This window comes from Amborella trichopoda, chromosome 6, assembly GCF_054954075.1.
Source record: "Amborella trichopoda isolate Santa Cruz 75 chromosome 6, AtrichopodaSantaCruz75HAP2 v2.0, whole genome shotgun sequence".
In the NCBI taxonomy this organism is placed as follows: domain Eukaryota; kingdom Viridiplantae; phylum Streptophyta; class Magnoliopsida; order Amborellales; family Amborellaceae; genus Amborella; species Amborella trichopoda.
The window spans coordinates 19,691,457-19,763,545 of NC_142341.1; the positions used below are offsets into that span (position 1 = coordinate 19,691,457).

Genomic DNA, 72,089 nt, shown 5'->3' on the forward strand with positions numbered 1-72,089 from the left:
CATCTTTCATTAAAGGAAAAAGTTTCTATAGAGTCAAATTAGAGCCTACATCCAAAATTTCACTAGAATAGGTTGTTTTGATGCCCAGATATCTTTGAATTGATCAACTTGACATCTAGATGTATGGATATGAAAAAAAAATTGGATTTCAAGTTTTGGAAATAGTGCATCTTGTAACGCATTTTTGGAACGTCGATTTCCAAGTTTTTATAGATTTGCTCGATCTACACAATTTTTGAAGTTTTAAATTTTATAATTAAAGATGAAAATGTATTCTAAGCGCTATCACAACAATTTACAGTATTGAAACATTTCTCGATACTATTTAAAGATGAGCTTTACTTTCATTGTTTAGAGCCTAGGCTCTATACACATCGCACAATTCATTACATGCTTTCTAGGTCATGTTACTGATTTTGAATTAGGTTTGGTTATTGTATATAATAAATAAGAGCCTACATTGTAAGAAAGGTGTAATTGAACTAATAGTAATAATTAACATAGAAGTTGATCTTACCTGCCATTGGGTACATATCCCTCGCCACCAAATTTTACTTAAAAGCTCAAATTTTAATTCTTTTTTTTTTTTCTTTTAAAACAGACTTTACACATAAATTCCTAGATTTTACATCATAAACTGCATAGCTTGTTCTGAAGGGAGTATACTTTTACATCTTTACTCCACGTGTCATGTTGGGGAGATCGTGTATCGATAGTGAATGCTCGTAATACATGCATGCAAAGAAAAGTACTATAAAAGCTAATTATTGTTTTTCAAAATAACCAATATTTTTATTGTAAAATACCATGTTATCCTGATCTTTAATAATAAACAAGTACATAATATTTTTTTAAAGGTGCAGTTTGTATAGAACCAAAGCTCCAAACAATCAAATTAGAGCCCACCTTCAAATAGTATCAAGAAATATGATTTCAATACTGGAAAGTTTTGTGATTGCCTTAAATTATATTTTCATCTTTAGTAATAAAATTTTAAAGCTTCAAAAATAATGTAGATCGAGCAGATCTATGAAAACTTGAAAATCTTTAAAATTGACGTTTGAAAAATGCATTACAAGATGCACTATTTTCAAAACTTGAAATTCATTTTTTTATCATGTTCATGCATCTTGATGTCGAGATGATCAATTTGATGATATTTGGACATCAAACAACCTCTTCTAGTGAAAGTTTTGAGGTAGGCTCTAATTTGATTGTTTAGAGCCTAGGCTCTATATGAACTTTTCCCTTTTTTAATATGCATTTTAATGTTATTACCAAATTGATTTGTTAATGATTTTTATATAATAATGAAAATAATCAATATAACATGAAATGGTAAATTTTATGAAATAAAATTTAACAGGTTATTATATTAATTATTTTTAAAATTTAAAATTTCACTTAAAGCCAAAATTAAAAGTTATAATTTGGTATTAGTGAAAATTATTTTAAATTTCACAAAAAACATCATGTTCAATTAAAATAAATTTCACATTCATGTCATAAATTTTATGGACATTAATTTACAAAAAAATTAATAACAATATAACCCTTTATATGCAGTATATTCATGTACTAACTCCTATGTTACACTATAATATATTAAACTCATATAATCTTTTATGGGAAAGCTTTCTTTGTTACCCTTATAATACAGAAGTTCTATGTTCCCCTCATCCAACCGTTCATTTTTTAATAGAGGACTAAGATTGCCCCAATCACAATATCACGTTTCTATACTATTTTATTTTTAAATTTTTTTCTATAAACTGTTTTGACACCAAATTTTAGACGTCCATTCCTATATTAAACTTGCACTAACGAAAAATATAAAAACAATATTTTAGATAAAATAAAATAACCAAAATACCCCTAAAATTTTTAAGGGGTATTTTCGTTATTATTTTTATCAAAAAATTATTGTTAATATTTTTTATAGGTGCACCCCAATGAGAAGATGGCTGGTACCAAATTTCATGTTAAAAATAATTGTATTAAAAAAAATTAAAAATAAACTACTTTGAGACATCGGATCTAAGATCAAACGATGAGTGGCTCTCTTGATAAAAAATGGATGGCTGGATGGTAGGGGGAACATAGAACTTCTATATTGCAAGGGGAATATAGAAAGCTTTCCCATACTTTATTAACATACAAAGTGTGTGATCGTTCAATTAAAACTTCTATTTATAATTTTTAAAGCTAAAACTTAATTTTTTTTATTTTTAAGTACTCATATAGTTACATAAACCAAAATTTTAGATTTATAAAATGTTATATCAACTTCTCAATTGATTTATAAGATTTTATTATTAGTATCACATATAAATGACTTAAAAGACTAAACTTTAAAGAGTTGACACATAGACTTATGACACAAGTTAAATAGGTAGCACAACATAGTACCGCTACAAAGATAACATGTTGCAATGCTCGAAGTAGTAGTTTTCTTAAGATTACAATAAAAATCTTCTAATCTCTTGAAAGGATTCAAATGACGTACAAGGTATGTGTTCCTAATAATTAAATGTTAACCTTGAATCTTATTCAACTATTTATTAATTGATAAGTATAATATCGAATTATCAAATTATAAGATTTTAGTTTCTAGGTTTCATTTGGTCGGATAAGTCAATTAGGTTATTCTTACATGTTCTTACAATTGGGAGATTTTCACTATTAACTTTCCCTAGGTATCTCTAAAGCCATTAGAAGTTGATGCTTCAACACGTGACACAAGTTTAGTGGGCAACACAACATATTAACATCATAAACTGAGCAAATGTCAGTACTCAAAGTAGTAATTTATTTAAGATTTAATATTATTATCATCATCAGAGCCTTTTTCTAACTATTGGGGATCGTATACATGAATCTCAATCCACCACTTTGCTCTATTAAGGGTCATACCCTCAACGAGGCCATGAGTCTTGATATATTTTCTCTCTACTTTTAACTATGTCCTTTTGAGTCTATCCCTTACTCTTTTTTCAGTCTTCCCGTTGAACTAACTCACATCTCCTAACACGTTTTGTATTAGGTCTGTGTTGTATATGGCCATCCCACCTAAGTCTATTTTCTCTGATTTTATCATCTATTGGAGCTACATTATGTTCTTTCAAATGTATTTATTTCAAATTATATTCATTCTTATATTGTCATTCATCCATCACAACATTCTCATCTCAACTACACTCAAGTATATTGTTTCTTGACCGTCCAACGTTCTGCCCCATAAAATAAAGCAAGTCTCATAATTGTCCTATAGAACTTCCCTTTCAGCTTCATTGGTTTACAATAATCACATAAAATTCAGATTGCTCATCTCTACTTCACCCACCCAGCTCTATTTCTATGTGCGACAGCTTCTCTAATCTCTCAATTTTTCTAGATTATCGACCCAAAATATTGAAAGTATGCTTGTTTTAGTATTTATTGGGTATCGACGTTAACTACTTCCTCATCTCTACTCCTATTTATACTAAACTTGCATTTCATATACTTAGTCTTAGTCTGGCAAATTTTAAAAGCTTTAGATTCTAAAGCATTCCTCTAAAGTTCAAGTTTTTGAGAAGTTTTACTTTAGCTTCCTATATAACTCATTTTACCTCTTTTAGTTGGGCTTGAGATGGATTAAGGGAAATTTTAACATTCTCGCCATTCTTGGATCATCACGTAATATTAATATAAAAGCCATATTATATTATAAATCTTTCGATTTCTCTTAAAAGTATTCACATCTCATGCAGAGCTTGTAATAAATTTCACATAAGTTGAGTGGGTAGCACTAAAAAGTGACACATTGAACTACTTTAAGATTAATTAAAAGCAAACATACAATATAGTTTAGTAAGACCACAGTAAATAACTTCCATTTTGCAACTTCTAGGCAATCCAACACAATATGCTCGTCCAAACTTATAATAAAACAATATGTCCAGGTTAAATAAATTCTACATTCATGTTAACTTCTTTAAAATAAATTTCACACAAGTTGAGTGAGTAACTCAACATAGTGCAACCAGAAAACCGACAAATTGCATGGCTCTAAGTAAAAGTTTACTTGAGATTAATACTTCTTTAAAAATAAGTTAAACACAAGTTAAGTGGGTACCACAACATATTGCCCCCACAAAAATAACAATTTTCATTATTCTAAGAAATAATTTGCTTAGAATTAATATAAAAAGACCACATTTGATAAAAATTATAGCAAGTAGATTACTTGTACACAGTTGGGTAACTACTTTATAGATGTAAGATAGTCACAAGTTACTTTAAAGAATCTAAGATTACTTTCATGCATAAAAATAATTTTTTAATAACATGTCTAGTCCATAAAATTCTATTAATTTATTGTGAAGGATAATACAAAGCATGGTTAAAGATAGAAAACATGTATTTAAAAAGACAAAATGAGATAGAGTAATAATGCACGGAGAGAGGAGTTAAAGAGAGAAAGGCACGGTTAGAGATAAAGGACTTCAATAAATCACATGGTCAGGATATCATTAGAGAGAGAAAATGCATGGTTAGAGAATTAACCAACGTAGATTGGATTCAAATCACGTGAGATGACCTAATAGCTAACAATATAAATATCAATTTATGTTTGGGAAAAGTTTATAGAAGGTATGTAGAATCACAGATGCACCTAAAAAATCTATCCAAAATGTTGTTTTAATGTTGAAAAAGCCTTCTAGTCAATCATCTCGATATTAAGATGGATGAATATGAAAAAAAAAAGGGCTTTGAGTCCCGAAAATAGTACATCTTGCAACACATTATCTAGAACGTTCATTTTCAAGATTTTCATATATTTATAGATCTACTTGATTTTAACTATTTTTGGATTTAAAATTTTCTAATTAGGTATGAAAATAGATTTTAAGATAATACTAAAAATTTTTTATAACAAAATTACAGATAAAATTTTAAGGTGCGCCAGATTGGAGTAGTTAAAGTTGTATCCTTATAGGAACCGCACCCTTTATGTTTTGTAAAACGTACATCCATATTGTATTGTAGCAAATGTAGGATTCTAGCTCCCGTATTCGTCTAATGAAAAAAAAAAGTTCCTACGATGTGAGGCTTTCACTTAAAGTCTTGACGTTCTAAAATCTAACAAGTCGACTCTTAAAACACAATGGGCTAACAATTATCTAATCAAACCACAAAATTATCTAATCTAACCACATTTCTAATGGGTTTTTTGGATTCAGCTTTCTCGAATAATATCAAACGGCGGCCCTACAAAAACCCTATCCCTTCAAACAAATTCTTGTACTCTTCACAAATCTCCCCCCAAATATTAAAAAAAGCAGCGAAGGACTTCAACATAATTCAAATCCATAAACCTTAAAAAATTTATAAACTAAAATGATAAAATATCTTTTATATATAAACATGAGCATGATTAAGAACAAGTGTTGATTGAAATTGTTTTCAAGATTAGGAGCTTGGTTCGGATAAACATTTATATTTATCATTTACGTAGTTGTTATAACATATACAGTAAAGTATCATATTGCCTTAGGTAGTAGGTTTACATAAACTATTTGTATTTCCTTGGGAATATTTCATTTTGATTGAAAAATAGGTATATAATTTTAAAAAGAATACAAAAATTAATTTTTTTAACTTAAAATATTTATTTATGATTAAAAATAAACTTAAAAATATTAAATCTAAAAATATTTATCACTCGTGATAGAATAATAATACAATATAACACGTTATGTAGTTCAAATTTCCAAAACCGAAAGACTAGCATTTAATACAGTATAAGAGCGGCATGTAATTCAAATTTGGAAAACCGAAAGACTAGCATTTATTGGCTCATGACGTGGCAAAAGCAACAATAATTACTTTCATCTTTTTTTACAAAATGACCAATATCATTAAATATAAAGACAATTGAGTTCTTGGGTATCTAATAAAAATTATGGTTGAAGTTCCTTTAAGGCCTAGATTTATAAAAACAAAATAAAGCCTCACCTCTAATCTTTATTTGAAAAAGACTTCCAAGCATCGAATTTGATGGCTCTAAAATTAATTTCGACATCAACAATAAATTTTGAAACTAAAAAAATGCTACAGATCTAACGGATATATGAACACTTATTTTTAGGGTAAAATGGACAGCCTAAATGATTTATTGCAATATACACTATTTTTAGAATTTAAAATCCTAATTTTTTCACAACCATAATATTGAAGTTGACATAAACGATTTAAAGGTTTTCCAATGCTTGAATTGTAATTTTTGATTAATTATAAATTGAGAGGTTACTTATTTTGATAGGACTGCAGCCCTGTCAAACCATTATATTATAAAATAAAAAATCACATCTAATTTAGTCAATTTATATTTATGGCATTTCTTTAAAAAGGTACAGTTATATAAATAAGATAAAATTTATTAATTATCATTATTTGAAAGAAAAGATAATAAATTTTTTGAAAAGATAATAAAATTTTTAATTATTTGAATCAAAGTATTTCACCGATTTATAATTTCTTAAGTTAAAATTATCTAAAACAAAATTCATTTTTATATAAGTGATTTTAATATCCAGATTACTTCTATGCTATAAGTTAAATTATGAATACCTAATATAAAATAATTTAAATTTATGAGTAATTTTAGAATATCAAAACTTAAAATTTTAATTTATAAACAAAGATGTATAATTTTACAGTATGATGAATTGGGGATGCTCAGGTAGGGTTGGTTGCTTATTTTTTAATTATTATTGTTTATTTGTAAATACAAGAAGTCTTTATAATTTTGAAAAACATTTTTTACCTACTTATAATTTTCTAAGGGAACTTCTCTAAAACAAATATGGGTTTTATAATAAATTTCGATCTATACTAAATAAACTATATCTTTTATTAATTTTAAATATTTATTTTAAAGATTATAAATTTCATATCACATTGATTTCAAAGTAATCAATAAATGATTTAAAGCTATGAATATATATTAAATTTCATAATTGGTCAATGTCATAATTAATAAACAAAATTAAACTTAAATAATATTTTATAAATAAATTTATTTTTTATAAAAAGTATACAAACGATCACACGTTTTCTAATATTTACTTGGCACTTTAGCAATCAAATAAATAGGTGTATATATCTATGTCTAAGACTAAAGAAGCCTAGGACATAAAAACCTTGTGTACAATTTTTATAAAAACTAAAATTTCAATTCTTTTCTTTAAAATATCCATCGGATGATATACCTTGGGTCAGTAATCTAGGAAAATGGAGAGATTAAGGAAGATATGACACACATAATTAGAGCTGGGTACGCAAAGTGGAGATGTGCAACTGAAATTTTATGTGATCGTCGCATATTAATAAAACTGAAGGGTAGTTCTATAAGATAGTTGTGAGACCAATTTTGCTTTTCTTGAGCAGAATGTTGGGCGGACTAAAAAATAATAAACCCATAAAATTAGTATAGCCGGAGATGAGGATGTTGAGATGGATTCCTTTTGAATTCTATCCATTTTGGTCTTACCATTACATAAATGACACATTGTACTAATGTAAAAGACTCACCACCAATTTTTGGTGAGTATCCAAACTACTGTAAAATAAAATCCTTTTAAAACAATAGAATATATATTTCCTTATAAAATTATTGTATTGTATATTATATTCCTATACGGTTATTAATTTATCATTTTTCATATATTGCAGTTGAATATATCTATGACACAAAAATATTTAAAATTTCATTGATATGTTATAAATTACAACTTATAGCTGTATAACTAAAAAAATACATAAGTTATAAATATATTTTTGTAAATTATAAGTAATAACTTACAAATATTTAAATTATTCTTTATAAAATAATAAATTATTAATTTTAATTAGAACAAACTCCTAAAAAAGTTGATTAAAAAAAATTATTCTTTATAAAATAATAAATTATAAATTTTAATTAGAACAAACTCCTAAAAAAGTTGATTAAAAATTTAAATGGCTTAAAAAATAAAACATTAATTACCGATAGACGTACAATATAATATGCAAAGACCACAATAAGAAACTTCTGATCTTATGCGCAATTAAAGCATAAAGGCCCATACTTCAGGGTGTGAAATGTACAAATCTCTTTAAAATCTATAATGAAATAATATGTTTATTTTAAATGAATTCTATATTCATATTGACTGCTTTAAAGTAAATTTCACATAAGTCGAGTGCATAGCACAACAGAGTGCCAACACAAAAATGACATATTACACTGCTATAAGATTAATTCAAAGCTTAATATGGATAACATAAAAGTCAGATCGGCTTCTACATTTAAAATTTATAATGAAATAATATGTACAATTTAAATAAATTCTACATTTATGTTAATTCCTTTTAAAAGTTATGGGTAGTACAAAATAATGGCGCCATAAAAAAGATGCATTTAACAGCTCTAGGCAATAATTTATTTAAGATTAATATTTTTTTAAAATAATTTTGCACAAGTTGAGCGCATGGTACAACATGGTGTCACTAAGAAAAAAACACACGTTCCACTATTCTAAATAATAGTTTACTTTAGATTAATATTAGTTGAATGTCAATTTATTAGCCAAATTGTATAATTTTAGTTTTTAAGTTTCACTTGTTCTAATTCAATATAAGTTAAAAAAAATTATACAATGAGACAATTTATCTTTAGTACAAAGTGGTCGCAATTAATTTTGATAATTGGATGTGAAATTAAATGTAAATTTATTCCATTGACCAAACTCAAACTTTAAAAGAAATTTTTGCCAATTTTGTAACGCATCCAAGATATCATATTTCAAATTGTAAGTAACACTGACTTCCTTGTATCAAAGATAAATAGTCTCATTGTATACACTGATTTATTCTTATACATTTTTACAATTGAAAAATTTTACTATTACTTTTCACTAGGTATCTCTAGAACCATTTAGCCTTGACATCTAAACTTATCACACAAGTTAAGCTAGCAATACAACATATCACTACGACAAACATATCTAAAACATTCTATGATTTTTTATGCTAAAATTACATCTTATAACAAAAATTTGATGGTGCACCTTATTTCTTTGAATCGCAACTTTATAGATACCACACACTTATAAAAGATATTCTAATTGAGAAATGATCCTATAAGACCTTCCTCTATACATATGCGTAGGACCTCAAATGATCATTAATAAATTTGCCTTGGATCTATAAAAAAGTTAAGTCCCACACCCAAATAATAACTTTTTGAAAGATCTGTATCAACTTTAATAGTAATATTTTGAAGTCCTACACACATGGGTGGGGAAAGGTCCTATAAGATCATTACTCTTTCTAATGATCACCATTAAAGTTTGTATGGATCTATAGAAAAGTCAAATCCCACATCCATGTGAAGTACATAGGTTCTACTTGTAAAAGAATTCAAATATAATACAGAACACGTGGATTCTACTAGTAAACAATAGACTATAGAGTAAATGAGGAGCTTACTAATAGCCGGTCGTTACATTTATAAACCGTAGATGTAAGCGATTCTCTAAACGTCAAAAAGTCCCCGCCAGAACCATCTCGACCGTTCGTTCTCTCTCTAATTTTAGCACTAAAAGAAGGCCAAATAAAATGCCTCTCTCTCTCTATAAAAAATAAAGAGTAAAATATCCCCTCTCTCTCTCTCTCTCTCTCTAAACGAAAAGGAAAATACCCCATGATTCTCTCTCACGGAACTCTCTAGAAACCGATTCGCGACTCCCATATAAATACCCTTCAAACCCCCACCTCATCTTCGCAGTACTGCATCTGCAGCCGCTCCTTTCACTCCGCCTGCTCTTTTCTCGATCAATTCCACCTGTTTTTAACTGGTTTTTCGACTTCTCTGATTAAAGCCAGCAATTGCGTTTGCTTGTAGGTGGGTTCGCTCTACCCCACTTTTTGAGTGGTGTGCTCTTATTGATCTTGCTATTTTTTTCGATTGATGGATTAAAGGGTAATGTGGGTTTTGTTTTCTGTTGCATTTGCAGGTAGGATTTGAAGGTTTTTTTTTATTTGCTGTGATTGTTTTAGAGGGTGTGTAAAGGGATTTGCTAGAGAGATGGACAAGGATTTTGATATTCCTGATGCTAGAGAGATGGATAAGGATTTTGGTATTCCTGATGCTGGAGAGATGAATGAGGACTTTGATCTTTCTGATGATTCCCCTGCTTTGAAAGTGGGTGAGGAGAAGGAGATTGGGAAAGAGGGTCTCAAGAAGAAGCTTGTCAATGAAGGTTCAGGATGGGAGACTCCTGAGAATGGGGATGAAGTTGAAGGTATTGCTATAGAGGATCCATGTTTCCACTGGTTTATCTTTCTCTCTCTCTCTCTCTCTCTCGTTGAGTCTAAGGGTTTTTTTTGTTGTTGTTGTTCAGTGCATTATACTGGCACACTCTTGGATGGAACCCAATTCGATTCAAGCCGTGACAGAGGGGCGCCATTCAAGTTCAAGCTCGGCCAAGGTGAGCATTTGTTTTTGCTCTATTACATTTCCCCTCGGCAGTAAGCTCTTCAATGGATTTAGCTATAGTGAAATATGCATTTAATGGGTTGGCCTTCCATCCAGAAGAGGCAGTTTTGCATTTTAATCTGCATTTTTTTTTCTGCCCTTACATTGTTCTTTTATTTGTTTTTATAAGTGAAGATTATATACCTGCATTTATGTGGGTTAACTGTTGGTCCGTATGTATGTTTGGTTTGTGGTTCTATGGATTTAACAGGACCTCGCTCTTCTGTTTAGTGTTGATTTTGTTTGAACTACTTGGTTATGGAACTTTGGTATCAGGATTAGAATTCAATTAGTTTCTTGTATGAAGTAGAACATCACAACGTTATGTATGCACCCATTAGGAAATTGTTGTTAAGCTAAACATGCTCACTAGATGGTTATTTTTAAGCGGACCCCAAATCATTGGGATAAGGCTTGGATGATGATGCTCACAAGATGGTTGTGGGTATGATGTCACTGTGAAGGAATTTACATTGCATAGAAACGAAGGCTCTTGCTTGATTGAACCCAACAAATGGGGGATTATTAAGTTGGTTTTGAGTTTTGATTGATAAAGATAAAGTGTTCATATTTGGTTTGATTGGTAGCTCTCTATGACATAGATAGATGTCGTTTGGAAATCTTTTTTATGCTTATAGTGACCTAGTTTCAAGCATATCCAAATACTTTTAATCCTCCAGCTTTAAGGAGATCCAATCCCCTGTGATCATTCTTGTAGTTCTGTTTTTGTTGATATTTTGTGGTCCCAAGTAAAATCTGTGCATGGTATTTGAAAGAGAATTGGGAGGCAAAGGAATTGTGGAGTTGGTACCTCGGTCAGCGATTGTGTTCTTGAATTTCTTAACCTTTTTATTGCTCTCTGTGTATCTGCTAGTTTGGATGAATATTAAGTGTTTGATGCAAGGAAAAACAATAAATCATACAAAAATAAAAATAAAAATAAAAGTCTTTCTCTGGGTTTGCAAAGGAGTCTACCCTAAGATCTAAATCTTTCTTTATTCTTTAGGGCCAGTTTGGATGTAAAATAAAAAGAAATTGTTATCCAATAAAAATATAGTTTTTCAAATACCAATTGCAAAAAATGCCAAGCCTTTTTTCATTTTTTATAAAGCCGTTTGGGTGTTAAAGTCTATTTTCCTCTCTGCGATTCTCTCCCTCAACAAGAAGGGGATAACTACGCAATTAATGCTCTTTCTCTTTCACCTTGTTGTGTGTTTTTCCCTCTAACCTTGATGCAACCGCAAATCCATGAATTGAAGAATAGAGCAAACCGTAATGGTGAATTAAAGATCTCCTTGTTTCCCTCTTCTCTTCTCCTCTTTAACAAGAGACTTAAGCTAGCAAACCCTAATAGTGAATTAAAGATCTCTTTGCTTCCCTCTTCTCTTCTCCTCTCTGACAAGAGACCCAAGCTCTTGTTATTGTTCTTCTTCTTCTCTCATCTTCTCTGCCTTATTTGAGTTTTGTCTTGTACCTCTGTTTTGGAGGTATGATGAGAGTTTGCCCCTGGTTTTAGAAAAGAGAGAGAGAGAGAGAGAGAGAGAGAGGGAGAGAGAGAGAGAGAGAGAGAGAGGGGAAGAGCTTGGTTATTCTTGAGAGAGATTTAGAGAGAGTAGATTTGGGGTTTATGAGGTAGAGAGAGAGAAAGTAAACATAAACTCGAGCCTGCTATGGAACTTTTGTGAGCAAACAGAAACTCGAGTGGCTGTTTCCTTCATAATTTCTTTGTGACAATTGATTTTCCTTTGAAGATTTCGAGTTGAAGTAGTTTAAAGAGAGTATAGATTTGAGGTTTATGAGGTCAAGAGCAGTGTATCAAAAAGCGCTAGGCGGTTCCTAGGCGGCCTAGGGGGTCCAGGCCTCCCAGCGCTTAGGCGGCCCGTCAAGAACCTGGGCAGCTGCCCAATTGAAAAAAACATACCAATATATTATATATCATATTCCAAGTTGAAAAAAGAAAAGATAGACGTTGAGAAGAGAATTTTGATAATCCATATTGTTAAAGCAGTAAACTGTAAAACCATACAAGTATAGGATATAAAAGTCAACACTCAACACAACAAAAATATACAGAATTTAGAAAATATACAGTCTATCAAAAGTCAACACTCATGACTGAACACAATAGTCAGCATTCAACATTCAGCACCAAGAGGTAAGAGTCTTCAGTCGTCGTCATCATCATCATCATCAGAAGGAATATCAATAGGGCAAGCCTCATCATATGCATCAGAGTCAAGGCCATCATTAGAGTAATCTCCTTCTTCAATATAACGCTCGTCTTCCTCTGTTTCTTCTAAATTTGTCTCTTTCTCCTCCTCCTCCTCCTCTTCTTCTACCTTCCTCTTACTAGTATGTGCAATCTGTGCTGATGAGGCCCTAGGAGTCTTGGCTGTCTGCCCTTTTCTTTGTGTTTCTGTGTACTCAAATATTGTATAATTTCCTCCTTGGTAGTCTCAGGAACATTTTTACATGGGGCAACATCTCCCTTAAAACCGGCAAGGTATTTTTTAAATCGGTAAATGCTCCCATTAGTATCATTTTCACAATAATTACATTTAATACAATATTTATCACTTGGATTCGGGTTATAACCATACTTCCAACCTGGATCACCACTCCGACAAGAACCTGGAGAAGATACTTCAATAGAACAAGGCTTATTTTCAACCTTTTATGGTTCTTCTAAATTCAGAAGAAGTCTAATCTCATCCCGCACTGGTTTAAGAACCTTTGTACAAGAAGAAACATTATCTCTAACACCAACAAGGTGTTTTTTGAATCGGCTAATAACCCCATTGGTATCTTTTTCACAAACATTACACTTTATACAATTTTTATCATTTGGTTTTGGGTTGTACCCATACTTCCAACCCGGATCACTTCTTTTAGTAGTGGCAGAAATAGATCTATGACAAGGATTTTGTTTTTGTTTTTGTTTTGGTTTTGCATAACTTATATATTGCTTAATCTCCTCTCTGATAGCTTCAGGAACATTTTTACAAGGGGCAACATCCCCCTTAATACCGGCAAGATGTTTCTTAAACCGGTTTATGCCTCCTTTTGTAACTTTTTCACTAAAATTGCATCTAATGCAATTTTTTTCATTTAAATTCGGGCTGTATCCATATTTCCAACCTGGATTTCCACTCCGACTAACTTATGAAAAAGACATCTCAAAATAAAACAATCAATCTAAAAAATAAAGTTTTGCACTTATTTTGATTGCTCGAACTCCAAACTTTGAGACACTTCGATCCAATGAAATGTAGTTTTTTGGATGTTTCTTTTTCTCTAAAAGGGGTTCTTGTGGGAATGAACTTAAAACCCTTCATTTTAACATTTTATATCTTTAAAAAAAATCAAAACAAAAAACAAAAAAAATCATTTTTGCCTCTGGGCGGGGCGCAGGCCCTGGGCGGCCGCATAGGCGGGTTCCATACCGCCCAAGGACCACCGCTCAGTTTGGCCGCCTAGGCCTAAGCAATGCGCCCAGGCCTTCTGAACCGCCTAGGTGCTGGGCGGCCCACTTTTTTGAACAATGGTCGAGAGAGAGAAGTTTTGGGGTTTCTGAGGTAGAGAGAGAGTAGATTTGGGGTTTCTGAGGTAGAGAAAGAGAGTAGATTTGGGGTTTATGAGGGAGAGAGAGAGTAGGTTTGGGGTTTTTGAGGTAGAGAAAGAGTGGGAGTAGATTTGGGGTTTATGAGGTTTTACGGTGTGGGTTGTTGGGTCACAAGGTGGGGTTTGCATGGGGTGAGAGAGTAGATTTGGGGTTTATGAGGGAGAAAGAGATTAGATTTGGGGTTTCTGAGGTAGAGAAAGAGAGAGTAGATTTGAGGTTTATGAGGTTTCACGGTGTGGGTTGTTGGGTCATAAGGTGGGGTTTGCGTTGGGTGAGAGAGCCGCACTTTCATAAAAAAAATTCAAGTTTGATACTACAGAACTTTTTGTTTCAATCTAAAAATCTAATAAAATCTTGTGGTTGTCCAAACGTTTTAAATCTACTTCACAAGATTTTTGGCTTGCAATACGGAAATATTGCAATTTTGGGTACATGCAAACTAGCACGTAATCACGCCCTACAAAGAATGGACCTCTTCCTTTTAAGTACAAACCAAAAGGAATGATACGTAAAAATAAAATAAAAATAGAAAACTAAACTCTATCTCTCCCTTCTCTTAAAAACATGTCTTAACATATCCTACCCAACCCAACTATGCTAATCCTTATCTATATCCATCTTTTTAAAAAATAAAAAACTAAACTTCCAATTTTATCCCTTAAATCTCTACAACTATATCCATCTTTTTTTTAAAAAAAAAAAAAAAAAAAAAAAAAAAACAAACTTCCAATTCTACCCATTAAATCTCTACAACTAAAAAGATAAGAATAACCTAAAGAAAACTGAAAATCCAGATAATATATTTTCGAAGTCCTAGAAAAATATAAAAATTTGAAAAATTAAATTTTATTTGCATCATTCTCTCGAGGTTGGGAGAAGCTCGACTTCGAGCTTACATTTCTTAAAGGCCAATGGTGTAATTGGTGATGTAGTCCGATCATTCTTGTCGGTACTGTGTCTTCAATAAATCAATTCATCAAATACTTTGTATTTAAGTTGATGTCGAGCTTAATCTTGATTTCTTTTTCAAGTTCCTCATAAAACTCAGGATGATCAAGCTGAATACCAAGATCATGTAGATGTTCTTCAGATAGTGGTTCTTGCATCACGATACGCTTGTTACATATAGGATTGGGATTTAGAATTGATTTTGGTGGTAGTTTTGTCTATAAGGTAAAAGTTGGCGCTAGATCTATGTGATTGTGAGGACCATCTTCTCCAAGAATAGTGGTCTCTAATCGTTGCAACCGTTGCTTCATTTCATGAACGTCGCTTTGAACATCTTTTATGACTTTGGTTAGATTTTCTAAAATGTCCCATGCGATTATCCATAATAGGATTAGTTTCGGTGGCGTTGTGATGGTTGGATATGCTTTGCTTTGTTACCAATTGATGCAGGTAAAAATAATGAACCAGAAAAAAATAAGAAATAAAAATAAAGGTTTGAGAGATTCTACCCTCTCAGGGTTTACAAGGGAGTACACCCTAAGTTCTTTTCTCATTTTGTTTATTCCCCGATCGCTCTCTACAAAGAATTGACCTCTTCCCTTTAAATACAAACAACAATAAAAGAAAAAAAAAAAAAAAAAAAAAAAAAAAAAAAAAACTAAACTCCATCTCTCTTTTATCTCTTAAAAACAAGTGTAACATAGCCTAACCAATCCAACCATGCTAAACATTATCTATATCTATCTTTTTTCTTTTTATAAAAAGTGCTACCCATTAAATCTCTTCAACTAAAAAAGATGAGAATAACGCTAAAGAAAACTGAAAATCCAGATAACATATTTCGTAAGCCCTAGAAAAATATAAAAATTAAAGAAATCATTTTTTATTGCATCAGTTTTAGACTCCAAGGTTATAAAGTGTGGCATATTAAGTACTCTGAAGGTCATTATAACGTAATGGCCACAGTCAGAAGCAATGTGTTATATGTAGATATGAAGGTAGTTGTCTAGAGCAGATTATTCACTTATCGATGTGTATCAATTGTGGGCAGATTGTGAGTGCCAATTTCTTAATCTTGATTTTTTATCTTCATTATGTGAGATATATTGACTGGCCAGAGTGTAAGTGCTGTTGTCTAAACCTTGATTATGTGTGTTCATATGGATCACCATGTCTTTCACATTTATCATGGTAATTGTTGAAGGAGTGATCACAGCTTTTTGCATCTGAATGTTTGGTATTTAGTATGGAAAGATTCCTCTTGGTTTCTTTGGTGCCAAACCTTATGGGATGAGATTGGTTGTGTACCTTTTACGAGGAGAGAGGACCTTGTATTGTGTTCAATTTTTTTGGGTAATTGTAGTTAATAATTATAGTAACAGTGAATTTTCCTACTCTTGAGGTATCCTACTATTGTTTATTTGAATTCCTGTGTTGAAAGTGTTTTGATAGTTAAGGACTTGTAATTTATTTGTTATTAGTTTTATATATGTGTTTATTTTAATTCGTGTTTTCCCTTTTCTCCTTGCATACTCCTGATGAAATTATGTTTGGTTGGCATTATTTTAAAGAGGATTATTTAGGAAATATTCTGGATTTCAAGTACAACCAGTAGTTTGTATTTGATACCTGTGATGTTCTGATGTTTCTGAGCAGCGCTACTTCTTTTCGGTATATTGTCGTAAAACTAACTGTGAACTTGTTTTGCCAGGGCAAGTAATCAAAGGATGGGACCAAGGGATCAAAACCATGAAGAAGGGGGAGAAAGCCATCTTCACCATCCCCCCTGAACTTGCCTATGGTGCCTCTGGTTCTGAACCTACAATACCACCCAATGCCACCCTCCAGTTTGATGTGGAGCTTCTCTCTTGGTCGAGTGTGAAGGATATTTGCAAGGATGGTGGCATATTTAAGAAGATCCTTGCTGAAGGAGAGAAATGGGAGAACCCCAAGGACTTAGATGAGGTTTTAGGTATGCATCACTTTCTCAACCTGGAACGGTTGCATTAATACTAAGATTGAAAATTTGAATGTGGTTCTATTTTACCGAATTTTAATATTTGTGCAGTGAAATACGAAGTGAGACTTGAGGAGGATGGTACAATTGTTTCAAAATCAGAGGGGGTGGAGTTTACAGTGAAGGAGGGTGAGTAGAGAGAAGAATGGAATGCTTTACCTGTCAAGAGACGAAAAAAGTGCGACAGTACACTCTAGGGAGTGTCCACAGTTGATTGTATATTTCGTCTCTCATTCTTTATGATTGGAATGCAGGGTATTTCTGTCCTGCTCTGTCGAAGGCTGTAAAAACCATGAAGAAGGGAGAGAAAGTACTGTTGACTGTGAAGCCTCAGTGTAAGTCATATTTTGATGATTACATTATGTGCATGAATATGGTGATTAATGTGTTGTTACAAAACTTGATAATTTGTAGTTACAAGAGTGACTGATGTTTTTTCTTTTGGGGTGCAGATGGTTTTGGTGAGAAGGGAGGGGAAGCTTGTGGGGAAGAAGGGGCTGCTGTTCCATCCAATGCCACCCTCCATGTTACTCTTGAGCTGGTGTCTTGGAAGACAGTCTCTGAGGTGACTGATGACAAGAAGGTGCTCAAGAAGGTACTCAAGGAAGGAGAGCGCTATGAGAAACCCAATGATGGTGCAGTTGTGAAAGGTATGGAGCTCACCTTTGCCATTGTTGAATACTTCATGGAGTGGTAATTTGTTTTGCCCGTGGTTGTGTTTGCTAACACTCATAATTTTGTTGCAGTTAAGTTCACTGGGAAGCTGTTGGATGGCACGGTGTTTGTCCAGAAAGGTTCTGATGAGAAGCCATTTGAGTTCATGACTGGAGAAGGTGAGGATAGAGCCCTCCTTCCTAGTTCCTTTCTACCCAGAGACACCCTGCTCTTTACATGAGTGCTAATGTTCAATCAGGTTGACTTGTATTTGATGAATTTCTTTATGTACAGAGCAAGTGATCGAAGGGCTTGATAGGGCAGTGATGAGCATGAAGAAAGGGGAGGTAGCGTTGGTGACCATCTCCCCTGAATATGCCTTCTCATCCGTAAATACGCAACAGGACCTGGCTGTAGTGCCTGCTAATTCTACAGTGCAGTATGATTTGGAGCTTATGTCTTTTGCTAAGGTTCTTTTTTCCTCTGTGCTCCCCGAGAAGCTAGTTTCTATTTATGTTGGTTTGTTCTTTATGCAAATCCTTATTGCTAGATGATCTTCAGGAGAAGGAGTCTTGGGACATGAACACAGCAGAGAAAATTGAAGCGGCCAGTAAAAAGAAGGAAGAAGGCAATGCCCTGTTCAAAGTGGGCAAATATCTAAGAGCTTCCAAGAAATATGAGAAGGTAAGAGAGAAGAAGCCTCTCTCTCTCTCTCTCTCCCCCCCCCCCCCCCCCCGAAGCTGGCTGAAAATTTGGAAATGGGCATTTGCAGGCTGCCAAGTACATTGAATATGACACTTCATTTAGTGAGGAGGAGAAGAAACAGTCCAAGCAACTCAAGGTGACCTGCAACCTCAACAATGCTGCATGCAAACTCAAACTGAAAGACTATAAACAGGCGGAGAAGCTCTGCACCAAGGTCTGCTTTTCCTCCACTTTTTCTCTATTTACCTTTTATTTTCAAGGAATTTGATGTAGGATCATGTCATAGATTATATGCTCTCTTTCTCTCTCTGTCTCTGTAGCTTCTCTCTCTTACTGTATGTTAGCATTGACAATTTTGAAGTTATGAAATGTGAGCAGGTACTGGATCTGCAGAGCAAAAATGTGAAGGCTCTATACAGGAGGGCACAGGCCTACATTCATACAGCAGATCTGGATTTGGCAGAGCTTGACATTAAGAAAGCTCTGGAGATCGATCCTGACAATAGGTATACGCTGAGTTGTTGCTTTGTGAAGAGCGTTTCAGTTGTGAGTCTTATATAGAATGTGTTCGAGGGGCAAGAAACGATAGATGGAACTGACCAAATATCTTTTGGTTTTTTATGTATTTGGAATGAGTAGGGATGTGAAGCTAGAGTACAGGACATTGAAGGAGAAACTGAAAGAGTACAACAAAAAGGAGGCCAAGTTTTATGGCAATATGTTCAGTCGAATGAGTAAACTGGAGCAACTGGAATCTAATGTATGTAAACAACACAGTTGATAATGATCTCTCTCTCCCTCTCTCTCTCTGTACCTAACTGACAGTTTGCATATGCGTGATGAAGCAGAAGGCTAACCAGGCAAGTAGCAAGCAAGAGGAGGAACCAATGAACATTGATGGAGAGGCAGTGGCGGCAGCCTAGAGAGTGATGGTCTCGAGTCTATTTGGTTCCACTCCACGAGCACAATTGAGAAATGCAAGTGGGTGGTGTGGTTGCTAGTTCATATTAGAGTGTCTCTGAAACAGAAATGACGTGTCAAGTGTTGTTAATCGCAAGGTACATTATACATAGGTTTCATATGGAGTTATTAATCTTAACTGTCTGGTTGAGTGAGTTCTATGAGTGAGAGCTGACAAGTTACCCGCTGTAAGCACTGGGCCTTAACACTTTTTAAAATTACACGCTCTTTCTACTTGTTCAAAAAAACTTCTGGTTAATGTTACCCTTTCTGAATGTCGAATTGAGACACCAATGATCTGTAGAATCTACAATTGTTGGGGCTTTTCGAGTATGGTTCAATTTGGATCATTTACCAAGCTTGGAGCATATTAGATTGGCAGGAAAAAGTCGGTATTGTGGAGAAAATACAATTTCTTTTCCTTATTATAAATATGTGAAGATGGATGGGGGCAGGTGTTTGCAGTGGGGCGGGGTAGTGCCATGAATATAATATGGCTCTAGTTCTTGCTCTTCTTTGTTTTAAAGGATTCGTCTTTGAAAATTTCAATCTGTATAAATTAGTATCCTGCCATGACTCTTATTTTACAGCCGCGTGAAAGCACAAGTTTTAGGAGGGTACAAATTTATGAGAGTTATGAAGATCAATTTGTTTCTATGCAATGGTTTGTTCATAGTAGTGGGTTGGAACCATGGTTTAAAAATCTGGATTGGATTTTTAATTGTATCTTTAAATGTCGCGAATCACCTAATCCCTCACCTTATGGTAGACTTGTCGAGGTGAGATGTTGAGCTGATAATGCACATTGAGGTTTATGAGTAAATGTTTTTTTTCAATCTTTTTTACGACTTTTTATGTTTTTTTCTGTCATATTTTGGCCTTTTGTAGTAAATTATTGATTGAAATCATTATTAAATGGCTATAAAATTGCAATCGATTGTGTCGTTTTTTTATAGTTTCTAAATTTTTTTGCCATTTTATTGATATATCTTCAGAATATTTTTACTGCAATTTAGTACATTTGAAAGAGAATCTTTATCTAAGCCTTTACATAAATGTGTGTTGATTTATTTGTTTTACCGAAGATTCTAAGGTTGGACAAAATGTTGGTGCTGAAAAACAATGACCTTGATTTAAAATTAAAGATTCTGATCAATTAGGTCGTTTTGAATCAAATTGAGTTGTGTTTTTTTATCATTAGGATTTTATCTCTTAAATAAATGAGGTAAATTTATTTATCATTTAGTACTTTTTTTATGAATATTTTCTAGCTTGCATGGGATGAAAAGTTTAGGGTTTTGAAAATTTTGCCATTGCATCAATTTAATCTTTGATGTCGAATTATTTTTGCTAAAATTTGATGGGTTTGAAAGGGAATTGAAGCTGTTACATAATATGAGTAGTGATTTATTCGATCTACAAAAAATTGTGGTTCGATTTTTGCTCAAAACATTGCTACTGAAAAACTTGTTCCATATCTAAAATTGAAAATCCCGATTGATTTATAGCTTGTTTGCAATTAAAATAATTGTAGTTTTTATCGTTATGACTTTATCTCTCAAACAAATTAAATAAATTAAAGTATCATTAAGTAATTTTTGTTCTATGAATTTTTTCTTGGTACCATATGATGAAAAGTCTAGGATTCTAATAATATCCATCATTTTATCGATTTAATCTTTGATATCAAACAATTTTTGCTGCAATTTGATGCGTTTGAAGGATAAGTAAAGCCTTTATATAATATGTGTGTTTATTTGTTCAGTCTACAGAAGATTGTGAGTTAATTTTTGTTTAAAACGTTGCTTGATTTTTCGAACTTTTGAAAAAATTAATTTTAAAAAAAAACTTATTTTGCTAAATAAAATTAGGTCTTATGATGAATATGGGCTCTTGATACATATTGCGTGGGAATAAATATTTTCTATTTTTAATTATCTTCAGTTTTTTCTCATGATTTTGCAAATTTTAGGGGAAAAATGTTGGTTTTTTTAATTTTTATTCTTTTTTTTTCTTTTAATGTTAGATTCGTTCTTTTAATATTGTAGTTTTTTTAATCTTGTTTTTAATTATTTTTTTAGTGATATGAATGAATGATTGATAGACATCTAAACAAGAAAACGCTTACGCATTCACGTATTTTAACAAAATAATGAAAAATATATAATGCATTAGTCCCAAAACTTTTTAGAAACTCAAAAAAATTATTTTTTAGAGATTTTTAGTGATTGTTCTAATTTTTATTGGGCCGAAACCTACCTGTCCATCCGATTCTGCAATCCAGATCATTGATCCATCGATCTGACATAATTTTTGAGGTGGCTGATCGAATTACCGATCCGTTTTTTTAAACCTTGATTGGAACAATATATTCGATAATTATTATTATTATTATTTGAAACAAACATAAAAAACGAAAAAAATGGAAGGGAGACAGGAGATCAATTAGGATCTACCAAAGGACAAATCTTTTGCAAAATGAACCGGATCCTTTTGAGTGTGGTTTTGAAGAAACTTCACTCAAGCTTCTCAATTTTTTGAGTGATCACTAGATAGGCTCTGAAATTGCTGGGTTTTGTCGGCTCCTAGTTTCGTGATTTGGGGGGAATCATATGCTCTAGTTTTTAACAAATTTTAGGAGCAACAATTCTTTTATTTGGTTTGTAGTTGGTAAAAGTTTTCAGTTCATATGTTTCGATTTTGATTTTCTCACTCAGTTGTAGGGATTTTGTAAAAGTTTTTGGCAAAATCCACCAAATTGAAGATTTAATCTTAGATTTTTGAACTAAATCAAAGGATTTTCATTCACAAATTTCTACATTAGTACAGCGTCCCTTTAATGGACAAAAACTTGGATTTATATAAATCTAGCCCAAAAATCTGAGATCAAAATTGGAGCACAGTTTGGCTCCTTGAAATTTTTTCTTTTTGAAAAAAATAAAAAATTTTCGTGGATAAATTGTTCAATTATCTTAGGTTTTGTTTGGTTTCATGTTAGGAAGGATCATTCATTTGATATTTTCTTTGTTTTATATACGTATTTATTATCATGGCTATGTTTTGATTTTTTGGATAATTCCTCTCTTTTTTAGAGAAAACATAATCTATTTTGATACTACTAAAAGAAAAATTTTAGATTCTTTGTTTTATATACGTATTTATTATCATGGCTATGTTTTGATTTTTTGGATAATTCCTCTCTTTTTTAGAGAAAACATAATCTATTTTGATACTACTAAAAGAAAAATTTTAGAAGCGAGGATAGCGTCAAACCTGAGACCTGAGAGGGGGTGTGTCTTGAGGATGGTGATTGCATAATTTGAAATTTATTTCAAGAACACATTTTTAGAGAGAGAAAAGAAGCTTTTGAGAAAATGGGAGCTCAATAATTTTCGCTGTTTCATGCTCCTAAACTGCTTTATTTATAGGAAAGAGAAGGGGGCCTAATGTTCCATATCTCAATGGGTTTCTCATAAACAATCACTCAGATTTTAGGGATGCTTATTTGATGCAAATCGCATCTGAAACATTTATTTATTTTTAATTTTTTTAAAATTAATTTTTAGGGAAGTAGGTAGACTTCTTTTTATTATGTATTAGTTTTATTTTTTAAGAATCACATTATCAAGGTTAAATATTGTTTCTATTAATATTTTGGGGGTGTGATTCGAATTATATGGTCCTTTTGCTATGTAACTAAGTTAGGGAGAAAGAGTTTGGGGGACTATGGCATGATTTGAATAGGGCGAAGAGTACCTATTTTAGTGAGGGAGATAATGATTCCTTGCTTTAAAGAATTTAATAAGGTGAGGTATTGAAGATTAACTTTCCTTTTTGATGGGGTGATAAGTGAATGGGGTAACAAAGACAAAGAGGGAACTCATGTGGCATATTGGTGGTTGAAGGGAGGGTGAGAAAAAATCCTAAAAAACGGATCCAGAAAGAAAATAAGAAAGTTTGGACAGATGTTGATTTGCATGATTTATAGAGAGATTCATGAAAGGTTACATGAGAGAAATGAGTTGCAAAGAGAGACTCTTTTTTTAATTTTTTAATTTTGTATTTAAGAGGGGTGGCATCCCAATTAGAAGGATTTTGGATATTTTTGTCGAGAGTTTTTTATGAATGAAGAAAAATAGTTTCTTTTTCTCTTGACTTGATTTACAACCTCCTTTTGTCTCGTAATTGTTGAATTTTTGCTTGTTTAAGATCAACAGAATGCCAGAGTTTTTAAGATCCCTTTGCATTATTTAGTATGAGAGCACAGTTCAAAAAGGTTCGCAACTACAATGGCTAGTCATGGAGGTTGCAACCGTAGAAATGCCGAACAAGACCAAATGTACAAAAAAATCGACAACTTGATAGAGATGATTGAAAATTTGTTGCAAAAAAAAAGGTTGCAACATCACACATAGAACAAGATGATATCTATAGTTTTAGTATTGGGTGAGTGTGGCCATTAAAGACTTTATGAGTGTTTGTAATTAAATATTTTGATATAATGAAACATGAACTCAATGGGAGTATGGTCCCTCATGGACTCTACTAAGCAAATAAATGATTGCTGATATCAGACTGGGGTTGACGAGCTAGGCCAGTCGGTTGGGAGAAACCTATGCTACATAGGCATAAAAAACTATCTGATAAGGGTTCTAATAGATCATTTCTTGATGAGGTCGAAGTATGTTCAAATGAATGAGCCAAAGGCCTATGTGACCCATGTGTGTGATGATGGCCTTCAGAGACGGTAGCCAAAGCCTCATTTAAGTACCATTACATAACATGCATAATGATAGCCGTTTCGAGAAAGGGAACCACTTTTTAGGGTGAAGCTGAGGCATGTGCGAGAGATACCCTTATGTACCAAAGGAGCTGTGATAGCATTAGGTTTAGGTGACATTGGAACATCTCTAGGGGAGAGTCTGTAATCCACAAACTGAGATTACGACCCATTTGCTCATCGGGTAGACTTTGGCGACCTACGAATGAGCCCCTGCAAGGACTGTGGGTCATGAGAAACACATGGTCTGTTTGATATAGCAAGTGTTGTCTGTAGTCCGCAGTTGAAGGTAGAATGCCCCAATGTTTATTGATTTAATTCCTAGACCATATGGATCATGTTCTTATCTAATGAATTTAATTATGTTTGTTTTGTGGTATACATTATTTTAGAATTATTATTTGAATTTTTATAAATATCTGGATATTTTATTTATCAATTTTGGATTTATAAAATCAGACATATTGATTTTATGTTGATTTAAATATTTAAATAAATTCTAAATTTTTTTTATTAAATTTTAAATAGTTAAAATTGCATGGGGGCCCATTGTGCACATGGGCCCACCATGACCTAGATGGTGGGGCCCATGAAACTCTTTCATGGGTGGAACGCCCCACCCATTTCCTTTTGATGAATAAGAGACTTTGACTTGTAGTCAAAGTATTATGTGTTTTGGAAAGGAATTGGCTTGAGGAAGCTTTGAATGGATTTTTTGAAAGCATGAGAAGGTTTGTGCCTTATTTTGGAATGCATAATATTTTATTTGAAATTATTTTATTTAATTTCTATTGATGAGAACATAGTGAAGGAAAGAGAGATAAGGGTTCTAGCACCCTCCATAATGTTCATGACCCATTTATGGAATGGAGGGCTCAAATCTCTCACTCCACAAGTCACCCAAGATCAATGGTTCATGTTTAATCTCATAAACGAGGTAAGCCATGGAAAACCCTAAGAAACCCTAATTTTATTCTTGCTCTATAAATAAAAGACCTCTCCCCATAAAATCTTTACACCAAAATTTCTCTCCTCTCTCTCTCTAATATTTCTCTATCTTGGTAGCAATAGGAGGCACGCCCCAAAGCCTAGAGCTCTCTCTCTCTCTCTCTCTCTCTCTCTCTCTCTCTCTCTCTAGCCTATTCTAAAGGGCACGCCCCACCTATTGGAGTTCTCTCTCTCTCTCTCCTCTCTCTCTTTCTCATCTTGTTTTAAACCTAAGGGTTGCGTAGTATTAAGAAGATGATATCCTAGACTAGGTTTTGAAGGTTTGAACCTGAAGTCTAAAGTCTCGTGATCAAGAGTTCACAGTTGCATTGATGGGCTTGGCCTAAACTTGCTTCCCCAGTTGAGATTGAAGGCTGATCGTTGATCCCGTGCCATCGGATGATGGTGATTTGACATGGGGTGTAATAAGCCCGGTTGAAGTAATCTCTGAGATATCTTTTGCTTCTTGCGTATCTAATTATAATCTCTTTATATTCCCAAGCATATGAAGTAATGGTTATTTTCTTTGTTTAAACAAAATTGATTTAGTGGCATCAAGGTTTTAAGATCTTGACTTTACTTTTCTTTGAAGCACGAGTTATTATAATAAGACTACTTGTAAGTGATCTTTGTTAAAATAAAAACGGTGAAAAATAAGAAAATAAAAATATACATACCCTGACAAGATTACCTTAGTCTTTCTTTCATTGCTATCAGAGCATAATTACTTGTTGTCATTAGGAATCTTTTTTCTTTATTGAGTCCAGATTTTGCTTGGGAATAAAAAATATGGTTGCTTATACTTTCATCTGGGAGATTCTGAAACTGAAAGGTTTGATGAGACCAATTATGCCTCTTGGAAAAGAAAGATTGGATATGTCCTTTATGAAGAATACTTGCATGTGACGCGCTCTATGAGCGTCTTCCTCATCGTCCAATTGACAACTCATCTCAAGCAATCAAAGATGAGTATGCCACTTGGAAGAGAAGGAACTTGAGATATAAGCACATCCTTTTATGCGCCATGACCGACTAGTATGCTTTCGAGTATGAGTCAATTTACACTGCAAATGGGATTTATGAAAGGTTTGAGAGAAAGTATGCAGATCCCTCTCTCATGAAACAAGCCATGGCTATGAAAATGTATAATGAGTTAAAAATAACAGAGGGAACTAAATTCTCGAATCATGTGCACATCTTTTGCACATTAGTTCGAGAGATGGAAGACATCGACATGTAACCTACTCATGAGAAACTTTTGTGTCCCCCCTAACTCATGAATTCACTTCCTAACTCATGAGAAACCTTTGTGTCCCCCTATAGGCTAGAAAGAAGTCATTAAAGTTGGAGGAGCTCATCACGACAATCAAAGGAGAAAAAGAAAATGAAGAACTCAAAGCATGCACTGACGTCAACCCCAAGGGAGGCCGTACACATGGTCAAATTTCCATTGTCTTTTAAACCTAAGAAATGAAAAGTTAAAAACAATTTTAGAAAGAGAGGAGACTTCAAAGGGAGAGATTTTGGAAATAAAGGAGGGAAGATAGAGACTAAGACTTGCTTTATTTGCAAGAAGGTGGGCTACAGGCCAAGTATTGTCGGTCTAACCAATTTGGTAATATCAACAAGGAACTTGTTTGTGTGATCTTTGAGACGTTGCTAGCTGACCCCAAGGGAGCTTCTTGGTCTCTTGACTCGGGAGCTACGGCTCATATCACGAACACAAAACATTCTTCTGCTCTTTCACTCTCATGGGGCTGCGAGAGCAACATATCTATATGGCAGGAAACCAAGAGACCGATGTGCTTGGAGACGAGGATTTTGAGGTTAAATTGAAGAGTGAGAGCGTATTGATCCTAAAGCAACCGTTTTATGCTCTCAATATGATGAAGTGTTTGGTTTCGGTTCCCAAGATGTCTCTAGCTGGATTTATGACCACTTTCGTTGGAAAGAAAGTGGTAATCAAGAAAGGCAATAATGTTGTCATGACTAGACATCTTGTGGATGGCTTATTTACTATTGAAATGAAAGAGAACATTGCTTATGTCTTGTCCCCTAATGGATTAGATACTTACCCTATGGCATATGAGGCTAGGACACATTAACTACAAAAGAATAAAACAATTGAAAAAGGACGATATTCTTCAAAATTACAAAGGTGATTTATCGAAAGTGTGTGAGTTTTGTGTGCAATGAAAACTAACGGGGAAAAATATCACCGGGACAAAAAGAGCTGCTAACGTTTTAAAAATCATTCATAGCGATATATGCGGTCCTATGAATGTGGCTACCAAAAGCAGCAAAAGATATTTTATCACTTTTATAGATGACCACTTGCAATATGACCATGTGTATCTTATTCACAATAAAAAAATCTTGAAAATTGACGGTCCAAAAATACGTCACAAAATATATTATTTCCAAAACTTGAAATCCATTTTTTTCTCATGTCCATGCATCTTGATGTTGAAATAATCAATTTGAAGATATTTAGGCACCAAAACAACCTTTTCTAGTGAAAGTTTTGAGGTAGGCTCAATTTTAATTGTTTAGAGCCTCGACTCTATATAAACTTTTCCCTTTAATTATATAGTCTTTATATTCCCAAGCATATGAAGTAGTGGTTTATTTTCTTTGTTTAAAGAAAATTAGTTTAGTAGCACCAAGGTTTTAAGATATTGGTTTTATTTTTCTTTAACGCATGACTTATTGTAATAAGACTACTTGTAAGTGAACTTTGCCAAAATAAAATGGGGTGAAAAATAAGGAAATAAAAATATACAAACCCCAGCAAGATTACATTGGTCTTTCTTTCAATTAGATCCATATTGTGTGAGTTTTGTGAAAATCAGCATAAATCAGAGCACGAGTTTGGGAGGGAACGACTTGATGTTATGATTGATCACACTTATGGGTTCGATGCAAGACAGCATCAACGGGAGCATGAATGCTGAGAAAAAATTGAGCAACCGACAATCCCAAAGCCGATGTTATTGGCATAGGGGAGTAGACCAAAATCAGTGTAGAGACGAGCAAAGAAATAAATTTTTCTCATCCAAATCTAACTCTAGAGTAAGATCATCCCAGGCTATGAAACTGATACCTCCAACCCAAGGAGTTGCTATCTCTACAACAAACCTTGAGCATTACACAAGTAAACAGATAAATGTATGTGATTTCTTGATCAAAGAAAACCTAAATTTGTTATTAGAGAGATTGATAAATTGAAAGACAAAAAAAGTCCTAAATCTAATGAGAAAAATGTTGATGTATTTATGAAAAAGAAAAGATAATTGGGGGTATGCAACATTGTTATCGATAGTCGGATGGAGGATTCTAAATCTAACAAATGAAGAAATTCATCATTGCATCGATCACAAGGAAATGTTAACTTTTAACATTATTTCTATTGAAGATAATGTTGAATTTGCAAGTGATTCACTCCTAATGAACAAGGAAGAGAGCAACCGATAACTGTTATCAAAAGGGATTTGATATTAGATGAGAAAGCAGGGATAGTGGTTTTTGATCAAATCAAAGTGTTGATGGTTAGATATGAACTATCTTTGTTATCATTGAGTGAGGAGAGTCTACCTAAGTCTTTTAAAGAGGAGGGTATGGCTCTACTCTCAATCCGACAACGTACAGAGGAAACTGATGTTCAAGACAATGCTAGTAAGAATATTGTTTCTCAATATCTTTCTGATTTTGGGAGGCCATAGGAGATGAACAGTAAGGAACTAAAGTTGTTTGCAGCTTGATTTCTTAACAATATATTTGACACAAGTAATGTTCACCTTGAAGTTGATAATCATATTCTCAATGGTGAAAGAAAGGCTAAGTCAATGCTTTGTTATGAATGGGTGATTTCGATCTCAACTCATGTATTTTGTGCTGAAAGAAACTATGGGTTGAACATATGACTTATATTAATTCATTTCAAAATTCGTGGCCGATTTTTCTCAAGTTCCTTTGGCAATTGGTTACAATGAGATAATTGGTTTTCAATATTTCCATTCTACTTGTGCTGTTATTTTTACGTCAGAGTGGCACAATGAAATTGTGGAGTGTGTAGTAGCAACCAAGCAAATGTATGTCAAAATTTTGAAATTTGGACCTATTGGTAATGTTTGTGTTGTCATTGCAATCTCACTAATTCATTAACAAGAGGGCTAGTCTCATTCCCATAGATTCAATGTTCACTCCTACTTCTTATAAGGTTGTTTTCAATGGATATCCTCAAGATGGTATGATAAGGAATTATGTGAGAAACTTTCCTGCTATATTCTCACATGATGTTGAAACAAGCTATTCTAATCTCCATGTTATTATCAATAAGTACTTATTCTTGACCTTGAGAAATTCAATCTTTAGATTTCAAGGTCAAGAGTCTAATGGTAAGTGGGGCATAGGCTCAAATGTTTTTGTGGGGAGTTCTTTTATGTTTATCTATACTGGGCTTGATTCATTGTTGGATGGCTTCCTTTCGGAATATTATGGACCCAAGACATTATTAATTTGAGATATTTGATAACAACTTATGACTTCGACGGCCTTACAGAAATGGCTATGGGTTTTATTTGGGGGTTCCAGGCTTTAAAACTGAAACTAAATGAGCTTAAACTCGTTGGTTATATGCTAATCTCCGCAGCGTCCTGTACTTGAGAGCATTTTGGGCAAGCCTATACTCTCGCTTTAAATAAAATATCTTAGTATGCCATGAAGTATATGAAAGAGTAATCTCTTTAAGCTATGAATCAATTATCTTGGTATTGGCGACACGTGAAGGCTATGTAAGCGCGAAAGTTGTTGATGTTTGTGATGCTGCCCATAAAGTACATACTCCTTGCATTATTGTCGAAGCTTACAACCTAGACATGTTAAGAATGTTAAGCCTAATGCTTCACAAAGAACATTTGCATGGAGATGTTGGACTTTACCATCAACTAAAGAAAATCAATGATTCCGCAACAAAACCTCGAGATGAGTTTTTTTTTTTTTTTAAATCCAAGAAGTATAATGCAAATCACATCCGAAACGTTTATTTATTTTAATTTTTAAATTAATTTTCAAGGAAGTATGTATACTTCTTTCTATTATTTGTTCACTTTATTATTTAAGAATCACATTATCAAGGTTAAAAGTTGTTTCTATTAATATTTTGGATGTGGGATTCCAATTTGTATGGAGTGCTCTTTCCTTTTTGCTATGTAACCAGAAGTTAGGGAGAAAGAGTTTGGGTGACTATGATGTGATTTGAATACAATAATACTTATTTTGGTGGGGGAGATAATAGTTCATTGTTTTAAGGGATTTAACAGGGTGAAGTATTCAAGATTAACTTCCCGTTTGGTTGAGAGATCAAGTGAATGGGGTAACAAAGAGAAAGGAGGAAGTCACATGGCATATTGGTAGTTAAAAGGAGGGTGAGAGAAGATTCTAAAAACGAGGATCCAGAAGATAAAATAGGAGAATTTAGAAAGGTGTTGATTTGCATGATCCAGAGAGAAATTCATGGAAGGTCACGTAAATTGAAGAGAGAGAAAAGAAAGAGAAAGTCATGAGTTGTAGAGAGAGGCTTTTTTTTTTTTTTTTTGTATTTAAGAGGGGTGGCATCTCAATTAGAACGGATTTAGATATTTTGTAGGGAGTTTTTTTATGAAAGAAGAAAAGAGAGTTTCTTCTTCCAGTAGATTTACAGTCACCTTTTACCCTCCATTATTAATGAATTTTTGCTTGTTTAAGACAAAAAGAAGGCGGAATGTAATTTTCTGAGCTCCTTTTGCATCATTATCCTCATCTCATGACCGCTAAAAAAAAGAAGTTTATAAAATTATTAATTATATGCATATTATATTTAATAAAATGATTTAACAAAAGGATAAGTACAAAAAAAATATACTACCCTGGGATTCCTCTCATAAAAATCAGTGGCATTAGGCCCATGGCCATATGCATCAACATCTCCTATTTGGCTATAAGGGTTGAGTGGAATAATTTGTTATCAGTATACTCCGCTTTTGAGAATTACTTTTATGACAATATATTGTCACGATATTTTTTTCATGTTTTCATAGATATGCCTCTCATAACAATTGTCTATAATTTTCATCATGAGGATTTTCGGATTTGTCACTTATGGAAACTAACTAACTTAAACATGTTTAAGTCCGATTAAGATAATGTGCTTAAAAATAGTTCCACACTTAGAGTCATTGTCAATGTGTCAGCAATCATATAAGATGATGACAAATTACTAACAGTTACCTCATTTTCTCAACTACATCATGAATGTAGTGTTATTGTAACTCTATGTGTCTTCTTTTGAAGTTATTTGTTCCACTTTGTATTAATTTAATTGCAATGTAATTATCACAAAACATTTTAATTGGCCCATCGATTATGTGCAGTTTCAAGTCATCTATGAAGCGCTTTATTCGAACTTCATAAGTACAAACAATGCTATATGCAATGTACTCGACTTCTTCTGTGTATCTCATAACATACCCTTGTTTCTCGTTAGACAAAGAAACAACAACACCTTCAAAGAGAAAAATATGCCTTGAGGTGGACTTACTATCGTCCTTTTTCCCAACAAAATCTGTATCTGAATAGCTTAGAACTTCAAGCTTATCTACGTGAAAATATAATTTAAGATGCTTTGTCCCCTTAATATACCTTAGAATTCCTTTGACTGTGTTCCAATGGGCTATATTGGGATTGCTTTCATATCTACACAAGACCTACAACATAACTCAAATCTAGTGTTGTACATCATACTACATATACATAGCTTGTGCATATGGAATATTAAGTTTTTCTTGCTCTTCTATTGGACAACAGACGTAGATAGTGGTTTATAATTTTTCATTCTATATCTCTTAAGAGCAGAGTCAAGATATCATTTTTGAATAAAGTTCAATATTGTAGATTTTTTGTGTCTAGTTATTTTTATGCCTAGTATACAAGATGTAAATGGTTGCTTCATGTAAATGGCTTCATTTAGTACATCATTAAAAAATGCAGTCTTTACATCTATTTGGCTAAGTTCTTGGTCATATAAGTGATGCTTATTCTAATGGATATATACATTGCTATTGGGGAAAAAATGACAATATAGTAAACTCTATTTCTTTGGGTAAAACCCTTTGCTACAAACTGAGCTTTAAATTTATCAATAGATCTATTAGATTTTAGTTTCTTTTTAAGTACCCATTTGCAACCCATAGGTTTTCTATCTGAGGGTAAATCACATAGAGCCCAAATTTCATTTTGCTCAAATAGAGCCCATTTCTCCTCTCATGGTATTAAGTCATTATTAAGATTTTTGTGATTTCATTGCATCATTGAAGTCAAAGGGATCATCAATATCGTCTAGGTCAATACAGTTATCTATCTCCTCACTCATGCAAGCATAGAAATCATTAAAATATGATATAGAAGCTCCAGACCTCTTTGGGTGTTTGAATACTTCAACATCATCATATCGATTCGTGTTATCCATATCCACTAAAGGTAGTGGTTCTCAGTCACTTATGATCTTAAGAGGATCATCATTATCTACTACATGTGGATTTTCTTCATTGAAATCTTATAGGAACTCAGCATCTCTGCTTTCAATGAGTATCTGATCCTTATGACAAAATCTATAGCCCTTTGATCCTTCAAGGTATCCTATAAAATTATATACAAGAGTTTTATCTTCAAATTTATCTATTTTTTGATGTAGAATTATAAGATGTGTTATTGACCCCTATTTCTTTAAATTACTTCTATCAGGTCTTCTACCTGCCCACAATTCATAAGAGGTAAAATTTATTGACTTAGTTGGAGCCCTATTAAGTATATACAACGTTGTACTCAATGCTTTTCTCCAAAAAGTCTTGGATAAACTAGCATGAGCTATCATGGATCTAGTCATCTCTAAGAGGATTCTATTATGCCTTTCAGCTATACCTTTTTGTTGTAGCATATAAGCATAGTATGTCTTTTAATACTATTTTCTTTGCAATAAGTGTTAAAAGCTTCAGATGTGTACTCACCTCCTCTGTCAGTTCTAAGCATTTTGATGTTTCTATCCAATTACTTTTCTACTTATATATTTTAAATATTTCGAAGGCTACTGACTTGTGGTGGTTTAAGTAAACATATCCAAACCTAGAAAAAGCATAATAAAAGTGATGAAGTATGACATCTCTTTATGAGTTTTAACATTGATAGGCCTACAAATGTCTGAGTGGACCATATTCAATAGCTCATTAACTCTCTCCCTTTATTAAATGGTTTCCTAGTCATTTTTCCTGACAAATAATGCTGACAAGTTGGAAATTCCACATTATTGAGATTTAGAATAAGACATTTTTTTATTAACTTATTTATCTTGTCATTTCCTATATGCCCAAGCCTAAGATGCCCAATGTATGCGTCAACAACCATTGCACAATCAACATAACCAAAATAAATAAAAACTTTATTATAAACTTTACATGAAGAAGGAACAAATTATGCTCATCAACCAAGAATCCCAAGCATAAATTTGACCATGCATTTTGATTGACACACAATAATCAGAAGCGAACTTCAAAGCCCGTTCAAATAAATAAAAGGTCAAATACCATATTTCGCCTCATACTAGGCATAAAATATGCATCAATGAATATACGACAGACTGCCCCTACATACAACCTATCTGTTCTTATACTTAATACATCAGAATAAGTGTTGTTCCCCATGTAGGTATGTATCTCCTTAGCTTTTATGTGTTTAAAGTCATCGAAAAGGCCTTTTGAGCTTGCAATATGACGATTAATGGTTGAATCTACCCATCATCCATTAATATAGTTGTTTGCAAGCAAGCACTCTGAGACCACACTAATGACTTTACGCCTCTTGCTCTTATTTCCACTATATTTCTGATTTTGCAGGTTTTATATATGTGGGCATCAATTTTTGAATTGACATACCTGACCACTTATGAAGCATTTTGGCAGTCATTGTTTAGTCTCATGGTTGTGGGGCTTAATTCCTTTATTTTTTAACCTATTATTTCTCTCAAGGTTTAGAAAAAAAGATCGGTGACCCGTATCGACCACCCCCAAAATCGTGTGAGATCAATGGATTGGCGATCTTGATCGAAGAATCAGCCAGATCGAAAAGTGTTGGCATTAAAAAAATTTAAAAAAATCACTAGAATTTCTTAAAAATCTAGTTTTTTAGGTTTCTAAAAAAATACTAGTGTTACATTTTAATTTTTCATTATTTTGCTAAAAATAAATAAATATTAAGAGTTTGTCTCATGTTTGAGTGTTTGTTATCCATTATATTTATTATATGGGAAAAATAAGATTTAAATAGAACTAATTGCAATACAATAGATATCTCCAACTCAAATTTTGATAGTAAAAAAACAAAATTTGTACAAAAAGGAATTTTTATAATAAAAAAATTTCCTTTTCAAAGCATTCTTTGAACAATTAATTATTGGAATTTTCATGAAAAATCATATTTCAACATGTTACATATGGTTTACATAGGTTTTTCACTTAATACGAAGAAATCATATTGCAACTAACAGACCTATGTGGTTTACATAGGTTTTTCACCACTTTACACAGCTATTTCTTTGTGCTCTTTCATTTAATCAAAGAGTGTGGTGTAGAAGTGGCAAAAGAGCCCAGAGAAAAATAATCCCACATCGGGACTTTAAGAATGAAAACATGTCCGTAAAACTTACATCCCCAATCCGAAAATTTAAAAGAGTTGAAGATGGCGTGGCCATGCGATATGCGGAGCACGTGTTGGGCTTGATGGGTTGGGCAATTGGTGCGCACGTGGGATTTGACGTCACATATGCATTAAAGATTGGTGGGTCAACATTAATGTGGGTAGCGAAGCCACAACAACATTAAAGATTGGTGGGCTATTGCAGGTTTTATTTTTATTTTGGAAAAACATGAGATTTGATATTGAAAACTTGGAAATACAAGTGGAAAAGCACTATTGCACTCGGGAACAATCCGATATTGAAAACTTGGAAATAGAAGTGGAAAAGCACTATTGCACTCGGGAACAATCCTGTTTTGTGTCAGAGGAATGGTAGAGAACTAGTACAGACCGGTTCGAACTAGCCGGTTCTTAAGAAACCTAGCTAGATTTGATATATTATGGGTGTAGACGTCTTGATCTCGATTGAAAAAATTATGGATATGCTAAAATGTCTTAGGAAGATCACTTAAATATTTTAAACCATTCACCCCACCTGAGCCTTTTACGTAGGCTCTATCGACTCAATATTTCTCCGATGGGATCAAAGGCATCTCAGTCACAAAACAGGTGGCCATGAAGGTCAGAGGTCTTGTGCCATTCCTAATGGTGGCCAGTGCCTTCCTAGTGGCGGCCAGCACCACTCCAAAGGCTACAAGACCCAAGGCACCCACGACCGTCTAGAATGAATAGAAGTCTAGTGACATTGCCAACGTCGCCAGCTCCATTCTGAATGTCGCCAGTCTCGGAGACCTCCAAAAGGGGGGAAACAGCCTTGGCTGAGGAGAGTTAGAAGATACACTGACGTGGCAGGCCGCACTGACAGACATAACAAGGCTGTATACGGACTATGGTTGTCGAAATATGATAAGCTGAGGTTGAGAAGATAGTACAACTAGTGTGGCGTGCCAACTAGCGTTTGGCGATATTGCAAATGTTGTTGGCACCGTTCGGAGTAGCTTCAAGCTGTGATTGGTCCATCAAAACTATATCAGAATCACCAAAACACAACGCGTGTCCAAACAAGAAGTTGAAGGAAGTCGAAAGGCCGTTGGCACCATTGCTGATGGTGTCAGTTACTGACAGGGCTGTATCAATCGCATTAAAGAGAAATTAATATTTGTTGATCGTCATTAATACAACATTAATGATGTGGAGTTGGTCCAAGTACCACCGGTGCCACTCCAAACGTTGCCAAAACTCTGATGGTCCAAAATTCACACAAAACCGACCTACGGGCGAGTGCAAAGTCTATTTTTGTCTATAAATATCTCCTTTTGCCTCAGGCCTAAGGTCTGGATTTTCAGGATTTTTGATCCTAGGCTATGTCCAAACCCCTTTGATCTTGAGTTCAAGCTTAAGGATGTATAAGAAAGCCCTAAGGTGAGCCCATTTGAGTAACCCCCCATCTCTCCTAAACCCTTGAATTCAAAACTAAGCTTCTAACCCCTTCAAGCTATCTTATCAAATCGAAGGCGGTTTGGATAATCCGACTGTCCAGGCTCTCTTCCTCCAATTTCTATTTTCCCCATTAACAATTGAAAGTTCGGGATTTCTATGCAACTATTCGAACTGAATCAATGATGAGCCTGGGGGCCCGACCTACAACATCATTTTCTCGTTCCTCTCCTCTTACTTCTAGTATTTTTGATAGTTGCATTCATGTTTTTTTTCCTTATTTTCCCTTTTCGTATGACCATATTTACTTTAATGTTGTATTTCTTTTCCCTTCTTTAATGCTGTATTTATTTGCATTTAGTCTTCTCTCTCTTTCTCATCTCCTTTATTAAGTAGTTATTCTCCTTTTCTTTGTTGTGCTTATTTCCTTTAAGTAGGGGCATTTATTTCCATTTCCCTCTTTTACTCCTCTTGTAGTTTAGATCTCTCTCTCTCTCTCTCTCTCTATATATATATATATATATATATATATATATATATATATATATATATATATATATATATATATATATATATATATATATATATATATATATATATATAAGCCTCTCTCTTCTCTTCCTCTCTCTTTTATTTTTGTTACTTATCATATATTTTGTTCAATAACTTGGTGTCTTTCTTCCTTTTCTTCTTGTAATAATTTTTCTTTGTGCTATTTATTATCTTTTTATTGTTGTCTTGTTTTCAACCCTCTTTATTCTCTAATAAATGTTTCATTCTATTTCTTCACCTTTTTCTTTTGTTTGATGTTTTCTTTTCATTCTCTCCCTTGTCTGCTTCCTTTCTTTAAGTTCTTATTCGTCCCCTCTTTCTTGATTTTTAATGTAGTATCCTCCCCCTTATTCTCTTTATATTCATCTTCTCATCTTCTTAGCTTTGCTTCTTCTAATTAGATATTGTATGTTTAGTATAGATAGCGAGTTAGATTTCATAGTTTCCATGCTTTTCATCGTCTTGATCTTTTTACATTTCATGGTTAGATTCTTTACCTCTGTGCATGTTTACTTTCCTAGTCTTTTAGCTTACTTGTGGTTATCCTCTCTTCTTCCTTTTCTAAATCTATTTCCCTGAAAATCTCCTTTTTATCTTCAAACCCATAGAAAATCTTCTTTGTTGAGTTCCAAGGTTGAAATAGGAGGGAAGCCGGCGTTTCCTGCGGTCTGAGAGGGATAAGGTTTTATGGCCTGACTCTCCCTCATAACATAATTTGATGAGGCCCATTCTCTTCCAACTCTTCGATTTGTTTGCACCCAAAAGCAAGGCAGGGCCGAAGTCCCTGTGGTGCACGTGTATGTCGAGTATGAACAGTCTGGCGCCCACTGTGGTGCACGTCAAGCTTCCCTTCCATCTCAACTATTGAAGCGGCCTCTCGAACATCTGTTTCAAAAGGCCACCATCAACTGGGAACTCGTCCCATCTCGTTTCGAGCTTTTGTTTCTTGTTCGGAGTCCGAAACTGACAAACGTTATGTAGGGGGATGTTGCCTGTTTCGGCTGCTTTTGTTTGCTTTCTGAAATCTCTGGGGACAACATCATTGGCAGTGTCGGCAGTGCCATTTCCTATGTCACCAGGTCTCTGTGACTCCAGAAAGTCCTCTTGCCTGTCCCAGGCTTGTTATTGGCCCGTTCGACACTTTTTCGTGAGTCTAGAAGAACATAGTTTTGACAATGTTTGCACTGTCTTCAGTGACCTTGCAGTGCTACCAGAATTATGTTTCTCTAGTCCTCAGGGTGCGACTATCTGAAACCACAGTTCCTTGGTGATGTTGCCACCTGCACCAGGGGCATAGGCAGTAGCGTCAGACCACTGTTGCCTCGGACAATCTGTTTCTTATTGATAATATAGATTTATCGCCTTCCTTCCTTTCAGTGCCTCCTCGGCACCCCTGTTTCTGAGGGACCTTCTTCCCTCAATCTAAAATTGCACCTCGAGTAGGGTTACACCTGACTCTAAGTGCGTTCGAGTGGACATAATTCACACTCTTCATTGGAACCGTGCTTCGATCTCCCTTGATCAGAAGTGCACATCACCCAGCACCGAGGTGCCCGGTATTCAACCATTACTAGGGCACCTAGCCACTCTCTTTCACTGCACTTTGATCTAGCTCGCCAAATCAAAGTGCACCCCACTTGGTGTGATTTAGCACCTCGTGTTCATTTTTGTTTGGGTACTATATTGATTGACTGATATACTTTTTCACATGCATGCATGATTACTACATTCACACTTATGCACTCAAGCGCATGAATTTAAAAGTTTTCCAAATTTAGTTTCTCGAAAAACCTGCATCGGGTTTTAATGCTTCTGGAGTAGGCACCTAATTCCTAGAGGAAGAGCAGATGGGATCATGGGCCGTCAATGACAGTACACCCTCTATATATACTCGGCCTCTTACCCCACAATACTTTGGACCTATGGTCGCTTATAGGAGTGACCCAAACCAAAGGTGGGTGTACCCTGATATCGTACCTCATTTCTAAACTAGTTTTTACCCAAGGTAGGAACTCTAAGTCTGGCCTTACTCGTTAGTGGTTTAGAGGTACTCATGTCTTTTTTCATGTTTTGTCTACCTAAGTAAAGAGATGAATCACGACCCACATATGGTGGCGGGAGAGTCGGGTACCGAGTTGACTGCCAAACTCACAACGAAGGTCAAGTATGTCATCTGGCCATCTAGTGAGATAGCGCACAGCTATCCCCTGAGACTATGGGACCCAGCCTTCGCATGGGCCCGAGGTTAGGTCACTTAGTTGTCTATCCGAAGACCATGTTGTTGGTCCGACACTAGGTGTCACCAGGTTTGCGCTACTCAAAGCACCTTGAACAGCCAAGTAGTTGGGCTGGGTGTAGTCCTCCAACAAGTAGGGGTACTACCACCGTCCCGACGCCGGACGCAAGATAGGGTCTGCATCCTTAGCGGTGGTCAAGTCGGCGATTTAAGCATAGGTGATCCTCTCTTACCAGTACCTCCTCATCCTCCTAGTACAGAGCTTTCTACTAAAGGTAGTGCCACATGATCCTCTAGTGCCCGCAACAGCCGTAGCGTTGACCGAGCTCCTCTTGGAGCCGCCCAACCTAGTGTAAGATTAGCAGCTGACCCTAGTATGGCCCAATTTCCTCTAGGGGCAAGCCAACCAATGGTAGACAACACTGTAGATCCAGGCAGAATAGCGCAAGTTGTTCTTCAAGCCATAGGGAATCCTAGCTTAGGACAAGCAGCAAACTTCTTTGCCCAACCTAATCTAGGGTCCCCTTCAACCTGGTCAAGCAAAACGCGATCCGGGGATGGTCCCGAGCAGGCCCATTTTGGAACCGTCGTATCAGTTTTATAACCCTCAACCCAGGGAAGCTCCTCTTATGGCACCGACATACCCGCCATTGCATCAGCCGACCCCTCTACACTTGGCTGGTCAAGCAGCTACCTGAGGAAGTAATGCTTTCGTATCATCCGCATAGGAGCACATGAAATACCAATCCCTAGAAGGTCGGATGAAAATCATGCCTGCAACACTACAAAGGCTTGGGGTCGACGATCTGGCTCTCATCGAGCCTTATGATGAGTCCTACCTAGATGGATTTGCCGAACTACAGATAAATTTCTTGCCGCCAGAATTCGGAAATCACTTTAATGGCAAGGGAAATCCACGACTTCATGTAACCAGCTATTTACTAGTCGTATTAACAATCCGAGATAGGCCGGTTACACTTAAAGCAATGTTTGTCCACTGTCTCGCGGGAGATGCCATCACCTAGTATAATGAATTTGCAATGGACTACTCTGACGCTTCGTGCCGAGTGATGTTTAAGTGATTAATCATCCATTTCAGCACCAAGAAACTGTGGATGATCTCAGTAGGGGAACTAGTTGCCCTTAAATAGGGACTGGACGAACCATTCACCGATTTTGTCGACAGGTTTAATGCCATGGCCTCAAAGGTCACAGAATGCCTGTTATCAGACCACGTTAAAATCAGCATGATATTGGAAAATGCTAACAATGAATACAATACGTTCTTCAGCCACGGTTGTCCCTCTGACATTCAATATTATGTCGAATATGATCATGCTATATGAGAGAATTAAATCTCAGATGGCCGGTATTAAGCCGAGAAAAAATCGAAAAATTAATGAAGCCTCGAGAAGATCCCGTGGGCTAAACCACAACAAGCTGGGGAGGTAAACTAGATTATCCTCCACCAGGCGAATCCGAGTAATCAGGATCGACCAGCTGGCCAAGACCTGCGAGGAAACCAAAATGGGGGAGGAAACTGATACAGACCATACATTCAGCCCATCAGGCCGCAAAGATGCTTCACCTTGTTGAAACAACCTTTGTCCGAAGTACGACAACTTCTGAAGGAATGAGATTTGATTCTTCTGCCACCTTCACCATCCCACATGAATTGATGGGCAAGAGAAAATACTGTGAGTGGCATCAACATCATCAACACAATATGCAAGATTGCATCACCCTAAAGCCTTAAGTCGAAAATTTGATAGAAAAGGGAGTCATTAAAGTGGTGAAACCCAATGAGCCCATTAAAGAGGCCAATCAAAAAATGGGGATCGATGTCAACCCATTGCCGATCAATGATCCTCAGCCAAGTGCACCACCGCTTACAACCACGAAAGTTCCGGCATCGGATCCAAGGGGAAAGGTCGCGATCCATACCATCCTTGAAGAGTCATACATTATACATCCATCCCTACTCATCTTCTCGTGCATAATACCGACTACCTTGATGATTCTAAGGGAAACTACCTCTCAAGAACCTCTCCAAGACATCTTGATGCCCACCATTCAAAACGTCCAAAGGGAAGTTGTCCCTTTAGAAACTCAAACATGGCATCAAGACGTTATAATATCAGTCGCTCAGGAGATCTCAAATGTGTTTACCTTCAAGAACCTCTGTTACCACACTAAGATGTTGAAATGACAACTAATGAAGAAGCTAAGCAAGATGATTGCTCATCTCCCAATAGCCTGGTAGTGATCAAAGTTGAAGATGGGTAACCTACTCAGAAAACAACCCAATTGGAAGGAGCGTACGAGGAGGTTGACACATGGGTAAAGGTCCAACCCTCCCACATCCTTACCAATGGGATCATCACTTCGCTTACAAGACATGGTCACCATTTCAAGCCAACTCGGCTTAGCGCCGACACTTTGCGAGAAAGGATAGGGAATAACTTCTCTTTCTCTCTCTTACTCACTCTCCCACTCCCTCGGTCTCTCTCTCTCTTACCCTTTCTTTCTTTCCCTTGCTCATTCTCCCTTTCCCTCGGTCTCTCTCTCTTACTTTCTCTCCCCTTCTCGGTCTCCTACAGTCTCTCTCTTTCTCTTACCCTCTCATTCTCTCTCTCGATCCTTCTCTCCCCCTCTCGGTCTCCTACGCTCTCTCTCTTTCTTTTCTCTCTCGCTCACTCTTTCTCTCTCACGATCTCTCTCCCTCTCTTACCCTCTCTCTCTCACTCTTTCTCTCCCTCAGTCTCTCTCTCTCTCGTTTTCCCCTCTCTTTCTCACTCTCCTTCTCTTTCTTTCTTCCCCTCTTTCTCTCTCACTCTCTTTTCTCTCTCTCATTCTCTTCTCCATTTTTATCTACCTCATACTCTCTCTTTCCATCTCTTTTAAGCTCCTCCCTCTTCTCCCCTCTAACACTCTACTTCTTCGACTCTCACTCTATCTCTTCTACTATCATCTCACCCCTCTCTTGACTATATGAAATATTTCCTAGAATCTTTTTATTTATTTACTTACTTACATGAGATCACTTGTAAAAATGGCATTGAAAGGCTGCCGAACTGATAAAATAATTTCATATTACCGCACCTTTATATATATATATATATATATATATATATATATATATATATATATATATATATATATATATATATATATCCATCTAACGACAAATCAGGGTATTCTGGCTCACTTGTTTGGCAATCTTATGTGTGTATGTTCGTGAGCCGCAGAGTGCAAGCAAGGAAGCTAAAGCCGAACCAACCTCATGCTAGGGGAGCTTTCCATCGTGATCTAAGAGGGCGCCCGCAAAATGCCCGAGCATATCACAAACCCATCGTGAGATCAGTCCCACCTCACACCCCATAATCCTCTCTCATTAGTTGGCACCTGTCCCCACGCGCACCTCACACGTTGCGATTCTCAAGAGAGCGATCTCGAGCTGTGCCCACACAACCGGGTCTCTGCACGATCATCCGACCCAACGAGATCGAGGCCCAACCAGTTACAGTTATCAAAATCCAAAAAAAGGAATGAAGAGAAGAAGATGGAACAAGCAAGAGAGTAAAGAATTCATGAGCCTTTAGAAATTTTCAAGGGCTTTGAGGTTGGCGATTACTTGAGTAATTTGAGTTGACGCTATGTTGGTCGATGCCATCTCAGAGTTCAGCTTCTCTAACTCTTGAGACTTGCTCTGAGCCTCTGCTCGCTTTCGATCCAGTCGAGTCTTCAATCGGTTGAGATAAGCTTGCAGCTTTTCCAGCTCTTCTTCTGTAACCTTTATGTTTGCAAGACAGGCTGTGTCTTCATTCTTGAAGCTATCCTGTTAAGCAAGGAGAAAGGTCTTCTTCTCATTATAGCCTATCATCAGATTCTGATGTTAAGCTAGGGAGTCCTCTAAGGAAGCCAGATGAGCTCGACGTAGTTCCTGAACTTTAGATTCACATTGCAAAGCCTCTACTCTCCACCATTCAAGGTTAGTCAAAGGACCTTCGAATTGGTCAAAGTTCTCCTTCTCAAAAGTTGACACCTCTCAGGGTAGCAGCGAAGTCCCTAACTGTGATAATCTCGACTTCAAGATTAGAGAGGTAACATCTCTTTAACCCCTGAAGACTTGCCCATAAAAAGTTCTCTGCCGAAGAAGCCTTCTTATTCGATAGGGTGCAGGATATTGAAGAAGGCAAAGATGAAGAACTAACCACAACAAGGGGTAGCATTTCAGCAATGATAGCTGGTTCATGAGGCACAAGTTCCAAAGTTTCACTCAGGGGAATATCTAACTGAGATTGGGCTTATGCTTCTGAAATGATTGAAGTGGGCACTTCTAGAGCTATTATCTTTGTATCTGGGGCCACACTGATTGCTCTAATATCGTCATCAAGAATACTCCCTTCTTCAGTAATAGTGCAAAAAAAGTCTCCCTGACTCAGTGGTGAGAGGGTCGAAGATTGCACTATTTTAGGTTCAGCAAGGCCACCATCAATAGGTGCCTCTATTTCTACCACAGGGGGAGGAACACTCTCTGAGCGACAGCTCAAACTGAAAGAAGTCTGACCAGATGAAGCCAATCGAGATATGAAAACTTCAAGATTTGTAATAACGGACTCTTGAATGGGAGACACCTCTTTCGATGGCAGAGTTGGGCTAGAAGAAGAAGGCTTATTTGCACATTTCTTTGGCCTGAAAGATGAATCAGGTGCTTCACTTGAGATTGCACAGAAGGAGATGCACCTAGACTTGATAAAGCCCTCTTACTCAGTCGGGTACTCTTGCGATGAACCTCAGGTTTTGCAGTGGTATTGGATTCGGTGCTCTCTGAAGCATTGAGATCCTTGTATCATTTTTTATGCAATTGAGATCCTATCTATCAAAGCATTGAGATCCTGTTTGGGTCGACCTTCATAACTAGGGACAACACGACCCTTGGTCCACTTGAAGATAGAGCAAAGGTCATAAAAAAGAGACATGGTTTCACCCTCAAATGAAAGATATTGAATGCCAGTATGATCTACAACCAATGATCGAGGCATACCAAGCTCTTTCTAGCTTAGTTGGTAATTAAGCTCACAAACTTTGAAAAGATGGGAGGGGTGAAACGTTTCCCATGCTTAGTATCATTTTTTATGCAATTGATTTCACTCATGGGTCATCTTCTAGTAAGAATGGTTAGTGGTGTTCCACCACCATCAATAACCGTCGATAGCATGGCCGACACGACCATAATGTGGGATGACAAACTTGCTCAAGCTAGTAAGGGCAATACAAGTTTCCCATGCCATCCGCAAATTACTATCTGTCCAGGATTCGCGCTTTGCACCTGAGGATGAGGGTCTTGCTAAGATCCCTTCTTCCCATACCTCTTCTCAAATAGCACTGAGAACGAGCATCATTGATCTAAATCGTGTTGGCGTGAAAATCTATGAGCATAATACCCTCAAGCTTCTTATCCCCAGCACCCCTATAAGGCAAAATGTATCCCCTAACACTTAGGAGACACATGGCTTCCCGGGTCTCAGTGGTATGACCGTCGAAGACCTTACCAAAGGCATCAGTATAAACATGGTTAGTGGGGCCGCCTACTGGGAAAAGACTCCCGTCGGAGAAGAAAGAACTATTAGCAAGGAATCAGTGTGCCTCACCCGGTCCTCTGAATATAGCCTTCATTCCAGTGATTCTCAGCATATGGGGGCCAAGCATACCAACATGTCTTCATTGATCTGGTATGCTTCAGCTGCATAAGGAGATTATTTCTTAGGAAGGTACGCTAAGAGCCAGCCAAAAATATAGTGAACAGGGAAGGTTGTTGTAAAACGACTAGGAAGAACCTCTCCTTCAAAAGATTCACCTTTGGTATCATTGGATAATTCCTTGCCTCCCTAGACCGTGGTATATGCTACACAGGACTAGCTGACCTAGGGCATACTGACACCCTTGAGCAAGCTTACAAGCCACAAAAAAACAGCCAGGGCGGATGGCATTACTCCTTGACCTTGGGAGTGAAAATTTGCACAAGAAGAGAGTGAGATAAGCGACCATGTACGCATGATCCTTTTCAAGTCTTCTAAGAGGAATCACGGGGTCTTTGGTCTCTGTCACTACCTCTTGAATATCCTCATCCCAGATGGCACTGGAAATGGATTCCTCCTTGTCTTGATGGTTCCCATGAAATAAATCTCATCATGCATTGAAATGTAACATTCTATCATTGTTCTCTGAAAGTAAGAGCTGATAGATTTCAAACAGCTCGCGAAGACATGGAGGTGGTGCTTCGCCATTGATGGGTTGGGTTCTAAAAATCACCCCATTACTAGAAATGAACTCCTCATAAATGGCTCCTAACATGGTCAACCCGCCATTAAAATACATGTCAAGGAGAGTGATTGCCCCTTCGCCATGATCAAGGAGCCAGCTATTGCTCTTGAAGCATCTGGCTTCCAATAGGGCTCTGATGGTGTTAGAACACCTGTCATAATACCCGGCCGAACACTGACAAGCTGCAGCTAGGGCACAGGATTCCAAGTCATTAGCATGTGATTGAAGGACGCAAAGGTCCACATGCTATAACCCCTCATATATTGGTTCTCTCCTCCAAATAGGAGCCCACAAGATGCCCAGTCAAGACCCTTCTTTTCCATCATTCGTTTCCCTAGGGTGAGAAGGTTTTCACTTGAATCATAGTTCCCATGAAGAGAATGATGTATAGGTATACCCTCACCTTGTATCACAGGTTCACCATTTGCATCCTCATAAAGATAGGATCAAGCATCTTCACCTAAATAGGTGACGCTCAAGGGCCATTCTAGTTTCTGGGTGACGTCAAGAACACCGAGAGATAAAGATCTTATGAAGGAAGCACCTGTGTAGGACTCAGTGCCCAACTCTCTAAGACGTGGTAAATGATTCACCTCAAGAATTTTTAATGCATAAGAGGCACAAAAGAAGAGTAAGAAAATGAGAAAAATGACAATTCAGTATGCTATGGTTTTCAAGTAAAAGAAGAAAAGAAAGCATCAGGAATTTCGACAGCATCTCCTTTCTATGCAAGAGGATGACAGAAAAGGTGTTTGGCTAATCCAAAGTACACGGGAGGTTCTAAGAAATCACTAGTCCATGGGTCAAAGCCCATCACGAAAAGTGAACCTCAAGATCTCCCTTTTCTAGCATAAAAGTGCTCAAGAATGCATAAAGATGCATGAAAATGCATAAAAATGCATAATTACGCTAAAAAATGCATAACCATCTACAAAAGTGCTCAGAAAATGCATAATTATGTATAACTATGCTTAACCATGCTCAACTACATCAGAAAGTGCATAAAAATGCATGACAATGCCTAGAAGTGCTCAATGGAGTCTAAAGATGCATAACCATGCCATGGAGATGCTGAAAATATAAAGTCATGATACAAAAATACATTAAGAATGCAAGGGGTACATGAAAGTGCTAAAAAGATGCTTTGGATGCTAAGACATGCATGAAAGAATATGGGAAATGAAGGGTTGCACCAGAATGTGAAGGGTCGCATAAAAAAAAAAAAAGTTCTTCAAGATGATCATGGTGCTCAAGGAAATATTCGTGATGCTCAGAAGGATTCAAAAAGACATTCGTGATGCTCAAGAAAATATTTGGGGATGCTCAAGAGCATGTTTGTAATGCTAAAAAATTATTCCTGAGGTTTAAAGTGACGATCATGATGCCCAAGAAAATATTGATGGTGCTCAAAAATATTGATGATGTTCAAGAAATATCTGTGACGCTCAAGAGTATGTTCGTAATGCTCAGAAAATATTCATAAGGTTCAAAGTGATATTCGTTATGCCCAAAAATATTCGTGGTGCTCATAGAATTGTTCAGGATGCTCAAGATATGCTAAGGGTGCTCAAGATATGCTAAGCATACTCGAGAAATGTTTAAACATGTTCAAGGATGATCAATTTATCAGGACCATGCTCAAACTATCAAGGTCATGCTTAATGACCAAGACTATGCCTAAGGCAGGATATTCATGCATAAATTCAAACATGAAGTATGCAAGGAAGAAGCAAGAAATGATGAAGAAGCATCAAAATTATAAACGAAAGAAGAAGGAAAGAAGTTGATACCTGGAGGGTCAGATGAGCTAGCCAAGGCTCCCATCCCCTTTTAGAGTCATTTTCTCACTCTAAAGAAAGGTTTCTCTCACTCTCTCTAAAAACCAGAAAATGAAGAGGAACGAGAGGAAATGAGGCTCCTCTCATCCTTATATCGCTTTTGTAAATTTATTTCCCCCATATGCTCTCACAAAGGCCTATTCCCCCAAAGGTCCACAAAGGTAAAAGTGGGATTTTAAGGAAGATGCAGGACCTAAAGGTAAAAGAAAAAGGTCAAAAGACCAGCCCTGCCCTTGCCTGAGCTTTTGATTTAAAAAATCCTCCACAGACAAAAAGGAAAACATCCAGCAAACGGTGTCAGAAAGGGATGAACCCAGTCTAGAGGTTGTCACCACAAGCAGAAAATGGGCCCATAGCCCGGTCCGCCAATCCCATGAACGCCCAGGCGGACCTCCTCGGTCTTCACTCTCTCCTCTTCGTGAAAATTCCTCGGCCCTAGGCGCGGGCCCGTCTCTCATTCTTTTTTCTCTCACTCTCTCTCTCTCCTGTAAAAAGCACTCGAGCCTGCGCCTAGGCGCGAACCCGTCACTCTCTTCCTCTATATCTCTCTCATCTCTCTTTCCTCCCCCATCATCAACTTCCAGACCCATGCCTAGGCCAGGCCCGTCACTTCTTCCCCTCATCTTCTCCCTTCTGTCACCGTCAACATCATGGGCCGCCACCAAGGGTGCGCCCGACATTCTTCTCCTACTCTGTTTATCTCTCCCTCACGCACTCATTACACGGACCTGCGCTTAGTCTCTCTCTCTCTCATTTTTTCTTGTCTCCCTCTCATGCATTTAGAAACACGAACCCTGTGCCCAAGGTGGGTCTCTCATTGGAGATTTCTCTCTCATCTCTCAATTTCTCCCACACAGCGCATGGCCTAGCCATGAGCTCAGCACACACTTGTGCACATCAATACAAAGTGGTCAAGGGGGTCATACCCTTTGACTCACTTACACACACTGACAGTGAGTAACCCGTTCAAGCTATTTGAAGCCCGAAAGCCCTGAGCTGATTAACCCCCTTTTAGAAACCTTTTAGCTTCAAACGACGAACCTATAACCCAGTGAAACCCTGGGTTCAGCTTATTAAGTTTTGGTGGGATCCATATTACCCATCCATAACCCACTTTCAAAACCACCTTCAAAACCCATCGGGTTTAGATTTTTTTATATAAAAAAATAGTGCACCTCACCTAGGTCATCATCATTGCTAAAGATACTTCTGTCCTTCATGCGTCTGATCCCTAACAGAGGCACACTTAGCATTTTTAAGAATCCGTTGCCCTTAGTATGCTCAAACGCCACTGGAGTCACACCCTTGCACAAGCTTCAAAAATGCAATCAAGCCTACCATTTAGTTGATACATGGCTTTCGTTTTAGGCCTTGATGACTCACAAAAACTACGAGGGCCCCAATCACTCCATCAACTTGACTTATCAGAAATACCCTACTCATGTGAGCCTTCATATGACCCCGTGAGTAAGACCATGCCTAAAAACATAATATGGACCCTAGCCCCCATTGGTCCATCACCCTTAGTGGTCCATCATCCTCTGTGGTCTATCACCTCCAGTGGTTCATCACCCCTAGTGATCCATAATCCCTAGTGGACAATCATCCCCAGTGGTGCAGATATGCTATGACCAAGTGCATGAAGCATGATATCCCCTTATCACCCAAGGAAGCCTTTCAATCCTCAAGGAGGTAACCATTTCTTCACCCTTTTAAATGAAGGTATATATTGTCCCCAATGGGTTTTCCTACACCAGGTATCCCATGGTGCACCTAAAACCCCTGTGTCCTAGCAACCATGAGTCATCCATCACATTGCAAAATCCAAAAACATCCTCAGTGGTGTTTACCCTTCTAATAAAGCCCCACCCAAAAACATCCTCAGTGAGCTTTATACAGCCATAAACTCTCCATCATATTCATCATCAAGGAGGAGGCATTCTCTTTTATTAAGACGACACAACTATGAAGCTGCAGGTAAAATCGTTCAAAAAGAAAGAAGTCGGGCATGATGAACATCCGATGAGGATCATCATGAGTAAAAGTGAGAGCTTCAGGCAGACATGACCATGAAGCTATGGGTAAAATTGTCAAAAAGAAAAGGCATGGTGAAAACTCGAAAGGGTGCCATGAGTAAAAATGAAAGACAGGCATGGTCATGAAGTTATGAGTAAAAATGTATTAAAAATAGAAACAGAGTATGGTGAAAACCCGAAAGTGCTTTATGAGTAAAAATAGAAATAAAAGGTGGACATGACCTTGAAGTCATGGTAAAAGAGCCTCAATAAAAAAATAAGTTGGTGAAAACCGTTATATGGTGCCACTTCTATCAAGTTCAGATGAAAACTCTGAAGGGTGTTTGGACTAATAAAAAAGTTGATGCAACGCTCGCCCTCATAGGCGACTTCAACCAATTGAAAGACAACAAAAGTTTAATGATTTAGGAAGCAATGCCCTTCATTGGGTACCTTACCACTTAGACCAAAAAGAGCTTAAGAAAATCCAATGACTGGCGTTAGCCTCAAAAGGCCTCCTGAAGATCAAAAGAATTATCAAAATGGCAAGTTAGGACAACCACTTGTCGAAGAGATTCTCCAATTCAAGACGTTAGCCAAAAACAAGAAGAGCATGTTGAAAATTTGTGATAGAAGTTCTTATAAAGCAATGGATTGCCTAGCTTGGATCGATACCCCGGTTCCGAGGGTAACCGTCTTATCAATGTTCCCATCTACTAACAGGTTTACACTTTCAGAATGGTCACTAAAAAGCCCTCGGCTAAGCCCAATTTGATCGGGGTTCAAGCCCGAAAGAGACCATCTTATTAAAGCCCTAGTTATTGACATGTTTAGAATTTTAGGATGGCTACCAAAAAGCCCCTGACTAAACCCGGTATATTGGGTACAAGCCCCCAAAGAGACACCGCATATGCCATCAATCCAAATCCTGGCGAAGCAGTTCATATGCCCCATTAAGGGCTCTCCTCAATTGTCTATCTAAAGCAAAATGGATAAATCGAAGGCTCAATGTCAAATGGGAAGGAAGCCCTTAAGCAAGGCCTACACCACTAGCCTTTCAAGAAAAATCTGACGGATTGGGAAGGAAGTCTCCAAGCAAGACCCCAGACTGCCAGACATACCTGAATTCTGATAATATTGGGTCCCAAGCCTTTAAACAAGACCTCCAATTATTGGAACAAAAAATGCCACTGGATTGGGATTCAAGTTGGATGGAAGCCCTTAAGCAAGGCCCACGGTCATCATGTTTCCCAAAAAAAAGGGATTCTAGCAATATTGGGTTTATCCAACCCGTAAATAAGGTCCCCAATCGTTAGAATCCACTTTAGTCATCCCTCAAGGAAGAAGCTTGGCATGGTTTCCCCCTCAAGGATCATATTGATGCCGATGATCAAGAAAAAAAAGATTATTGAGAGACAATAAAAGCGCCTCAGTAAGGATTCGAAAGATGAACTCTGGCAAGGTTTTGTTCCGAATGTTACACTTCTTGCTTCTCTCGAAGAGTAACATTTGGTGTGGCAAGTTGTTAAACGTCATTTTTGACATACTTGTATCCCCAAGATGAATAAAGAGAGAGCCGATAATTACTTAGTCCCGTCGGTGCCAAAGACGCTACCAGACCATGGGAACATTGTACAAATAAGCCTGATATTGGGCGATCTTAGAGGAAGTGTCAGAATGGCCTCAAATTGCACGAGAGGGTATTTTTGGATGCTCTAATGACACAAATAAATTTTCGTCACGTTCTGAGAAGTTTTAAGCTGATCAGGATAAAACGCGGTTTTCAAATCCAGTTCTTGTAATGCTAAAAATGGACTCTATAAATACAACCCTATTTTCTGGATCTCAAATGGGTGTCAGACCACCTTCATTGGATCTGAAACATTAAAAATCCCCCAGATACCAAATTTCGGCTCAATTGGACCCTTCGAGACTATTTTGGGCCTAACTTACAAAGAAAAGGTGGGTTTTACAGTATTGCGGTGTAGCCTAGGTGAACCAATTTCCATTTATGAAAACTATATTTTCTAATTTCGGGATGCATTTCAAATGCTCATAACTTGCTCTTTTTTTGTCTAATGCTCAAATTTGGACTTGAGCTAGATCTCATTGATATGCTCATTTTGACATATGGCACGCATCATGGCGTAGCCCGAAATGATCGAATTATTAGAGAGAAGATGGGCTCGAAACTTGAATTTTCAGATTTTAAAAAGAGAAAATCCCATTCTTTGAAAGGCTATAGCTCGAGATCCCAGTATTGGATCCTCGCAAGTATGAGTCCATTATGATTGTGCTTCGTAGAGCTTTTCTTTGATATAGGTTTTGTGGAGGCGTGGATGACACCAAATTTTGAGGTTGAAGAAGGCACATTTTTTCGGTCGTCAGAATCCCATTATTTGGAGATCTCCCAAATTTGAACAGCACTCAAACGGGGACCAAAATGGATGAAATTTATCACAAAAATGATCGCAATAGCATCCCCTTCAATTTGTGATCAAAATGAAGTTTCGAAATATCACGGATTGCACTGAATCGGTGGTCGAATAATCAAAAGTTTATGGACTTGGCCGGATTTTGGGTTCTTCCTTAAAACTCTGTTTCAAGATGATCAATAAGTCTCAAAACGTGCGTAATAATCCAAGCATCAATTCTACGAAGTTTGATTGCTCGAATTGCCACCGAAAATATCAAAAAAAGCTCATGATGCCTAGCAATGACAAAAGGCCCCTCATGGAGGTATGGTTTTCTCATTTCATGAAAAGTGCTTAAGGGTATTTTAGTCATTAATTCTAAAAAAAAGATTATTATTTTAATTTATCAAATATGTAATTTCTAACAATTCTAGTGTTTTTTAGCATCCACCCATGTTTAGGGGATGCTCTATATAAACAAAGTGAAGTCATTTGCAAATGAGATTTGGAAGTCAATGTAAGGAGCTTGAGAATTCAAAGAGCTTAAACTTCTTCTTTTGCTTTGATCCCAAATCCAAAACATAATGAGAGAGGAGATAGAAATAATTCCTAGAGAGAGAAACTACCCCTAGGTACCCCTCACTCCCTAGAACGTCAAAATTCCAACTGCCAATAACTCTACACTCCTTGCTCTATACACCCTAGGATTTCTAACACCCGATCTTACTCCATACACTCTAGCTCCCATACACCCTAAGATTCTCAACTCCCAATCCTACTCCATACACCCTACCCCATACACCTTAGTTTTTCTACACCCTACTCTACTCTATGTACACTAGCCTACACCATACACCCTAGCATCCATAATCCTTAGCCCATTCCATATACCTTACCCTACTCCATACACCCTAGCTTCCATACACCTCACCTTATTCTAACCTACTTAAGTCAATACACCTAAAACCTACACCTTAGCTTCAACTTACAAGGACTAAGACCTCTCTCTAAGGTGCATGCAAAAGGAACCTTTAAAGACGCACCTAGGTTCAAGCTCATTCTAGGTCTACTCTCTTTCCTATCTCCCTTCTCTATCTCTCTTCTTTCTCTCTCTTCTCTCATCTCTCACTTCTCTCTTCTCTCACTTCTCTCTCTTCTCTTACTCTCTCTCTTTCTCTCTCCACTCAGACCCAAGTCAGGTTTGAGCTTCCCCCACTCTCTCTCTTTGTTCTCACTTTTTCTCTCTCTTTGCTCTCATACAATCTCTCTTTGTTCACCCTCTCTCTCTCCTAAAAATCCACGAACCTGCACTTAGGGTGGGCTCGGCTTCTCTTTCTCTCTTTCTCTTACTCTCTCTATCCCTCTCACTCACCCAAGCCTCGGACTTGCACCCTAAGTGGGCTAGTGTACCCCTCCCTCTATCTCTTCCTTTCACACCCTCTCACCCCTTCGTCTAAGCCGTGAACTCGCGCCCCTAAGCGGGTCTTGCTTTCCCTCTCTCACCCTCTCACCTCCTCTCCTATTAACGGACCCGTGCCCTAGGCGGGTCCGTCTCTCTCTATCCATCTCTTTTTCTCTACTCACCCTTACCCTCTCTCAACTCCTTAGACGCATGGACTCGCGCCATAGGCGGGTCCCCTTTGCCCACATCTTTCTCTCTCATCCTCTCTCCTCTATTTCCCCCCAAGTTGCATGAACTTGTGCCAGAGGCGGATCCACCCTCTCTTCATCTCTTTAACTCCTCTCTCTCTCACTCTAATAATCCTCTCACTCTAGCTCATACCTTCACCTCTCATCCATCTATTCTCATTTCATTTCACTTTTTTTTATTTTTATTCTTTGACTTCACTCATCTCTTCTCTCACCCTTAAGTACTCAAGTCGGGGTCTTCCTGCGATAGTGTCCAAGGGTTTTAACTCTTAAGATGCTGCTCTAACCATCAGTTCACACAGTGTTGTTGAGACGTAAGAGACACATATTCTCTTGCGCTCGACCACTTGAGCTGGGGTCATCTTGAGGCAGCTTTCTTAGAGTTTTAACCTTTGAACTACTCTAACCACCAGGTTACATAGTATTCGAGTTGTGAGAGATTTTCATCTCTTTCACTCTTTTTCACTCTCTTCTCTTCTCTCCCTGGATCACTTTTAAGAGGCTCTTTGAATTATTGACATAGTTACAGGCCATGTCTCGTAATTCCACTTTCCAAATCCTCCGGGTAACAAGGCTTTGAGCCTGGTGATTCCCCTTGTCTTTGGTAATACCTCTTAGGAGAGGTTACGCCGAGAGGCTGCCTGATTCTCTGGTCCTACCCTCACTTCTTCTATCACATCATCTTCTTCTTCTTCTTACCTCTAATCCAAGCTCTCATCAACCCACACTTATTCTTATCTTTCTTATTTATGTTTCTTGTCGATCTAGCCTTCAAGATTAGAACCACTAATGCATAAATGCATTAAGGGGAGGCTAACTTAAGCGGATGCTACTAGCAGTCTTCTAGTGAGAATCTAAGTGGGATATCGAGTTTAGAGATGGGGAGGAATGCAAAACGTACTGCTGGCAGCCGGAGGGCTTTCGTGATTGATCTAAGAGGGTTACGGACCAGACACATCCCACGAACTCAACCACGGTGAAGTAGGTGTTGGAGTCCATCCCTTTATCGCTTTAAAATCCTCTCACCATTGGAAATACCTATTCGTACACGGCACGTGAGGCGCACACCTGCGCACGGGTCTAGCAGTTGTCTGTGAGGGGATTTCATTGCGATCAGGTCCCCGAGGGAGCCCGAGCGAGGTAAATCTAGACCCAACCAAGGACAGATACCACACCCCCCATGCAAATAGATAGATTGCCAAAGCCAATCTTTCAAAACTTCCAATGGATACTGGCAATACCCACTAAGGGCAGTAACTTCCATGCTCGTTCATGGCTGCATGACGTTAAACGATTTAACTCCATCCATCATCGTATGATGTTAAACTGTTCGGATGACTCCTTGGTTGCAGGAGTCTAAAATGCGAACCATCTATTTCTATCTTTTAAAAAATATCTCTATTCTAAAATCCAATACCGGGGCAACTCGGCTTGTAATTTCATCGACAAGCATCTCTATGTGTATGTTATTTCCAAAACTTTAATCTTATTGGTTCAAATCGTAACCTGGTGTTAGAATTTGTTCTAAAAACCTTCCGCCCTCGATTTAAGAACTTTCATTATCTAAAAATGATTTTCGAAAACAAAGGACTCGAAACGGCCCTAATAATGATGATCCTAAAGCACTTATAGTCACTCGATCTAACGGGAAATAGCTACGACAGGTAGATACTACATTCCATCCCTTTCCCCATCAAAGCCAGAAAAAAAAAAAAAGGACTCCCAATTCCTAAACCATCACTAGCCTTGGAAAAACCTAGGATATGAGGCCGTCTATGATCTATTTAGTTGAGATTTATTCATCCTTCTCATCTACTACATTATATTCAATATTATTTTGACTCTGGAGCTCTCTAGAGAATGGCTGTCACAACCCTGCCCCCCTACCGTCCTTGTCAGACCCACATAGGGCTAACCTGGGCTAGTCGGAGGACAAGAGGGTGTGGGGTCATGACCACAGGTAGCGAAAGCCACTCGGGTTCTGAATGCGGTCTTGGGAACATCTCCTTCCTTGACATGCAATTAATGATAACCCGTTCAGAGGACAATCTTATAGAACACTTGAGCCCCTTAAAGCTGGTCAAAGAGGTCATCAATCCTAGGCAGAGGGTACTGGTTTTTCATTGTTACTTGATTTAACTTCCTATAATCGATGCAAAGCCTCATGGACCCGGCCTTCTTCTTCACAAAAAGAACCGGTGCACCCCAAGGAGACACACTGGGTTCACCCTTATCTAACAACTCTTGTAATTGCACTTTCAGTTCTTTCAACTCTGTTGCTCCTATCTTTAAGGGGCCACACTGGCCTACGACCTACAAATGGAGCAACAAACCTGTGATGTCCCGTACGATGGTTTAAGCTAACCTCCTGGGTCCTGAGTGTGACTACCAGGCACTATGGGACCTTATAATTGCTAGGATTATGTGGATGAAGAGTCTAGATTCTCTCCTCCACCGATGTCTTTTATTGCATGGGTCTACTTCTTTGCCAGTTTGTGTCTCACCTCTCGAGTGAGACACATGCGTCAAAGATGTGCAACTGTAGACACCCCTATCTCGACTGGAGAAATTATGGATAGGTTGAAATGTCCCAGATAGACCACTCGGATATTTTAAATCATTTACCCCACTTGAACCTTTTATGTAAACCTAGCCTCCACTGACCCGATATTGCCCCAAAGGGATCAAAGGCACGATATAAGGTAAGACAGATTCAGATTTACCTGACTTGGAAGCATTTTCAGAAGGGAATGCTCTAACATTGCCCCAATGCCCACCACAGCTTTAAAAAGAACCTACATACTAGGCACTAAAGATACCTTAGTCATAAAACAAGCGGTCGGGAAGGATAAAGGTCTAGCGTCATTCTACGGGCACCAGCACCACTCCAAAGGCCACTAGACCCAAGTCCCCAATGACTACCTAGAATGAACAGAAGTCTGGCAACATTGCCAATGTCGCTAGCTCCATTCCGAATGTCGCTAGACCTAGAGACCTCCAACAGATGGGAAACAGCTTGGCTGATGAGACTACGAAGACACACTGACGTGTCAAACCGTACCGACAAACATGGTAGGGTCGTATTGACATTTCAAATGTCAATAGAGACTGTGGTTGTCGAAATATGATAAGCCAAGGTTCAGAATGCAGTACAACCAGGGCAGCATGCCAGCTAGCGTTTAGCGACAGTTCAAATGTCATCTGCGTCCTTCGGAATAGCTTCAAGCTGTGATTTGTCCATCAGAAGCAGATCAAAATCACCAAAACGTGACATATATCCAAACAAGAAGTTGAGGCAGCTGGAAGGCCACTGACGCCAATGCCAGTGACACTAGATACTGACAGGGTCGTATCAATCGCATTAAGGAACAATTAGTATTTGTCAACCATCATTAATACAACATTAATGACATGACGTTGATCCAAGTGCGCTGGCACCACTCCAAACGTCGCCAAATCTCTGATGGTCTGAAATTCAAACAAAATCGACCTACATGCAGTGCAGGGTCCGTTTTTCCTATAAATATCTCCTTTCACCTCAAGATTAAGGTCCATATTTTCAATATTTTTTAATAGGATATGTCCAAACTCCCTTGATCTTAAGTTCAAGATTAAGATTGTATGAGAAAGCCCCAAGGTGAGCCCATTTGAACAGTTCCCCATCTCTCCTAAACCCTTAAATCCAAAACTAAGCTTCTAACCCCTTCAAGCTATCTTATCAAAAGGAAGGCAGTCTGAATAATCCGACTTTCTAGACCTTCTTCCTCCTATTTCTATTTGCCCTGTTAAAAACTGAAAGTTTGGGATTGACTGTGCAATTATTTGATCTGTGGGAGCCGGGCCTGGGGGACCTAGCTTAAAGCATCATTTTCTCTTTCCTCTATTTTTACTTCTAGCATTTGTTTTCATTTGATTGTTGTATTCATGTGTTTTTCCTTATTTTCCCTTTCTTATGATCTTATTTATTCCATCTTTTTCCTCCTTTAATGTTGTATTTATTGCCCTTATTTATTTGAATTTAGTTCTCTCTCTCCTTTCTCATCATCTTTATTAAGTAGTTATTCTCTTTTTATTTCTTGTGTTTATTTCCTTTAGGTAGTGGAATTTATTTTCCTTTCCCTCTTTTACTCATCTTATAGTTTAGATCTCTCTCTTTCTCTATCTATTTTTCATCTCTTCCTCTCTACTTTATTTTTGTTACCTTATATTTTAATCAATAGCTTGGTCTCTTTCTTCCTTTTCTTCTTGTACTCATTTTTTTTTCTACTATTTATTATCTTCTTATTGTTTTCTTGTTTTCATGCCACCTTATTCTCTAATAAATGTTTTATTTTGTTTCTTCACCCTTCTTTTTTTGATGTTTTCTTCTCATTCTCTCCCTTGTTTGCTTTATTTTTTTAAGGTCTTATTCCTCTGCTCTTTCTTTATTTTTAATGTAATATCCTCCACTTTATTCTTTTTATATTCATCTTCTCATCATCTTAGCCTTGCTTTTTCTATTTATATATTGTATGTTTAATATAGATAGCGTATTGGATTTCATAATTTGCATGCGTGTTTCTTCTTGTTCTTTTTTACATTTCATGGTTAGATTCTTTACCCCCGTATAACTTTACTTTCCTAGTCTGTTAGCTTACTTGTGGTTATCTTCTCTTCTTCCTTTTCTAAATCTATTTCCCTGAAAATCCCATTTTCATCTTCAAACCCATTTGAAAATCTTCTTGCGGAGTTTTAAGGTTGAAATAGGACAGTACCCAGCTTTATCAGTGGTCCGAGAGAGATAAGGTTTTATGACTTGACTCTCCCTCGGAATATAATTGACGGGTCTCATTCTCTTCTAACTCTTCGATTTGTTTGCACCTGAAACTAAGGACGGGGCGAAGTCCCTTGCCTGCATTTTCGAGTATAAACAACGGGATCTAGGTCACCCAGGACGATTTTTGATCTAGATCAAGTGATTATGATTCGGAGCGGTGATTTTTAAAGCATTGATTTCTCTTATTACAATTTCCTTGAAACTTGGTTGTTAGGCTTTGGATTAGGTTGGCTAGATGTGGGAGGACCTTGAGTAAACATGAGTTCACTCTTTTTATCTTTGTACATATGTTCTTGCTCAAAGGCTAGTTATATGGGGAAGTCCCTTAGAGTAAGAGATTTGACATTTAATTTAAGTGTTATGGTTAACATTCTCTATGAATGTGGAAGACTATTTAGAATTGTAGAAAATTGAATTTGCTCAGGAACTTCATTCCCAATAGTGGCTATGTCCTTAGCCATGACCAGCATTTTGTTTGAATGGCCTACCACATTTTTATCCTTCTCCATTTTAAAGGACAGTCTACCACATTTTCATCCTCCTTCATTTTAAATGAGTTGTACTGCTCTAGGAGCAGTTGGAGGTGAGTTTTTGATAGTACGTCATATTTTTTCTTTAATGCCTATAGCATCTTCTTAAATGTGTCATAATATTCAAATACGCTAATAAGAGCATCTTGCGTTAAAGTTAGCAATGATGTCTTAGCTTTATGGTCATCTTCTAAGAATTTTTCTAATCTTTTATTTTCTTCTTTTGTGGCTTTGTCAGTAATGGTTGGTGGTTCATCTTTGAGCACATATAAAATTCTATCTTGGATAAAGAGATGTTACATTTTCCTCTTCCACATAAATAAGCTGAACCCATTGAGTTTTTATATTTTTTAGAGTTCTGCCATAACAATTCTACAACCTATAAAACTAGTTGTATACAAGTGTTCCAAATAATTTCTAAGTTCTAAAAAATTTAAATTCTTTGAAGAAACTAACTAAAAGTCATAAAAAATAATTCAATACGTGGTTAATACTTCTTATAATGAGGAGCCACATGATATAATCAATGAAGAATTGCTCCTAATTATCCTTATGTAATAACAAATGGTAGTTTCTATTTTTCCACCAATTTCACTAAAATTGTCTATATATCATGTCATCATGGTCATTTACAACAATACTTACCCGGGCTTCTCGCTTTGACATGGAAGTAGATTACCTATTGACATCCTTTACATTATAAAATTATTTTGAAGTTTTTCTTATAAGTCATTTTACATTTTATTTTAGTTGAATAGTGGGGATACGTGCTTCTAATGTACCTCACTTAAGAAAGATAATGACCAAGTTGCTTTCTTGGACTTGTTCAACTAGAGGTGTGAGTAAAACTAAAGTATATTATAATGGTTGCATACTCCTAAGAAGAACCAGTTGACTTCATGCTGGCTTCAATAGCTAGGTTTGGACCTCTAAGAATGACAATTGAGGAGAAAAATTAAAGACTTCATCCTAATTGACTTAGATGCATTATTTGTTGCTTATGCAACTGTTGAATGGGTTGTGAAAGAGGAGAAATGCTATGTAAAAGAACTATTCTTAAGGCGACTAGTGAGGAATATGATAAAGAAGGTCAAGACGAACAATGAGGAGGCATCCTACCAATATTTGAGCAATTCCAAGAAGATGAGGTACATGGAAGGTGATCAGGAGAGATAGGATAAGAGATGATTTTGAGGCCAGCCATCCTGGCAAAGTGATTAGCACCTAAGCCCAAGTAGCAGGAGGGTGTAGGCTTAGGAATTTTGTGTTAGGAGAGAGGCTCACTATTCCTAATTTTTAATGAACCAGTGGTGCAGTCATGGTTAGTTATGTTCTCAAGAGTCTGAACCACCATACCTGTATATCAACAGACTTTACGATCTCAACAGTGCTGCGCCAAGAATTAGATCACAAACAACTATAAGGTAGCTCATAGTTTGTTTTGGTATTAAGTTGTCTTTAAGATGATGTAGTCGTATTCTTAGTAAATGTATGTTTATGTATTTTTCTTTTTATTACAATTGATTACATCATTTTTATATGAGTGTGGTTATGGTTGTAATTTTTATTTGTAGATGTAAGATTGCAATATTTTACACCATTCATTTTAGTTGGATGGTATATATTTATTTGATCCATTCTTTTAAGACAATGCAAACAAGTGACACGTATTTTAAGATAGTGTTAGATCTACACCATTAAAAAAAAAAGCAATAATATAATAGTCAAAAAACACACAGATAAGATTTGGGCTCTCAATATTTACATACTCTCTAACATCTAAAAAACTTGATTTTTAGGTAATTTAGGTGGTGTTTTAAAATTTTTGAATGTGATATTGATCTCAACCCGCAATTTCACTGATCTAGATTGCAAGTTTGCCAATCTGAATCGATTTCTTGGATGGCTAATTTGCTTAATCGATTTAGTTTTACAACCACTATATACGACTATTTTCCTTTAGTAAAAGCTGGTAAGAACCGTCGTATGTACAAGATGTTAAAATTGAAATGGAGGGGAAAGTTTCTTATTGGAACTTGAGCCCCATCTGCTCTTTTTTTTTTTTTTTTCATTAATGATTAAAGTAAATTGTGACCTCCTTATATCAAATGTACATGGTCTTATTGTTTATTGTATATTTTTGTGTTGTTTCTTGATTAGTGTATTATTCCCCAGTACCTCAGTTTCAAGTGTTTTTCTTCTTTCATAACAATCAACAAGTGTTTCATTGATTAGGTAAAATTGGTTTGCATATATCCCATATAGGCATAGGGTTTGTCTAGAGTTAACAACCTCTTAAAATACAAAAATTAATGTTAGATTGAGTGGTGATAAGTATATTTATCAACAAATCATTACTTTTAATTAAAAATTCTGTCAATAGATAACTTAATCATTAAAGAAAGGAAAATTTGATATTTTTACAAAAGCATAATGTTATTTGGTGGTTAGTGTCTTGAAACTTTATTCGTAACATGTCCTTGCCTTTTAATAAAAATTTTAACTTTATCCGTTATGAAGATACAAAAATACCCCTTGTATTTTAATGATATTTACATAAATACCTTTACTTGAACAAAAAAATCATAAAAAGCAATTTTTTTAAAAAAAAAAAAAACTTATTCACAACTTACTCTAATATTAACCTTTGTAATTTGAAAGGATATGAATTATATATTACCCCAAATACAAATACATGCATATACACAATTATCATTGAGGACTACGTAATAAAGTTCTCCTTAAGGACTATACAAAAAATTGTACAGAGGGTTTGGAGAGGGTTTGGATATAGTTTGCTCCAGTTTCTTCCACTCCGTTTGCCCTTTATTTCTGACAACCCCCCGGGGTGAGCACCTATCTCTCTCGATGCACTCTCTCCCTACTCTCTTCTGCCTCTACCAGTGCAGCTTTTGTAACTACACCTCATCCCCTTCCCCGTGCAAAGAATAGGAATTTATAGGTTTGAGTTTTGGTGAGCCGCCACCCCATACACCAGTAGAGAAAAAATAGAAAAGTCGGCAATATATTTTGCCTCACATGTTTTCGTACTCATACTTCACTAAATACGCAAAAATTAGGGTTCCAATGAGATTTCACCTGAGGATTTATGATAATAGTCTACACTCTGTAGTGCACAGGTATTACTCATATTTAAAAGCTTTATATTGGCAAACTACACACCGCTTGTGGAGTAAGGTTGCTCGGTTATGGTATGTTATGGCTATATGATAGTATCATATGTGTTAGGGCATGACATCACATGGTATTGCTAGGCATGATGTTGAGATACTTATATGATATGGTATTGATATGATATGGTATTTATACTGAGATATTGCATGATGTATTATTATATTGCATGATATGGTATGCATAGTATATTAATATTTTATTGTATAATATGGTATGGTTATCGATGTTTACTAATGCCATTAACGATGCATAGATGGATGTGTATTATTGCATCTATAATATTTATACTTTATCACGTAATAATAATATGAGTAATGATCACGTGAGACCCTCACTCACCCAAGCGTATAGGACCCCAATCCTAAGCCGTCAGATTGCAAATGGCTATTAGGCAGATGGATGCTCCTTGGGGAACCTGTACAGCACATGGTCTAAAACAAGTTTAATTTTTGAATATCTTGTAACTTTCTCCTCTGGTCCATTTTTTTTGTTTTTTCCCAAGTCTTCTGCCGCTCCTACTCTCTCTCTCTTTTTCCTACGAGATTCTCACCCAATCTCTCTCAAAAGCCATTCTCTCTCTTCCTGCACCCCACCCATGATGTTTCAAATGATGGTTTACCATCTCTTCCCTTGTTTAAGTAGACTCCAGCGGCAAGTGTTTCTCCATGGATAAAGGCCATTTTTTTTGTTTCATCTCTCGCACTTCTCTTCTACTCTCTCCTCTTTCTATAGATATGCCAAGAGAAGATGTTGAAGCATGCCTTTTTCACTGGCCATTCACACCTGTAATAATCGAGTATGAACTAATTGTCTCTCAAATAATCAGAGAAAACATCGTATTTCACCAATTGATACTCCATCTTCGGTGAGCATGATGCTTCCTTTTTAAGCTATGTATCATTCATCTTTACCTTTTCTTCTCCATTAACACCCCTTTTCACCAAACCTATTCGACACATTCTCAAAACCCTAATTTAAAGGCCTCCTGATGATCCTAGAAATAGAGATTTCATCGCCTGAAAACATAAGCAATTTGAGGTTTTCTTTGATTTTTAAAAAAGAAGTCTCTCCCTTAAAACCTCAGTTTGAACCGAACTCGTGATCTTAAAGCTTCAATTTGAGGCCTGCAAAATGGAGGAAAACATCTATTATGAACTTTAAAGCATTTCAAATGAACTTCTCACAAAATTTCCCCACATTATCCTTGATTCACCTAATTAATGTTTTTTTATCCTAAATTTCATATTTACAATTAAAACGGCATGTTATTGTGTTCCAATTTCTCATAGAACTGAGAAATATCCAAAAATAAAACCAAGATTCAGATATTGAACACAAAACAAAATAATAACCGATTAATCCCTATAAAAGGCCATCAAAGAATTATAAGTCAAAGGGAAGAGAGAAAGGGCAAAGAGAGACGTGCAGTGGGGAAAAAATATTAATCGAAATTTATATAATAGTGAGCCGCACTCGAACACTAACAATATATTATTTATTATATTAATAAAAAGGTTGGTTGAATATTTTTGGGTGGTCTTGCGGAAGTGTACTATACATTTATTCTCTAAGATAGAATAAAAGTTATGAAGGAGTAGAATAAAAGTTATGAAGGAGTAGTTTTTGGATGGTAAAGATTTTGGTTCAGAACTGCGACTATGCGATTATGACTTATCATTACGAAGCTGCCTCATCTCTCAAAATCTGTTAGTCTAAGAAAATAGAGTAGCCCACGTAGTGCACACAGAGTATTCACTATTTTTTTCTCCGATATAAAATGTTGGACGGCGTCTCCTTGCATAACTCCGAGTCTCTCGCCCTTAAAGAAACAATGGACATCTTTAAGATAGTTGTGGTCCTTTGGGTCTATAAAATAGCAATGGTCTTCAGTTTATTTTTATAAAATACCACCTTTTTTCTTATCTTTCAAATTTTTAATCTATGTATATTTCTGTTGTATATATAAAATAAAGGTTCTGCTTAATCAAGATTTTACATGAGGATCTATGATACTAGTTTGCGCTCTATAATGCAAAGGTGTTACTCATATTTACCTTGAGTATAATTTCGGCTATTTCGGTCTTTCTCTCCTGCTTCTACCATTCAGAGCTCGAATGGAATGGATATCTAGAGAGCGGAGGATAGTAGGGGGAGGAATTCTTCTGCAGAGTCATACATTTATGTATATAGATAGCAGACATCTGGTGTTTTTAAGGACATCTGGATTTTGCAGTATGGGTTTCATCTACAGAGCCTAAATATACGATTAAGTTTTTCTTCTTGATATTGGGTATAAATATCTCTGTATTGTATTTGTTTCGGACTCATGGGAGACATTTATGATATTGTAATTTTTGTTGTCACAAGGTTAGTACAAATTTTTAAAATATTTCTTTTAAGATGAGATTGATAAGATGCTTTTTCTTTTTTTGCAGAGTTCTTTTAGATTTTTTGTTTGTTTATTTCTTTCATAGAATCTATGTGGAAGAAATTTCCAGTAAATCTCTATTTGGATAGTTTTAGCTTTTCATCCTTTACGTTGTGTTGTATTTGTTTATGAATTCATGGAAAAGTTTCATTGAGGTGGAGAAATTTATTGACAACAAGTTATAGATTTTAGGGTGTTTTCGGCAGTAATGAAACTTTATTTTTAATTTTTTTTGGTTGTCATATATTCTTTATATATTTTACTTGCGATATTTCCAGTTAGGGTTTCTCTGTCAGATTTGGTTTTATTCTCTGTCAGATTTGGTTTTACTCTCTTTATACTAGGGTTTCTTAAGAAAAAAAGATTAATTATGAATATATTCAGGATTTTCCTCTAAAACTTTAGGAAATACAATATTAACTCTTTTTTGCCCAAATTTATGATATCTTATTAAGAAATTACAATGTTTATAATAATTTGAGTCATTGTCAATACGCTATATTTGATTTCTTCATGTTGCACACCAGTTGTTCGATAGATCGTCTAAAAAATTGATAATATTAACAAGTTTCGATATTTCATGTCAAATTCAATCAACCCAATTCTCTCATTCATGAAGCCAAGCTCTCGAGCAAAGCATACATTTTTTCTGATTGTGGAATCGTCCTATCCTCAACTCTGATCATGTAACATGGTTATCAAGATCAAACAAGTTAAACCCTGGGATCTTTCTCACTCCTCTCTTTAGCATCAATCTTTTCATTCTCTCTACATCTTTCCATGTTGATCTAGCAGCATAGAGATTCGCCGGCAGGGTATCAAGCATGAGAGGGGTCCACTTCTAGGAGCTTCTCTGTAATTCTTTCTCCCAAGTGCATATTACCATAAATTCTACAGCCACTAAGCAAATAAATGACGGCGTATTTTTTGCAGCAAGATATTTTATAGTTATGTGAATATAATGTTTTATTTTTAAGTTTATGCATTATTTTACAAATAAAGCATATGGTTGATATTTTGTATGTGTACATGGCCTATTACGTGAAATGGACATTGCAGCACGAATGAAGATATGTGGTAGTACATTTTGACGTGCAGTCATGAACGGAAAATCTATGTTCATCATGTGCATTGAAAATTTTAATTCTCATTGCATCCCCATTTTTTTATTTATTTATTTATTTAGGATATTTCCGGTTAGGGTTTTTCTCTCAGATTCGGTTTTATTCTCTCTTAGATTTGGTTTTACTATTTTATATTAGGGCTTCTTAAGTAAAAAACATTAATTTTAAAATATATTTAGGATTTTCTCTGAAACTTTAGGAAATACAGTATTCCAAGTCAATTAATACTCTGTCTCCTATTACAAAAAATCTTATACGTTTCTTCTTATATGTTAAAAATTATTTTCTATGTTGCAGGTTAACAAACTTCAGTTATTGCAATTCAGTTGATGTTGATTTCTAAAGCATTACTTACTACATTTTGTAATAATGTTGTTATATTTATGATTTGAATAGCTCATAAAATCGATCTCTTATTTTCCTGGTGTGATAGAATAAAATTTAGTACTTCAGCCAAATAAATTCTCCGAGAAGACCATTGCCATATGATTTGTCTAATATTGCTTCTGTAAAATTTCTCAGCTTCAGTGGTGACTCCTTTCTAGACACTATCTTAAAAGATTTTGTTAGGTCGTTGATCTTCATGAGTCAAAGGTAATTAAATAACATCACAATTTATTTCTCTTAAGATTTAGACTTGAAATATATAAAAAAGGTCTCTTTTCCATCTTTAAAAGTCTATATTACATTGCATTTTATATATGAGATATTTTTCTTTTTTTCACATATATTTACAGTGTCTCGGCTTCAATAACTATAGAACAAACTATGCCTTTAGTAAGTTCTTACACGTATCATACTTCTTAATTTATTAGAATTTCATTGTAATTTTTTTTTTCATTTGTTATTACTTCTTCAATATATATATTATTTAGGTCTATATCTCTTAACAGACCTATTATAGAGATTATATAAAATCTCTATGCAATAAAATGGAAGAGGATTTTAGTGAAAAGAATAATACTATTAATGAGCTCTAAGAAAAGAAAACCCAGGTCCTTATGAATGCACTAGAGCAAGCCAAAACTCAAAAAAAGTAATTTAATTCTCTTTCTCTATTTATATCTCTCTCAATCACTCTCTTTTTCTAGGAGCACATAACTAGAAATTTTCTTCTTCTTATAGATTTACTGTATCTTTGTCATTCATTTTTTTAGTTTTCAAGTACTCATAAACTAAATCTCTCTTAATATTTACTTACGATAATGACAGAACTATAACAATTTGTCTTCCTTAATATATTTTCTTAGTTATACTCTTTCATTCATTTAGGGGTCGTTTGGATACTTGGAAATATATTTTCTGTGAAATATATTACAGGCTTAATGCATTACTGCGTAATACATCACCTGCAAATGGATTGTTACAGTTTGGGTAGTATTTAGATGCAACCTGGGAAATACACTGCTACTGTTTGGCTATGTCTGGAAGAAATATGGGAACATTATACCAGCACTAGCCTATAAACTATCATTTCTTTTTTTTTTGTCACAAAGTTCCATTGAAATGCGGAATTAAAGTCATCATCACACCATTCCAAAAAGATTTTCTAATAATAACATCATCACCATTCCAAAAAGATTTTCTAATAATAACTTGTATCATTCTAAAGTCATGATGACACCATTTCCTACTTATTTTGCATGCTTTTGGCACTTACATGGAATCACATGTCATCTAACATGATTAGACTTGGTTTCAACCTGATAAGTCATTGGAATATTATAATTGAAATAACATGATTTTATTGTGATAAGCCCTATTTTTATTTATTTTTTATAGAAGTCTTTCAAATGTCTCTCTATATAATTTTAAATAAACAATAAATTTATGATACCAAATTCAAAATCTTTATAGTACAAGTTAAAAAATGGGAAGAAGTTTCATTAGTAAACTAGAAGGTTTGATAATTGCAGCATTGGAGAATCAATTGAGCTTTTACTAATCTATGAGGATTATGTTATGTGAAATTTTTTATTATGATTGTGTACAACTTACTAGGACTCTCTTGCTTCTCTGTCTAGATTAGTAGTGACTCTCCTACTTCTCTCTCTTCATGTTAGCAGCTAAAAGCTCTGTCCAGGTTGGTAGTGACTCTCCTGCTTCTCTCTCTTTATGTTAGCAGCTAAAAGGAAGCTAAACGGAAAAAGTTGAGATGAGAGAAAGGGGGCTTAAAGATAGGGGAGAGAAAGGGAGAGATGAGAGAAAGGGAGCTTAAAGAGAGAGAGCACTTTATGCAAACGAGTTATTAGGGCTCAGAGGGGATAGGCTTAAAGAGGGAGGGAGCACCTATGCAAACCAGTTATTATGGCTCTAGAAGAGAAAGGAAAAATGACGGGTTGACATTTTTTTTAAACGGGGATATGACAGAAAAGGATGTACGTGAAAGATTTCCATAGATTACTTGCTCAAGTGTGTAATAGATTTTTCACCCTTCATCGCGTAATGGATTTGGTGATTTTTGGGAAATCTCGGTAAATCTATTTCCTTTTTTTTTAAAAGTGTACCCAAGTGGAAATATCATATTTCTTTGTAATCTATTGTTATGTGATAAATTTCCCAGTAGCCAAACGGCCCTTATTTCAATATACAGCTACGAAGAAATTTCCAGATTTTCACGATGCTTTAAGCCCATAGGATAGAGAAGATGGAATACAAAGTAGCAGTTGAGAAATTGGAGCATGAAGTGATGAACAAGCGTATTAAATGAAAAAGACTAACAATACCCAGAACTCATCCAGCTAGAAATAGATTTCAGCAATGCTATACATGACCTTTTTGATGAATACTTTCTTTCCAATTCCACGAAGTCTTAAACCGTATATATGCAGCTGTTTAAACAGTTCCGTTTATGTAAATTTCGTACATAACTTCGTGGCTGTATATAAAGTACTTGCTATGTCCAAATTGCTTTGCATATGTATTTCAAGCTTATTTTCACAAACCCTGAAAAGAAAAACATATCAAAGAGTCGAAAATGAGTCGGCAGATAGATAGATCCAAGAATCGAAACACGATTCAACAGAAGTTGCATCGAGGGTGAGCAATAAACTCGTCTTGAAAATCGGCGACCATGCTTCTGAAACGAGGAATGGACACAATTAAGATGAATTTGGCTCTTATACCATGTGAGAAACAATCTTTTTCATTCAATGAATAGAATTAGATACAATATAATTGTTGATTTATAGAGGGTACATCCAATACTTGCTAAAACTATAGTATACCCTTTCTATATAGGTATAGTAAGCAATTAGACTGACAAATCTCAATATCTAGTTGCCATATCTGTTGTAGTTTCCATATTTATTCACATTTCAAGCTCATTTTCACAAACCCTAAGCCTTACAAATATTGAAATAAAGCTAACTTTGTCTACATATATCCTTTCATGGATCAGCCCTACTTGACATAATCAACATCTATGAACTACACATTTCATATTAAACATTTATGAACTACACATTTTCATATTCTTCTCACACTCCTTGCTCCTCTCCACTTTATTTGTAATATTACAAATCTTCTTTGCTCATTTATATATATTTCTGAGTAAGTCACAGTTATATGCCTAAAATAATTTCTAATGAAAGCATGTGGAGATAGGGTAGTGCAGATGTTTTTTGGTCAGGTACTTACTTAAAACCAAATATTTAAGCAAGATGTTAGAAGGTCTCTCGGTCAACTTGCCTCCGATATGCAACTCTGCTTCCATACCTTTTGATTCAGAACCTCTTATTTGAATGGTTACCTATCCTATCGAAAGCAAATTTCAAATTTCAGTCATCGAAAAGGCTCTAGTAGATGATGTTTCATGTGGATCAAGATAGGAATAAATACATTGACCTAAGATTCAAATGCATCACAGAGAGATTTTGTGTCAAGGGCGTATAATACATTGAACACAATTTGGAGTATAGCTATTTCGTCTCTTGAGTTAGTTCATTCTACATTTGGGAGATAAACCACAAACTCATAAAGAACAAGAAACAGATTCATATGTACAATACCAAGTTCAATTATATTATTCGAAATAATTCTTTATAAGTAAATAAAGAAGAAAGAATAGCTTAAGATTATAAAAAAGTTAGTCTCAAATAAAATACATTCATTTTAACCATACAAAGGACTACAAGTGGCAGCAAATGACTGATAAAAGAAATCATGGTAATGCATTAGTTTATTTGTAAGCCCTGGGGACTTCGATATTTTTTGGCACATTACAAAGAGTTTCTAATATTTAAGGAATGAGAAAGCATTCAAAAATAATACACCATCCTTTATTATTTAAAATAAATTTATTCTTATACATGCGGAGTCCGTGCCCCTTCTACAGGTCAACAAACTTCAGTTCTTGTGGGCACTTTATTTGTTAAGCGTTACTTACTTCACTAATCATCATGCGTCAAAAGTAACTAACTAAATTCTCATTTATGGAAAATATCAATCGCTTAGCACTATTTACATCACTAAATATCGCTCAATGAGGTTTGGAGGATATAAAGTGTCATGACCCGACCTCCTACTCTTTTTTTTTTCTTATTTATTTATTTATTTTTTATACTAGCCAGAGGGCAACAGGGTGCGGGACCATGATCATGAGGTTGCGAAGCCACTCAGGCCGGAGTGGCTCAACGCTTTATAAAACGATAATCAGTGCAAATGATGAAAGAAAGCAAAACACCAAACACATACAACCACCCAAAAAGCCGAACAATTAATTCCAAACCATCATTAAAGCTTTAAAGTATAACAAATGTGTCCAAGGCCCATACGGCCCAAAAACATTACATAACATCAAAATCCTAACAGCTATATGGCCAAACTGCCAACAAAACATAAAATTAAAAAATACACCCTCGTCAAGCTCAAGGCTCCAACCGTCGACTGCACCACTAAATTGTTCGTCTTCCACCTACGAGCTATCACTTTATATAGATAGAAAGATAAATGGAATGAGCTATAAAGCCCAACAAGTAGATCAAAGAACCATACATCTCTCATGCCGACGGCTCACAGACGTACTACAATATGCCGAAAAAGTCCGGGTCCTTACATAAAGATTCACTCTCTATCATTTTCTGGCAATGCTATATACTAATCCTTTGAATGCTGTGGATAAACTACAAGCAATTCTCATGGATTGTTTTTTTGGAAGTGATTCTTTTATACATAATTAGTTCTTTCTTTCTGAGGTTCATAACTTCATTTCAGCCAATTGCTTGTTACCCAATGCATAGTGATTTGAAAGCATTTAACTCTCTGAAATGGATGACTTCTAAAAATATCACTAAAACTTATGCATGCTTCTCCACTTTAATGGAAATTACGTAAAGCTGGAGATCAATAAAACAAAATATATTGGTTGAGATAATAGGTTATACTTTGAAACATGATAACTACACGAATACATGTATTGAGATCACATATGTCCATCTGCCATTTTTGTATATAAGTATATGGTGTATGTCTTTTGTGAATTCTGAATGCATGTTTCGTACACTGAAAACATACGCTCAAATTATAACTTGTAGGGGTTCATGAAAGTTGGTCAATGAAGTGTGATGACCTTAAACCATTGTTGTCAATAGATAGATTTTATGGTTGTCTATTTATCTTCCACTGCTTACATAAAGGACCTATTTATGTGCAACTTTCTTTGTATTGATAAGCAAAGCTCTTTTTCCATGAAAATATATTTAATATAACAATTTACATATCGCACATTCATATTTTAATATTTCTCATAGACATTTATCAAAGTTGTACATGCCCCTCCGCTATAAATATAATCATCAAGCGATGTGCGGAACACATGCCCCCTCCAGTAGTAAGGATAAAGAGCGATCCAAGAACATGAGCACCAAGCAGGAACCATGCCTTGTTTCTTGAATGAGAATAATCTCTCTCCTCAATTAGTATTGTATCTGTTCTCACGATTGGGTGCCTGTGTTAATTGTTAAAGAAGGATTTAGAGTTCAGGATATTATTATGGGAAAGTATATAACCTTTTGTATAAATGGGTGGTTGTAAGACTGTTAGACTCAAAGTTTCCAAAAAAAGATTCTTTTGATAATGAGTGTGGAACTAGTTGTGATTTGTGATCTTTTTATAATAAATATAAGTTTACTTTTGATATAAGTCACAATCATTGTTGATTGTTAGATTTGAAATTAGGTGGTTGAGGTTTGGGCACAAAGTTTAAAATATATTTTCAATTGTAGTGGTACACTTCTATCTGGATTTTAAAAAATAGGTGACCCGATCTGGAATCAGGCTATTCAGATCAGGAATCACCGTACCGGATCCACCCAAAAAACAGGATCCAAGCGATCCAACTCAATAAAAGCGGTCCACTGTGTAAAAAATCATCGATTCCTGTACGAAAAGGACGAGTGTAACCAATTTTCCACTTGAACAGTTGCATAATCACATGATTTCTAAGTTTCTTTGTATAATTGCGGATGGGATTAAACAATGAATACATAAGATTTGAATCACAGATCTGAGAAACACTTCACAAAAAAAAAAATTCCCACCATTTCTTAAAGTTTGGGCAAAATAGAT

At 36.0% G+C, this 72,089-nt stretch overlaps 1 protein-coding gene and 1 long non-coding RNA gene across 6 annotated transcripts; one reads left to right on the forward strand and one right to left on the reverse strand.

The window, feature by feature from the left end:
* The first annotated feature begins 9,810 nt into the window (after positions 1-9,810).
* On the forward strand, positions 9,811-20,132 carry LOC18430712 (70 kDa peptidyl-prolyl isomerase). Of its 4 annotated transcripts, none has more exons than XM_011623759.3 (14): positions 9,811-9,931; positions 10,044-10,331; positions 10,431-10,517; positions 16,846-17,106; positions 17,203-17,280; positions 17,406-17,486; positions 17,604-17,801; positions 17,898-17,984; positions 18,100-18,275; positions 18,367-18,489; positions 18,578-18,724; positions 18,889-19,016; positions 19,150-19,270; positions 19,356-20,132. In XM_011623759.3, the coding sequence occupies exons 2-14, from the start codon at positions 10,115-10,117 to the stop codon at positions 19,431-19,433; spliced, it is 1,782 nt and encodes a 593-aa protein (XP_011622061.1). In that variant the 5' UTR covers positions 9,811-9,931; positions 10,044-10,114; the 3' UTR covers positions 19,434-20,132. The 4 variants fall into 4 exon arrangements, with proteins under 4 accessions (XP_011622061.1, XP_006840897.1, XP_020520789.1 ...); XM_006840834.4 differs by having other exon boundaries at positions 19,359-20,132; XM_020665130.2 differs by having other exon boundaries at positions 9,811-9,927.
* A 9,832-nt stretch (positions 20,133-29,964) lies between these two features.
* On the reverse strand, positions 29,965-47,413 carry LOC148781659 (uncharacterized). 2 transcript variants are annotated; one of them, XR_016057815.1, is made up of 2 exons: positions 47,303-47,398; positions 29,965-30,108 (listed from the first exon to the last, which is right to left on the reverse strand). It is a non-coding gene; the product is annotated as an uncharacterized LOC148781659 (long non-coding RNA). The 2 variants fall into 2 exon arrangements; XR_016057814.1 differs by lacking the exon at positions 29,965-30,108 and adding an exon at positions 33,687-36,087 and having other exon boundaries at positions 47,303-47,413.
* Positions 47,414-72,089: the final 24,676 nt, after the last annotated feature.

Coding starts and splice junctions, on each gene's coding strand:
- LOC18430712 (XM_011623759.3), top strand. CDS start 10,115: ATGGACAAGGATTTTGATATTCCTGATGCTAGAGAGATGGATAAGGAT. Junction 17,281..17,405: donor GGAGTTTACAGTGAAGGAGG/GTGAGTAGAGAG, acceptor ATTGGAATGCAG/GGTATTTCTGTCCTGCTCTG. Junction 17,487..17,603: donor GTTGACTGTGAAGCCTCAGT/GTAAGTCATATT, acceptor TTTGGGGTGCAG/ATGGTTTTGGTGAGAAGGGA.